Source organism: Nansenia antarctica (assembly GCF_963989245.1).
Source record: "Nansenia antarctica genome assembly, chromosome: 3".
NCBI lineage: Eukaryota > Metazoa > Chordata > Actinopteri > Argentiniformes > Microstomatidae > Nansenia > Nansenia antarctica.
The window spans coordinates 52,042,146-52,114,234 of record NC_137688.1 but is presented as its reverse complement, the minus strand read 5'-3'; the positions used below and the strand labels follow the sequence as shown (position 1 = coordinate 52,114,234).

The 72,089-nt window shown below is 42.2% G+C and overlaps 2 protein-coding genes across 2 annotated transcripts; one reads left to right on the top strand and one right to left on the bottom strand.

Moving 5' to 3' along the window:
• Positions 1–23,196: 23,196 nt before the first annotated feature.
• chrna2b (cholinergic receptor, nicotinic, alpha 2b (neuronal)) lies at positions 23,197–41,573 on the top strand (the record flags this gene model as incomplete). Its single annotated transcript, XM_080525265.1, has 6 exons — positions 23,197–23,269; positions 33,531–33,682; positions 38,089–38,133; positions 38,372–38,481; positions 39,704–40,871; positions 41,156–41,573. 6 exons carry the CDS (start codon positions 23,197–23,199, stop codon positions 41,279–41,281), a joined length of 1,674 nt encoding a protein of 557 aa, XP_080381391.1. The 3' UTR covers positions 41,282–41,573.
• Positions 41,574–43,944: 2,371 nt separating this feature from the next.
• On the bottom strand, positions 43,945–59,510 carry ptk2bb (protein tyrosine kinase 2 beta, b; the record flags this gene model as incomplete). The annotated part of the gene is made up of 30 exons (XM_080527369.1): positions 43,945–44,169; positions 44,761–44,841; positions 44,991–45,161; positions 45,716–45,750; positions 45,858–45,882; positions 46,075–46,110; positions 46,255–46,404; positions 46,748–46,870; positions 46,987–47,046; positions 47,188–47,296; positions 47,556–47,760; positions 48,139–48,228; positions 48,394–48,494; positions 49,599–49,714; positions 50,382–50,482; positions 50,748–50,829; positions 51,001–51,098; positions 51,218–51,262; positions 51,740–51,771; positions 52,033–52,072; positions 52,968–53,085; positions 53,185–53,286; positions 53,679–53,753; positions 56,612–56,752; positions 56,869–56,923; positions 57,049–57,111; positions 57,812–57,891; positions 58,015–58,102; positions 58,344–58,522; positions 59,310–59,510. 30 exons carry the CDS (start codon positions 59,508–59,510, stop codon positions 43,945–43,947), a joined length of 3,027 nt encoding a protein of 1,008 aa, XP_080383495.1.
• Positions 59,511–72,089: the final 12,579 nt, after the last annotated feature.

Sequence of the window (72,089 nt, the reverse complement as noted above, 5' to 3'; positions counted from 1 at the left end):
AGGGTTTCAAAGGATGTGAAATCTGAAAATAGCTGAAGAAGATATGCTTATTTGAATGTTGGTCCACCTCAAATAGCGAAGAAATGCTCTCTGAATCAAAACACACACAAAACAGCTGCTAATACATTTATATTTACATTTTTGCCATTTAGCAGATGCCTTATTCCAAAGCGATTTACAATCAATAGATTTGACTAAGCAAGTGAATCATTAATTCACCAGTCGTATCAGGAAGAGTAATCTAGCTCAGGCCAGGGGCCATTGACAATTGTTGTGATAGAAGGAGAAAGAAAGATATAGATTTATATAAGATATATATATTTTAAAAATAGACACTGGAGGAACTGTACAAGGGGGGAAGTAGAAATCTTAGGAGACAAAGTATAGAGGGAAGCAGGTGTCTCAGGAGACACAGTGCTGTGGGGTAGTAGATGTCTCAGGAGGAGCAGTCAAGGTGTAACCTGAAGAGATGGGTCTTCAGGCTCCGACAGAAGATGGGGAGTGACTCTGCAGTTCTGACAGCCGTGGGAAGCTCATTCCACCAGCGGGGAGCGAGTGTAGTGAAGAGAAGTGACCGGGCAGCGTGACTGCTGCGTTGGTATAGAGGTGGTGGGGCCAGTCAGCCAGCAGAGGTGGAGGAGCGGAGTGAACGGGCTGAAGTTTGGCGGGTGACCATTGCCTGCAGGTAGGGAGGGGCTGTCCCTTTTGCTGCCTGCTAGGCAAGCATCAGGGGTCTTGAATCTGATGCGAGCTGCTATCCGAACACAACGCTTCTCTCCAAGTCACCTGGTAGGAGCGACCCGCCAGTTAGGAAGCAAACCAGGAGTGTGCGGTGCCAGAGATGCCCAGTTCTGAGAGGATGGTGAGAAGGATCTGGTGGTTGACTGTGTCGAAGGCAGCAGACAGGTCGAGGAGTATGAGAACAGAGAAGAGGAAGCTTGAGGAGAGGCTTGACTTTGGCTATCTTGAAGGCAGCCGGGACAGATCCTGTGGATAAGGAGGAGTTAATTATGGTGGTACGGTAAGGTAGGATGTCGGAGCAAATGGATTGGAGAAGAGGGGAGGGGATGGGATCGAGAGGGCAGGTGGTTGCCCGCTTAGATGTGATCAGTGTGAGAATCTCGTCAGGGAAGAGGGGGGGAAAAGATGATAAGCCAGAGACCGAGTGTAGTGCAGAGATAGCTGGTGCTAATAGCTGGTGCTAAAAAGGAACATCGCTACGAACATCTAACTGCATGTTTAGCACATCACAACATGCTGATAGAACATGAACATGCCACAAACGAACTACCCGGTACACATAATTAGATGATCACACAGTCCTCGCTTTTGAACACATCCTAAAACGTACGTTTGTTTACAAGCCATGTATCACTTACACAGTAGCCTATGGCAGGCGAGACAGTGAATCCAATTCACAAATTATAAGTATTTAGTGATCCTGAAACTGTTGTTTGTTATATTGAGTGGGCTCTTCAACACTTCAACTTCAACACTTTCTTTCAAGATTTTCGCTCATTTGCCCAACTTGAGAATTGCCAACAAGAGGCCCTTTTCACCAGACTGTGTCACATATTCAGGTTGATTCCATATTCAACAATCACTGAAACAAACAGAGGCAATTTGATTCCACACATCAAGTGTCCCAGCATCCTGTATTGCTATCGCACTGTACAGTACAATGGGAAAGCATCTATTATGCATACACTCATATGGCCCCATGCTCAACCTTTCATTGAAAGTGCCCGTGCAACGATGCAGTCATTAAAGATATTTGGCCTGCCTTGCCATGTGTTTCATATTTAGTCACGAAATATCTTGGTGGAATAAGCAAGTACCTCTGGCTGTGGGTGAGTACCTACAGTATATCCCTGGTTTTAAAGCGTAACTGTGCATGAGACAATTAGCAGAGTGATATCACTTACACATTTCACTGAGGTACAGTATAACCGCTTCATAAGCAGGACTGGTATTTTAACTGTAAGGTATTTACAACATCCCAGTATGTGGTAAATCCAGAGCAGCACCCTCATTTAATCCTCAGCCTGGTGCTTGGCTGCTTAGTGGAGCAAGCTATTACGTTCAAAATTCAATTTGGGACTTAAGAGTACCACTTCTGGAAATATTTTTCTCCCGCCTAAACCACCTGTGAGTTTATACATAATGTGTAGAAATATATTTTATTAAAGCAGACTTTCAAGTGCCTCAAGGACATTCTGCTTCCCCTCGAGCGATCTTGATTGTATTCGGAATTGGTGTGACCTGAATTCCAATTGCACCTTGAATTGTGTGTCTATTTCTGACGACTAAAACTTGAGTGAAATAGAGTTTATGTCGAGCTAAGCTTTACAATTTATTTTCAACCCAACGCTTTTGATAATGCATCTCTTTAAAATGCAGCTTCTCCAGTTTACAAAAAGAAAATGGGATTTTGAGGAGACATAACATCTGAATAGACAAAACACCTGAATAGGTGGCACACGTTATGGTATCCAGGGGGCAGACAGAATTCTGCTGTTGGAGACAGCATTGTGTTACAAACAGGTCAGGCAGGTTAGGTTCCCACGTATGTGAGGGACATTTTCCACCTTTGGATGCCCGATGTTAAATCAAACTGCCTTGACATCCACAACCCTGACCTTTGCTATTCTCTATATGTCACCATTAACGCTCACTATCCAGCATTGATTAAGGATGCCTGGTTGAATGGGAGGGCTTAATTCAAACTCAACTCATTCTACGACCTCTGACCTCAGACTGCCAATGATGTTTTGTACCTCAGAGGAAATCCTACGGCCGTGCTGCTAATGTCATTTCCCATTAGCCTTCCATGTCAATGTTTTAAAGATGGTTGCATCTACCAAACAACTCCCCTTTCTCCTCTTGAGGGTTCTTATGGCTCTTATGGATTAGGATTGCCTTTATAAAATGCTTATAAAGAGGTAAGGAAGTTGGTGTCTACATAAGAATGTTTAAACATTTTAGACGCTCTTATCCGGAGTGACTTGCAATTAGTGAATTTGCCTAAAGTAGGTGAAACAACTATACTATCACAATCATCACAAGTAAAAGATATGACGTATATAAGAATAGGTGCTAATAGCAAAGAGAGTATTACTAAGAGGTCCAGAAACTGCATTTCTAATAGAAATCCCTGATCATGCTTGTGGGCTATGTTATGAAGGCCCCACCAATAGCATCCAATAGCGGTAGTGTCAAGTTTCAGAGCAGGAAACTGTGCAGGCAAGCAAAAGTGAGGCACTTTCTTTTTTTGTAATTTCTTAATTTTGTAATGTAATCCAAATCCAAAAAAATAATCATGACCTTTTAATTTATCTAAAACTGCTGTGGCTGGATGTACAAAACACCTCTTTCATCCAGAGAAACAATAATAAATGTAGAAAAATTAGCCACTCTCCAGTTCACACCAATACACCTAAACCCTGCTTAACGGCATTGCCAAAATAAATGGTCACATGAAACTCTAATAGCTGCCAAAGTGCTAGAAAAAGAGAAGCAATTAATTGTTGTTTGAAAAAGGGCAGGTCCATCACAAGTGGGTTATGTTGGGAATTGCTAGAAGGCGGAGAGGTTTGAAGATTAGTAGCCAAGGTGCAGTCTGAAAAGATGGGTCTCTAGTGGGGTCTCTGGGTATTTTTTTTTAATAGGGTGCCTTTTCCGTCCCTAGTACAAATCATTTTGTATTTTGTCTAAATTTGGACAAATACTAATTCCATTAGTTTTTTCATGTATAGTCAATTGTTGTTTATTATGAATACAATGATATGGGATTCTATGTTGTTATTTTTTACATTTTAAAATCTTTGGTTAAAGATGGAAATGGGATTTTGCCATGTCCCCAGTGTTGTTCATTCAACTTCAATCTAAAAAATAACAAATAAAAACATATACATTTCCAAATATGTTATTATTATAAAAAATTCTGAGCAATATCTATTGAATCAATTATAGTTTTTAGCCCGCCAAAAATAATTTGGTACAAAAAATGAAGGCGGTCACTGTCCACCCTGTTGAGCTGTATTAATGTCCCTTTAAAAAACAAAACATATTTCTCAATCACATCACTCTCATGAGGTGACATCACATCAGTGGAGGGAAATTCAAATGTGGTAAGCTGTGTGATTTTCTACCTCTTTTACCATCTGATTTTGATGTTTTTATCAAGTGAGTTTAATGTGGTTGACCATAACGTGTCCACCACCCTGTTAGGCCTAAATATTGAGGAGATCAATCAAATTGAATAATATCAAAAAGGTGTTTAGTGCAAATTAGATTCCTCATCAAGTATTCATGGTCATGCTAGGCATTATGCTAACACAGGCAGGCTAAAGGCTAACTTTAACTCAAAATGTCCACCCTGTTAGTGTCCACCCTGTTAGTGTCCACTCTGTTAGCCCTATTCAACTAACATTCTAAATAAAATACAATTTAGGTGCCTGAGCTCGACCACTATGTTTTTCAGCAAATTAGATATGTCCTTTATATATTAGAACATTAAAATATAGATAAATCAACTATTTATTTTTCACAAGTTATGAAGTCCAAATGGCACCCTATTAAAAAAAGTACCCCTCTATCTAAAAGATGGGTGCTGCTGGGGTGCCAAAACAGAGAAGAGCCATGACAGGGATGAGGGGCTGTTAGGTCATTGCAGAAAGGGAGGTTCCAAGCAGCCAGCAAAGGAGGTATAATGGAATGTTCCTGCTGGAGTTTAGCAACTGACCATCGCTTGCGTATTGTTAAGGCTAATGTTAGGGTTAGAGGGGCCAGTGGAGAGCTCTGTGGAGAGGGGTGATGTGTGAGAACTCGTGGAGATTGAACATCAGGTGGGCTAACATCATTCTGGATGAGCTACAAAGGTCTGGCAGTAGTACAGTAGACAGGAAGGCCTACCAGAAGTACTGTAAGTTGCAGCAGTCAAGGTGGGAGATAACAAGTGCCTTAACAAGAGCTGGGGCCGGTTGCATAACCATAGATTAAAACTGCTGGTCCAAGCCTTAGACTAGTCTTATATTCTCACGTTAGACCAGTCTAATTAAGACTGCCTGTTGCATAAAAAGTAAGACTTACTTATTTTGAGGTTAGAAAGTTAGCCACCTTCCCCCCTGGCTAAGCTTGATTTAAGAGCTGTGTTGCTATGGGAACGAGTCAGGGCTAGTAGCTAGCTAACACTGTAACTCCAGCGCGGTAAACTACTTCACTGGTTAAAACTGCTAAGCAGTATACTTTTCTCCACATTATATTCCTCCATATTTTGTGTGATAGGCTATCTAAGTCAGTCTTACTTTAGTCACTCATAGGTGAGCTTTATGCAACAGGAGCATTTTAGAGTCTAGCCAGACTGAAAAGTGAGATCTCGACTGGGTCTATCTTTATGCATCTTTTCGCTCCCATCAAGCGTGGATCATTGTGCTTGGCGACACAGCATGGCTCCTGTAATGACGTTTGTAATGTGCGCCTATGGGGAAGATCAAAGGTGCACAGTCATCAGGACTACAGATCAAGGATTTTAGTCTTCATTAAGGGGGCAATCTGGGATTTAACAACCAAGTAGTCACCCTGCCACTTCTTTTGGTTAACAGCTGAAGGATGGGGCTAGAGAAATGTATCCACTCCTAAATTCATAGATGTAGCTATGGATGCAATGACTGACCATCCATAAGATCCAAAATTATAGTTGTAACTATGTTTGTAGCTATACCGTAATTGTTTACTATTACATTGTTTACCAACAATATAGTAAAATGTGGGTTCTGATGCTGCAAGACAGTTGAACTAAGCTCATGAGGCATTTAAACAACTATGGTAGCTGAACCTGCATGGCAAATTCACATGATGAAACAGAAGCACACACGTGGTTCCCAAAACAGTCTATCTTAATACTATAGCCGAGGGGCCCCTTATCACTTTCACAACAATATTCCCATAAACCTCACAGATTTGTTCAGGAGAAGAAAAATAACACAGAGTAAAATGTACAGATAAGAAATAGTTCCAAAAATAGGGATTAGCATGTTACTTCTATACCGTAAGAGCATTAGGTAACAGGGACAAATAAAGGATGAAAGAGAGGGAAGAAAAGAGCAAAGTGAAAGAAAAAGCCTTTTGAAAAGCCTTTTTGGACAAGCAGCTCTTGCAGGTTGTCTTTCTCCAATTTCCCATCCTGCTTTGAATTCTCTTATTTACGCAGAGGACTCCTGCAAACTAGGGCCAGGGGCCAGCAACACTGTGCTGTAACATCACTGTGCCCACATCAAACAGATGAATCTCCTCTCCAGGAGGACAGACAGGAGTGTGCGTTTAAACTATTGGAGGGTGGAATGGGGACTGCCCAGGGGCGGGAGGGTAAGAAAGAGGGGGAGAGTATGAGTGCATGAGCTCATCTATCACAGTTAGAAAGACTCATGAAGCGGCCGGCCAAACTTGCGACGGCGGCAGAACACACAGAATTGGGATAAACCGAAACCTGGCAGGTGCACAAAAAACTTTGTGGAAACTTTGATGTGGTCTGGAATCACCTGGAGCATGTCTGCCCTGTTTTATCAGGCCTGTGAATAAGGAGCATGGTGGAGGACTATGATAAAGAGGTGTGCTTTGACAGGAGAGGGATTGCAAGGCTTGTTTTCGAGATATTAGACATGATTAGCTCACTGTGCCGAAGACCTCAGACCTTTCTTATCGAAACCTCACAGGGTTGACATCATCAGACCAGACTCAAGACGCATCTGTTCAGACATGTCTTTGTACAGCATGGCATGTATCCCCCATAGCTGCCTGAGCTCTTCACCTTTCTTTTTCTTTTGGAATACGATTTTATCTTCTGTATCTCTATTCTGTTTTTGTTTGTTGTGTTGTTTATTTCTTGTTTATTGTCCAGCTTCTCTTCTCTTTTTTTCAGTACAGTGTGTGTCCTTCCAGTTTGAGAAAGACGCTTTTAAATAAAATGTATTATTATTATTATGATTTATTATTATGATTATTATTATTATTATCATTATCATCTTCTCAACACAGCCTCACTCAAAACAGAACCCCAACTTAAACACATTTGTTCATGTTTGTTCAAATTACTCACTATCTAGTACAAGAACAAGTCACTTGGGTATTCCCTGGGGTGGAAGATATGCACACATACATACACACATGCATACACACAGTACCAATCTTGTATCAATCAAGATGGTGTAGGCGGAAACTCACACCCACTTTAAATACACTCAAATCAATGACACATCATGTCCATGTGTAATTACTGGGCTATGAACACGGAAACCATCTGACACCACTCGTTGTACACCTCTCCGTCTTATGGAACAGGCTTGATTCCCCTTTTGGTTGGCTTCCACCAGTGACGTCCTCTTCTGTTTAAACAACCCATCCTTAAACAAGGTAAATCAATAAACAGACCCGACAGGAAATTGTAAGGAGTCCACGGTACATTATCCCATTGCCTTTATTAATCAGAGAGAATTTCACTATGAAAGACATCCAAGTTTTAAATTGTATTGCAGCTGCAGCTGGGTGGTCAATGCATTTGGTAATTTACAAGCCACTCTCCATTAGGGCTACAGTTTCATTCGGTTATTTTCTTATCTAATTTCATCAAACCGCATTGCATATAAAAGTAATCAATCTTAGCAAGACCAACCAACTAATAATGGTGATGTCAAATAGGATAGTCAAAATAATCCTCATCCTCATCATTTAACTTAACTGAATGAATTATCTATTCATCTACATAGGAATTATGTATAGAAGGCTTTTATTTATTTATTTATTATTCAATATCCACGTCCAGATGAAGCATGCCATGTTGATTACAAACTTAGGTATTGTAGTCGGAAGTACTTAAAGCACACAGTTATAATGCATTTTAAGACTTGTTATAAGCATGAATGGTAAGTGTTAAATGGTAAAGTGTTACCAATTAGTCTATGATATGTAAGTTGAAATGGCTGTTGAATGCATCCTAGGCCGAACTGGCTGAGTAAAAAGTGTATGAACTTTTACCTGTTTTTATCGAGTTTAGCTGGTTGCAGGTCTTGAAAAGTGATGATGACACAGTTGACTGAGCAAAGCTGGGGATTTAATAATGTAGTAATTTAGCTCCCTGTCTTAACAGACTCCAGGAAGTATACAAAGTGGCTAATTATGTTTGCATAATTTCATTTTGGCTGGTATAATAGCCATCCATCTCATATTTGTCCAATGACATTTAATTTAGTTAAACATAGGCCAAAGGAGCTTGCATGTTAAATGATATTGTTTTTGAGAGGTATGGACACTTTGTTTTTCAATTGGTCCAAATCAGTGTCACAGTGATTGATTAGTACCAGGAATGTCCTAGGGCTATTTCATTTCCTGCTGGTAACTTGCTTTATGTGGTCTGGATAGGGTCTGGTTTTTCTCTGCTCGAGGGTGGTATCTATGGGGAAGCACGTAACATGGCCAGATTGTCATCCTGTCATCCAATTGACCCACTGAGAAGGCTGAGCATTTGGCTTTGGTCAACAGCTATGTCCTTTTTCAATACATTCACAACTCTTGTCTGCATTAATGTGCAGAATTGTTTTGTTCAATGTCTGGTTTGAACAGAATTAAAGGGATGGTTCAGCCTATGTTAATGGTTTGAAGAAAATTCATTTTACACATTTAGAGGATGCTAAACACAGGAACATTGAAACCCAGTCTTTGTGATTGTGTAACTATTAGCTGGTAGTAAAGTAGATCATTGACTACAGGGATGTCAAAAAATGATTTGTCTTTTTTCCAATAGACATACTGTACAATAAAGATACAGATCAAGCCCCCTTCCCCGTCCTGTAGGAGCCTGTGTGTGCTGTCACTGATCCATCCGGGTTTGAAATAATGACTGTGGAAATGCTGAGGGGGTGTTTTGAACTCACTGACTGGGAGATGTTCTTCTAGAGAAGTGAGGGTGTCCTGAACATACTACATGGGTCAATGAACTGAAAAGGGAGCTGAAACCCAAAACGCTGGCCAAGCTCCGCTACAAAAAAAAGATGGAGGAGAGGTTCACCAGGGGAAATGCGAGGGAGGCAGGGTCTCAACACTGTGATGGGCAGAGCTCAGAAACTACCCCAGATACGGTGCCCAGACCCTGCCTCCTTCGCAGAGCAGATGAACACCTTCTATGCCAGGTTCATCAGGACTGACCCCCATCGAGGACTGGACCCCGACCAACACCAGCTACGCCCCTGCACCAATCAGTGTGGAGGAGCAGTAGGCCGTTTCCATCCAGTGGCTAGGCACCTCGACTCACCAAACTCATATGTCAGGATTTTATTCATTGACTTTTCATCTGCTTTCAATACAGTAAACACAAACACACTTCTGCACCGCCTCCAAGAACTACAAGTCAACACAACACCGGTTTTATGGATTAAGGATTTTTAAAGGACAGACCACAATGTATCAGAGTGAGTCTTGAGTTTTGTCACCCATCCTCTTCATCCTCTTCTCATGTGACAGCAGCTGGTGAAACCAGAAACAACTCAGCAACCAATCAAATTGTTCTGACTTTTATTCTGATGAATAAATAAATAATAATAATCTGTAAATAAATGTAAACGTTGTTGAAAATCAACACTCGCTAGACAAGTCAAAATATTGCAATGCAATGGATTCGGTGAGTAATCCCCACTACTACCTAGTTAACTATAACACTACTTTACTTTGTTAGCAGGCTCACAAAACATGCTGTGTTAGTTGACTAGTGAGTGTGTCATTGATTTTCAACAACGTTAGTCTGAACATTTGATCGGTTGCCGACATTATTGCTTGCTATTTCTAATCCCTTTCCCAATTTCCTTGGCTGCATCACACACATCTTTAATGAAGATGTTGTGGATTTCATTGCCAGCTGTAAGACACTATTTAAACATTGTATGAAAAACTGCAGATTCCATATGGTTTCTTCTTCTCCTTTGGGGTGTGATTGAGCACCTTGCACATGCATGTAGACTAAACATGGCTCAGGGCTTTTTCCACTGTCGCTTGATGAAGATTCATATGAAACTTGGTGAGCCTGAAGACAGTAGTATGATATACTAGATGTGTACCAAACTCCAGCATGATTGGATGAAAAACATTGCTACCACAAGCCACTCAATATTCTGCATTTTCAGCCATTTTTAAATATAAAAAAATAAAAAAAATATCTTGTTCTCATGAACCGTTTTGTTCATGAGAAGGGAGGGGTGGTGGGTTGGGATTAGGAGGTGGGTTAAAGTTTTCACTTGTTGTTTTGAATTTAAATACAATTTTCATATGGGAAAAAAACATCTAACACGGCTAGAAGCCTCTCGGCAAAGACAGCATATACTGTACACTAAACATACAATACAATGTTGACTGCTACATGAGTACCTACGTGAGTACAGAAGTTGTGTTACAGCTTTGTTTTATAAATCGATATTAGATACATTCAGACAGTAATGTTTGAATGCAGCAGATAAACGGGGGAACTGAGGGAGATCTGATGTTACTGTAAAAGGTACCGAAAGTACAATATGGCCTGTGTTTCAGAACCAGCATGTTGTTAATGCAGTTGAGAACTAGTGGGGATTCTTGTATCAATGTTGTTCTCGCTTAGCAGGTGAGAAGTAGTGAGGATTCTTGTATCCCTACATAAGTATCTAAGACCAACTTCCTGCATATGATAATGTGTGTTGGGGTAAAATGTTCTTCTTTTTTTCTTCTTTTAGACCTGAGATGTTGAACTTGTACTGTAGGTTCCACATATAGAGTTGATTGTGTGGTGAGGACCAGTTTGAAAAGTTTTGCTCACTGCAGACTATAACACAGTAAATTGAAGTGCCATTTCAGAGTTCACCATTTACATTTACATTTTTTGCATTTAGCAGACGACTTATTCCAAAGCAACTTACAATCAATACATTTTACTAAGAAAGTGAATCATTGGTGATATTGTTACCATTTTATACCAAAGTTGTATAAGTCAAGAAATGTGTTAATTGAAAAATGCAATAAAATACTGATTACAAAAAAGAAAGTGAATCATTGATCCACCAGTCGTAGCAGGAAAACTAGCCAAGTTCAGGCCAGCGGCCATTGGCAGTCGTCGTGATAGAAGACTTTATTATTTTTTTTAGACACTGGAGATATCTTAGGAGAAACAGTATAGGGGGGGGGAGAGAAACAGTATAGGGAGGGGAAGCAGGTGTCTCTGGAGGAGCAGTTAAGGTGTAGCCTGAAGAGATGGGTCTTCAGTTTCCGACGGAAGATGGGGAGTGACTGCAGTTCTGACAACCTTGGGAATCTCATTCCACCAACGGGGAGCCAGGGTAGTGAAGAGACATGACCGAGCAGCGTGGCTGCCCAGACGTATTAAAAGCTTAGCCGCAAGAAATCTACAATGCCACCTAAGAAAAAAATCACCAAAGAGAATATAGGCCTAATGACTGGCTCTGAGGACGAAGGCTCCATACGAGTTCCAGACGCTATTAAGGAAAGCATTACTAACACGAGCAGTGCCGTGGGCTCGGAGGATATTCTCAAGGCCATCCTTGACGTGAAAACAGTCGAGGACAAACACTCTAGTAAACTAGAAAAGGTTCTGTCCGTAATGGACAATATCAGCAGAGAAGTCAAAGAATGTGCTGGCCGGGTCCCACATGCGGAGCTATGCATTTTGGAGGCCGAGGACAACATCGGACCCTGAATGCAACCACCACCGCTCTGGAAGAAAAAGTTATATAACTCACCTCCAAACTAGTTGATTTAGAAGGACGCAGTCGGAGATCTAATCTGAGGCTAGTCCATCTCCCCGAGGGTGCGGAGGGAAAAGATGCTTGCTCATTTCTAGAACAGTGGATTCCCGACGCCCTGGAAATGGGATCACTACGCTCTCCTTTGATCATCGAGAGAGGTCACCGAATCTCTGGCCCAAGGTCCAATCCCAACGCACCCCTGAGGGCTCTGATAATGAAGTTCCTAACCTACAAAGACAAGGGGCCTCATTTATAAAAAAAGTACTTGAACTTCATCTTTGACTTTCACGTAAGCACATTTTACGGACAGGTGTCAGTAATCAGACTCGTTATCCAACTGGTCTATGTAACCTGTGTGTGTTTGTTTCCCCCAGGCAGTAAATGAGGCAGGGAGTACCTGCCAGTGAGAGAGCTGAGCCTTTGAAATGACCGCGAGAGAATCCCAAAAGGGGAGCCGGTGAGCGTGATGGGAGAGACGGCCACACGCTGTGTTTATTCTTTACCTCCTTATTATTTGAAAAGACTCGCTCAGCACGTCAGTGACGTTGCTGAGCTGTGCCGCACTGAAATAAACGGGTTTTATCAGCCGTTCTTCTGTCGACCTCCCTTTGTGCCTAGAGACCTTTACAGCAAAGATTAAAGATTTCTGGAAGGAGGCATCACAAATGATATTCCATATAACATTGGTTTCCTTACCTCTTAAACACTTTCCTGGCGATGTACCCAACCAACTCTCATCTACAGCAATATCAACAAACATTTATAAACATGAGCCTGTTGCAAGCAAAATGCTTGATAGCTTTGGCTTGGAAAAATTTGAACAGGCCCAGTATTGCCCAATGGCTTAGGGAAATGTCATCCTGTTTATCAATGGTAAGGATAACATACATGATTAAGGGTAAACAAGACTCCTTTAAAAAGGTATGGGGACCATTTTTGGAATATTTTCAGCTAAATTATGTGGGGAACTTACTAGCAAACGAGGCAAACTCTGGTGGAGACATTGAGCTCTATGTACTTATGTACTTAACACTTTGAATTGCCTAATTGACTGACTCTAATTGGATGGCGAGCCACGCCTGGAATATGAATTTCTGAAGGATTTGGAAGCTCATTCCCAAGAGCCCACTTAGCAGGCCTCAAAGTGTTCAATGAAAGGGGTTCAATGAAGTGATTCAATGAAAGGGTTCCAAGAAGCCTGACCTGTTTTGATAAACAGGCAGAAACAATTATGAGAATTTGATACATCAAATGATCATATGACAAGGTTCCAATATTTCTCCATTTAGATAATGGTCAAAGCTCACCAATGCAGAAAGCAGCAGGTTTCCTCACACACACAACAGCAACAAACAGGTCATCCACTGAGCAGCATAGCAGCTGGTGGAAACTAGTATCTGAATGTGGGTCCAAGTTCAGTTTCCAGTTGGTTTTCAGGAGTCAAGATCCAGGATGAAATGTTCTGTGTCAGTGGTGAAAACTCACACAAAGTGTCTCTGAGATGAGCACAGGTGCTGCTAATTGAGTGGAGTTTGGGCTCCTTTTCAAAGGGAAAAAAAGGGTGGGTGCAGGGAGGAGCCTGCATCCATTGGTTCAGGGATTGAGACATGAAATGAGTCAGTGGGCGTCCCCACAGACATCAATTAAGTCAACCCCTCATCTCACCAGGGTTACAATTCCTTTTAGAAAGCCTACCACACTACACACACTTTTCTTCTGTGTGATTTCATAAAACTAACTGAACAGTAGTCTCCAAAATATGCTGCTCACAGAGCTGACTTTTGTACTTTTCTGCCTCTATCATAAACCACTTGTGTGCCACTCGCAGCCCCCTTTGCACATGCTTGCAATGTGCAGATGCCTATGATAATTAATTGCGTTTAAGAGAGTGTTGACGTTAGTTTATTTATTTTTCACAAATACTTTTCACATACCTACCTACCTCTTTTGGGGAAGGTTTGGGGAATGGATATCCGGCCGGGTCATAAAAAAGGGCTTCCCCCTTTCTGAGAAACTCTCAAACCTCATCTGTCCCCCTCCAGAGTGCACAGATGTGAACTAGATTACGTAGCCACCACCCCTCCCTTTTCCAGCCTCCTCTTTCTACCCCAAAGAAAGAACTCATTGAGTTTCAGCCCTTTCAAACATCCCCTCCCCTTGCAGCACCAGACAGGGAACACAGATGACTACTCTCTCCACCCGGCCCCTCAGTGAGTGTGTGTGTGTGTGTGTGTGTGTGTGTGTGTGTGTGTGTGTGTGTGTGTGTGTGTGTGTGTGTGTGTGAGTGTGTAAGAGAGAGAGAGAGAGACAGAGAAACAGAGACAAGAGACAGTGTGTATTTTTCTCTCTGAGTAGAAGGAATGAATAAAGAAACAAACTGGGTATGTGCTTGCCGCAGCTTGTGAATGGTAGCCCAGGACCTTTTTAAACCGTTTCACTCGACGGAAAACCTTGAAGTAGCTGTTTCATTTTGAAAAGTCACAGGACTTAGGTATGTTTATTTTATTATTTTATTTCGTTTTGAATCTTAGTTTAAACTAGTCTAGATTCTGTTTGATCATTTTGCCTCTGAAGTGTAGAGCAGAAAACTTGAAGTTTATACTGTAAGCATCCTAATACCGTTGGTTAAATACAATACAATTATTATGAATATATCATCAGGTTTCTTTAATCTGGATTGGCTGGCAAATTGAAAGAAATAGAGTATGGATTTGTATTGATGCTTTAAAAGAAACTTGGCCTAATGTTTGTGATCAATGCAATGTGTGAGTGTGCGTGCGCGCACTTGTGGTTATGTCAGTCAGCCTCTGTCTGTTTGTCTGTCTGTCTAGGAGGTTGTCAAGCATGAACTTGTATTAAGGCTTTTGGCCAAAAAGTTATGACAATCGTTTTTTCTAATAAGTCAGCGTTGACCTTGTTGGGGCTTCAACCTCTTACGATAGCAGGCAGAGGGCTTCAGCCAACAAGCCTGTTGTCATGGAAACATCACATGGCTGATGAGTGATGTGAGGTGGTCTGACACAAACACCTGTGGCGGCCTTTACAGGTGGAACCTACAGTGCTAAGCCAGAATAATATACGACAGAGATTATCTTTTTTCCTGAGCTATTTTAGCCAGCCTGTTATACTGACTGTTATATACTTTTGAGCGCAAGTATCATTTGGTGGCTGCAGAGTCCTAGCTGTTATTAGATGAACTAAAGAGGAAGCCGTTTAAGAGTTGAGGGGGGTTCATGACATCATCGCCTAATTCTGTACTCTGCTAGTGGCAGAGCCCTTTGTCTTTTCTTCCTCTGTGTTTGTCTGGTCAGCAATTCATTATTGCTAGTGGATAATTTGCCATTTCAAGACCACAGACAAGCCGTCCTATAAAAAAACACTTCAGAAGACAGAGCCATTCTTCAAAGCCAATGTTGCCTTGCCTTCCAACTAACTGCAAAAGCGAAGCCAAAGGTTTATGGAGAGTGTAACACAATCGTATTTTTAAAAAGCAGCCCTTTATAATGATCTATTAGGGAGAGTGTGCAGACATTTTACACCGACAGAGGCTATTGCTCTAACCCGTCTGAGACATAGAGGACCATCCATGCTCTTTAGCCTGCCCTAAAACAGAGACAGAGCAAATGCCATTATGTGTCCTTTCCCAAATTGGTCTTATTCTGTCATTTGGCATGGAATTTATTTATTCTAAGGAATGAGGTTTGTTTTATGAGAAAGTAGGCCCTTGCAGTAAAAGGCAAAAGTCAGAATAACTTTGAAAAGAAGGTTGATGACATTAGCAGCTCCCTCTCTTCACCTCTCGCCAACACTGCGCTACATCGAACTTCCCAAACCCACTGCGCTACACTTGACCTCTGATTTATTAGCTCTTTCCCCCCTCTCCCCTGATGTTCTAAAAGTAGTCACATCTAAGCGGGCAACCACCTGCCTTCTTGATCCTATCCCCTCCCCCCTTATCCAATCCATTCCCATAGATCCCCTTCCTTACCACCGTAATCAATTCCTCTCTATCCACAGGATCTGTCCCGGCTGCCCTTAAGACAGCCAGAGTCAAGCCTCTTCTCAAGAAACTAATGCCTCTATCTCCTTCAGAACAACCTCCTTGATCCTCACCAATCCAGCTTTAAGGCTGGGCACTCTACTGAGACTGCTCAAGTCTCAAGCTATTTCCCTCTCATTCTCCAGACCTGTCTGCTGCATTCAACACAGTAAACCACCCAATCCTTCTCTCTACTCTCTCAGATCCGAGCATCTCTGGATCTTCACTCTCATGGTTTGAAGAGCTGATCGCTCTTACCAGAGCCCTTAGCACTGGAGTCCCCCAGGGCTCCGTCCTACAGTCCTTACTGTTCTCCCTCTATACCAAATCTCTTAATTTCCTCGTATGGTTTCTCCTACCACTGCTACACAGACGACACTCAACTCTTCCTCTCTTTCCCTCCCTCTGACACACATGTGGCAACACGTATCTCTGTGTGTCATGCAGACATGTTTGCTTGGATGTCAGCCCATCATCTCAAACTCAATGTTGACAAGACTGAGTGACAAGACTGCTTAATTAATAAGAAATAAAAATAAATCCTTCTTCTCGCATTATGACTGCCAATGGCCCTTGGCTCGAGCATAGATTACTTTCCCCTGCTATGACTAATGGATAGATGATTCACTTACTTAGTCAAATGTATTTGTTGTAAGTCACTTTGGATAAAGGCTAACATTTTAAAATGTAAATGTAGAAAAACGGTTTGAATTTGTGTGTTTTTTCTAGATCAAATCACAAACTGATTAGATCTTACATTTATTAGAATTTAAAGGATTTATTTTGGTCACAAATCTGATCCCCACTTCTACTGTGCTATATTTACAAAGACTAGCTATTACAGTAGTAGCCAATATTACTGTAGTTAGTAGTAGTCTTTCCCAACAAACTATAATATATCTTGCTGTGTATATTATAGGCTTCATTCATCCAATATGCATGTTGCAATGTTGCAATAACAAGATTGGTTTCCTTGGATAAACACATTTATTTTTCCAGAGGTTCTTAACTATTCAACCATAGTTATCTCTGAAATTCATACCCTCATCAGTGCATGTAGATGCACGCAATATACGAATTAAAACTGTATCAGTTCAATGGGCTTGCGATGATATCCACAACCATCCCCCGTGCTGCACATGTCAATCAACATACTGTAGACACTTGCTGTGTGTACTGTATGTCTGCTTGCAATATGGGTTAGTTTAAAGACCCCACAGCCTCCATAACAACTCTGAGGTCACCATTTAAAGTAATCAGAAGCAGGGGTGATGGAGAGAACAGCCAGCTGTGGGGGTTTTTGCGACCATGCACTCATCTTTGAATAAATAGACATCTTTACGATGAGAGTGATCCACTCTCCAAAAGGTAATTTTTGAGGAAAAGTACCTCATTTTTCATATGTGTAAGAAAGGTTTGACATAAGCTGCTCAGAGAGTAAAGAATGAAATAGTTACGAGTCTACCTTAAAAAAGGAAACTGACCGAGTTACCACCAAAACCAAATGTGCATTGACAGCGGAAAAACTGCTACAGTTCTCTTTGCCTCCACATTCTTGGATGTGTATCACATTACAGATATGTTTCCAGATGCTGAGGAGTGTTGAGAAGATAGGCAGTGTGTTAAATAGATGACAGTGTGTGAAGTGATAGTGAATAATTATGTTGTTTGACTCCCCACTCCATACAGATAGAACAATAGACAGCTGTAATGACATGGAATCTCCTGCTTTTGTGAAAAATAACTTGTTTTAGTATACGCAGCAAAGACGAGCTAGCCTCAAGTGTCTACATCTTCATAAGACATATGACGTGTCAAGGTGTAGAATGACCTGTAACGCTTACAGTATGTTTGGGAATACACAAAGCTCTCTCAATGAGGTTACATCTCAGTCCCAAGTGCACCCGCATGCCTCACAGAACATTACTAATCCTTCCTCCACATGCCCACCTCAGACTGTCAAAGGATTTGGGTCTACATAATGTAGCATTTGTTGCAAAGACTACAAAATGTGTAGACCAAATAACATTGAGCAAAGTTCTATTGTACAGATAACACCTCTTCTCAGGTGTATGCTACTCTCAGTTCCTCTCTGTTCAGAGGACGGATATCTGGTTATTCCACTGAGGTGAAGAGTGTTTTTAAATACAGTACTTTTACCTGGTGGATAATGTCACTAAATCAGGTGACTTTAACCAACATCAATCCTGAAGGGATTCTGCAGGTGCAATTACACTCGCTTGTTTGCACTTCATTGATTTCCTAGGAGTCAGAGTACTAATTGTCTGGTAGTCAGTACACAATCACTGGCTGAAATAAAATAAAAAGACAGAGCCACCCTCAGAGACCGAGGCGGACTAGTGTTTTTTCATCAGAGGCCAATTCCACACACATGATTTAGTTTCACGGTTGGCAAAACCCCTTGCTCTATTCATCACTCCAGCACATGTTGCGCCACTTAGGAGAGTGTCAAAGGTGCATCCTTGAAACAGAGCTAGAAGCACTAACAATAGTACGAAATGTACAAAATGTGTGCGTTATTAGGGAGCTTCGAGGGTATGTCATAGTAAGGAAAAAAAGCATTGCATATAATGCAGTGAATCTGACATGGAAGCCTTTCACAATAAAATGTTGGTCAAGAAAAGAAAAATGTAGTGGAAAGATACTGTAGGATGCAATGGAACACACACTCTCAAGGGCTGTACTTGTTAGGCAAACAACACTGAGCTTTACAAATAATGAACGGTCACTGATTAATTGGATTCACTAGACAGAATCTTGCAATCATCAGGTTCACTTTACTGTGTTTATGTCTTTCTCCCAGATGACTCAGAGCTGAGTACTGCTGTGATTATTTGTAATGGTGCTAGAGGACAGATGAGTCTCTAGACTACAAACACTATGACGTTACCTTATAGCGGGGGAGATATCTGATATGAACAAGCAAGATGTTTTCACTAGAAATTCCATATCTGCAGGTACATGGCAATGCAATAAAATAGCTGCATGACAAAAACACAATTTCAACATAGAACTTTGTCCTGTCTTGTGTCCGTGTCAGAAGTCACACGCTACTTCACTTCGAAAAATCAAGGTGATTCCTGGAAATAGATGCAAGTGCAATCCACTTGTTCTCTAAGTCGTGGTCATTGAGGTCATATGTGACAGCAGCTGGTGAAAGGGGAAAAAGTCGGCAACCGACCAAATGTTCAGAGAACACATTGTTTTACTGAAACATTGTTGAAAATCAATGACACACTCGCTAGTCAAGCCAAAATATTGCAATGCAATGGATTCGTTGAGTAAACATTTTCTGAATAAAAGTCGGAACATTTGGTCGGTTGTTGACTTGTTCCCGCTTTCACCAGCTGCCGTCACATATGACGTCACTCACCTTCCCTTCCATCCTCTTCTCTAGGTCACCATGTGGCGCTGCTGGACACTGGCCATCTGGGTATCCGCAGTAACACCAGGCCTCTGCCAAAGCGGGGATGGTGATGGTGAATGGGGCTCAGGCTTTGGCGTCTCCATGGCAATCCTCGCTGCCAACACCTCCCAGGAGGTGGGAGATGAACCTGCAGGGACAAAAAACGAAGCCTCACCACCTCCACTGTACTACCAGCCAGAACCAGACGAATGCTCTGTCCACTTCAGCACTAGTCAGGCCTCGGCCCGACGCCTGAAGGCCAAGAAAGTGGAGCTGGCCTACCTGAAAGCCATTCAGCACGGGAACCAGGCGGTGGTGGAAAACCTGGTCCAGTATGTGGGCGCAGAGCTGGGGGAGCAGAGCTACGAGGATGTGATCCAGGAGAACCTCATAAGCATCAGGGAGGACCACCAGAGCTGTGATGGGGTGGTGCAGAAGGTGGTGGAGGATCTGGAGGGCCAACTGGAGGGGGATGTATCTGAGGCGCTCGCAAGGAGACAGAAGTGAGTGGGAGAAACCCAGTTAGTCATTCGATCAATTATGTCAAGTGAAGTGCTTATCAAAGAAACACAGGCCTAAATCCCAAAACAGTAAGCCTAGAGTGCTACGGTAAAGTCCTTGAGGTAATAATTGACCGTTGTTTTTTCTGGGTCACAAATCTTGTGTGACCAAGATTTGGCCTGCCTTTATAGCCTTTGACACGGTCTGGTAAAAAGGGCCGCATATCAGCAATCCTCAAGTTGCGCAAATTAACAATAAAATATTTTTAAAATGTGTTTTCCGTAAGTTCCTTTTTAGTGCTAGCTATTAGCAGCTGTTTTGCCTGTGTTTTGATTCAGAGCACGTTTCTCCACTATTGGTTTGAGGTGGACCAACATTTAAATAAGCATATCTTCTTCAACTATTCCAATGTATGACACATCATTTGAAAGCTTACAATCTGCACTTTCATAATATAGAAAAAACTGGAAAATCACCATGAAGACTTTTCAACCAGACTGTTGACATGAGTGTGCTCTCCAGTCATCCCTATCCCAGTGTGAGTGGGGCATAATTGATTGATTGATTGACACCAGCTGTGTGACATGAATGATTGAGCCAGCTGATCCTATATATGTGACCATTCCCACAATAAAAGTTGCTTCCTTGATAACATGAACCCTGTCTGACAGCGTATGATTCCTCCGTTCAGTGTGTAGTCCGATCGTTATGGTTTTAGCCAATACGCAATAACCAACGTTTAACACAGACTCTGTCACAAATTATCAAAAGCAAGCCTTCAGGCAACAAATGAATGTCAAGGAATATTGCCATCATTTGTTTCCAAATATTGCCCCTAGACCATCTTTAAATAAACCTTCACATGCACTGCCCCTCCTCTTTACTTTGTTGCTCTCGCCTCTTCTTTATCCCTCAGTCCACTACCTGTCCACCCTCACTCTATACCTCCTTCTTCCATATTTAGTGTTCCTAACTTTCTTTTTATCACCTGTCAACCTAATTTCCCCCTATTTATCCCTCTCTCCACCCTTCCCCCTCTTCCTTCCATTGACCCTGGCTGTTTGTCTCTCTGCGCAGAATCAAAGAGGAGTCCGTGGCCTTTGAGGGCATGCTTCGTGCAGCAGCAGACATCGCCAGCAGGCTGGAGAGATCCTCACAGGCCCTGCATGCCTCATTCACCAAACAGCTGAAAGACACACTCGCTGTCCATCGCTAAGGAGACTCCCTCTGTAGCTCTCTCCCTATCTGTACTCTGGAGCAAAACTTCCATGTGTGTCCATCCACTAAAACAGTGCAACTCCATCTGTGGCTTATCATCTCTTTTGTCTGGAATCTGTGGAATTCTCCATAACATACTTTGACTGGAATGTTCAGTGGCCAGTAAATTTACAGATCAATGAGATACAATAATTGGTGGGGAATTTGTGCAGAATCATTACGATCACCAATTTAATGAACAGTCACTGAATGTGAACGACTTGCTCTGGTGGACTTTGCGCATCAAACAATCAATGGGACTTTGTTTAAATGGGTTATGGGAATTATGTGATGGAAATGTACTTGTCAGAGAAAGCTAGGACTTAGTAAGGAGGGTATGATGATTGTTGAGTTATTTTAATCTTGTATAAAATATTCTAACCATAACTGGCTGTGGAGAGAGTCTTGAATTGCTTTGACCCCATTCCCCTCAGAGTTCAACAGACATGAAATGATTTAGCTCCTTCCCATCCTGTTTAAGGGGTTAGAAAACACAAACAGACCCTGGCTACTCTCAGGACAGCTTGATTTATTCAGTCAAACTCAGTAGGAGAGTTTCAACTTCAGTATCAGGTTCTGTTTGCTCTCCCTGTCAAAACAATATGGAAAAATATATTCTTTCCCATTTGCAATTATGAAATGATATGTCACATAAAACCCAATCTATACATGTTTGATTTAATCCAGCTGTGAAAATAAAAGGTGTATCTTTTTTTTGTTTTTTTTTGTTAAATGTGTTAAATGTGTTCTCTATGTGCTCTGACTTGTACCATGGGAAGATCTGTCCTCATAGACAGTAACACACATGGATTGCATTCATTTTTAAATGACACGTCTCTATTGCCTGAATAATACTTAAGACAGAATTAATCTCAAGTAGGTTTTTAACCAAAGGAATCATCAGTTTTGTCAAGAATCAAGAATTCGATCTCAAGTAGGTTTTTAACCAAAGGAATCATCAGTTTTGTCCCAGTTTTATTCAACTGCTCTGCCCTCTAGCTGTTTCGCACAGTAATAGCAGATATGTATTCAGTTGCGAGTCCATCCTACATTGTATGTCAACGATCCATCCCCTCCATAGTCATCTTAATACATTAATAACAGGTTTAAAATAGACTGACTGCTTTGCATCTTCTTAAACCATTATATTATTCTCGTAGAAATACAGACTCTACTTTGGCAGTCATTTTTCTGCATTGAAATGGTGCTCGAAACGAGTGTTTTTCTGCGCTGCAATGACATTAAATGCTCTCCCTGCATCCCATGTTATCCTTTGAATAACTACGCACCTGTTTTACATAGACACAACTTGGTATGGCTTGATGGTGTGAAGTGGGAGCCAGCCTGAAGTCCCTCCTCTATTGCCCACATATGGTAACATAATGAGTAGTAGAGTAGCCTACAGAGATGGGATGCACTGAGTCAGTGGAGTAGAGAGGGACAGGATGGTCAGGACGGATCAAACACTTTCGATGCCTCACAGCTTCTTCTCAGTGGAGCAGCTGTCTGGTGCAGACTAGGCTATGGTGACTAAAGAGCGCTCCAACTTGAAATGATAATGGACTTACTTTGTTGGGGATACGTCATAACGACGAGAGAATGGACACCGAATGCTTAAGCGCTCCTGAATGTACAGATTATACGAGGAGCGTAAAAGTTTTCCAGTCTTGGCTCCGTGTGCAAGTGAGATGAGCGGCAAGAAAGCGAGCAATTAGTAATCAAACGTACGGATTCCGTACCATGTAGCGACTGGATTATTCTTCCAAACATCTCAAGAAACTTCATCATAGATGCGGTTTGGTGCGGCCCTTGTAATTCAGCACCAAGAGATGGACAGCAACATACATTTTTCCCGCCAGTAATACAGCTGAAGACTGAAAATAATGGTGAGGTCAGAAAGGTGTGTAAACGGCGCACTAAAAAGTTATTTAGTCAAATGCAATCATCAGTGAAGCCACGGGACGTAAACTAGGGTAACGTCACATTCTCCCCGCCCATATACAAGATATCCAAACAGAGTGGGTCTAGTTGTCCTGCTATGCCTCTCATACGCGAAGATGACACAGGAGGGTGCACCCTAAGATTTGAGGGAGCCCACTTTTCAACATGTCATGTCACGATTTCATGATAACCTTTTCAAAGAGAATATAACGACCTATATGCTTTTCAGAGAAGCTGATTCGCTCCGGGGGTAAAATATGGAACGCGGATTCAACCACCTGTTTTCTGTGAGGACAACCGTCCTCTACTGTTTCTTCTTATGTGAGTCAAGTTTGTTTTCTGTTTTCTTTTGGCTTAGATTTACCTTCCACCGTAAAAGGTAAGTTTGAACAAAACTTGTAGGTTTTTTTGGACTATGCTAAAACACCATAGCCTAGGTCAGTCAAGAGTCATAACGATATTTATTTAATCTCCACAATGTATCAAAAGCATAAAATGTATTAGTCTCGTTCCCAGACACTCCCACAGTGCTGTCGGCAATAGCCTGGGGACGAGGAAATTAGGCCTACCTAGTATAATCCATTACTTTTTTCGTGTTCTGCTGTCTCTCGCTTGATTCCATAGCCTAAGCTTACACTGAGGACATTGGTACTTTCGCGACTGTTCCTCAAGCGCAGTAGTGTATAGTGTGCTTTCCTGGTGGTAGGCTAACTCACATTACTCGTGTAGCGTGCGCGAGCGTTTAAAAAATAATAATGAAGGTTTACATAGCTAACGTATGTGTGGTGGGGTTGCGTCAGCCGTCAGCGAGCGGCATAGGAACTGTTTATCAGACGCACCACGCCAAGCGGACCTTTGGAAATCCTGCTGGAAATTAGGAAATTACATGCATTCATCTGTAATTGTGTTATTTTCGCTCCCTTGTCCTGATCGCTTTTAATGTGGATATACGAAAATGGCTCTGCCACAAATTCACAATTAATGTGGCTTTGCCGCGCGCGAGTAATGTGGTGCTGGTCTTACATTCTCTCTATTATCCGCGCGCGGCGCGGTGCGTCTGTGAGCAGTACGCACGGCAAAGAGGATGCCGCGAGCATCCCACAATGTTTTCTCTGTCAATAAATTGCTTTGCCTATTTATGCACTGCTTATTGGTCGGTGCATTACACTGTGAAATTGTGAACTTCGAAATACATTTGGACAGCCAAAGTGTAACAAGAGCAGTTTGGCCTGAGAAGTTACTGACTCAGTGGCGGCTGGCCGATAGAGGGCGCTGGGGCGCCGCCCCCATGTTCACTTCCTAGTTGCGATTTGTAAAAGTTTTTTTTTTTAAATAAACATTGTTTATTCACAAAATGCGGCTGATATTCTGTCGGCGCCTATCAGCATTCATTAAAAATCCTCCAATACAATAAACATTTTATCTGTGTGTGTGTGTAAAATTCACTGTTAAAATACATAGGGGGAGGAGTCGAGGCAGCGCTCCAATTGGCTGTCTCCTATTTCTCGGCCGGGGCGCAAAAATTGCGCCCTGAATATCCGGTTGTATAGCAGAAAATGCATATGCTGAGGACTTCCGACTTCCGGGGCAGCATGGATTGAACGCACGCACGACTGCTCTCCTAACAAATTAAGTTTTTTACAATGTAAGGAGGATTTATTTCTGTAAACAAATTGAACAAATGGATTAGAAGGAGGCATCTTTTGTTCCTAACTTGAGGATATTGCAACTGGACCTATTACCGAAGTCAAACTTATCTCGTTTGTGGTCGCAATCTCCGCACCGGCTGTTTGTTGATTGTTTGATATAGGTTACTCAAGTTGTATGGCCAACGCTGCTGGCAGCAGAGAGTTAAGAAATCTAAGAAGCGATCTAAAACAAAAAGTTACGGTGATGGACCGCGGAGAACTTGCATCAATTATGAGAGAAGTCATACGTGAGCTTGACTCCGCATTTGATCTGAAACTTAAACCAATTAAAGAATGTCTGGATTCACTCCGCAAGGATATGATTTCCAATACGACCAAGGTAAAGGACCTGGAAACAGCCGCTAACGAGACGGAACGCCGTCTAACTGATATCGAACAAAAACTTTCTCAATCACAGTCGGATAATATGTCACTGAAACAGAAAATTGAACAGATTGAAGCACGTAGCCGCAGTTTTAATATTCGAGTGTTGGGACTGCCTGAAGACAGTGAGAAAGGCAATCCCACTGCTTTTATGAATTCCCTGTTATGCGACGTGTTTGGTGCCGACAAGCTGGGACCTCAACCCCGCGGGAGGCTAACGTGAGGTATGGGCTGTTATTTCCACACAAGCTGATTGTCACATTTGCTAACAACACTGCCTCCTTCACGGACCACAGAGAGGCCATGGCACACTACATCCAGGTAATTAAACCAACTCTATAATCCTGACTACATCAATGGCTAACATCAATACCTGAACAACAGCCCACTATATGGGCAATGTGACAGTAGACAATGTAATGAATCCTGGATTGATGGAGATGCCTATAGGCTACGTGACATTTAATTGGAGTCCCTGACTATGACGAATATATGATGTACATATGTATGTACATATATATGAATAACAATTGATATGGATCAATTTATACCTCTTATTAGATTATAAATACTCTGGTTGTTATGTTTGCCTTTTGGTTGACAGCAAAAGGGAGAGAGGAGGATAGGGAGGGAGAGAAGGAGAGAGAGCAGGATGGTGTCGGCACACCAGAGAGAGAGAGAGAGAGCAAGAACCAGGTGAGAAAGTGGACAGGTAGTCAAGACCACATAAGTAAGTAGCCTTGAGAACCGATGGTTCTCGATCCTAATGGCCCATAGGGAAGGAGCCTATCTCCTGTTTCCGTAGCGTGAGGCGGCTTAATGTACAAGTTAGTACACCCCCTGGACATGACGCTGGTATGTCGCAGGGTCTTACCCCCTGGGGAAGGGGGGGTCCATGCCACGGTCCATGCCACCCCCCCAAGGCAGCAAACCTAGGGGAAACACTGTTATTCTCATGCTAAAATCACACGCCTCCCGCCCAACCTGGATCCATACCAGTTCGCCTACAGAGCCCACAGGTCCACAGAGGACGCCATCGCGACGACTCTCCACGCCACTCTATCCGACCTGGAGAGGGGAAACAGCTACGCGAGACTGCTCTTTGTGGACTTCAGCTCTGCCTTCAACACCATCCTTCCAGACAGGCTAGTGACCAAACTACTAGACCTGGGACTATCACACTCTATATGTGCATGGATCAAGGACTTCCTGTCCGACCGCCCCCAGAGGGTGCGGGTGGGCTCCCACACCTCCACAGCCCTCAGACTCAGCACTGGGTCCCCCCAGGGCTGCGTGCTAAGCCCCATCCTCTACAACCTCTACACCTACGACTTCACCCCCGTTCACCCCAGCAACTCCATCGTAAAGTTTGCAGACGACACCACCGTGGTGGGCTGCATCTCAGGGGAGGACGAGGCGGCGTACAGGGATGAGGTAGAGCAGCTGAGCAAGCTGTGCAAGGTTAACAACCTGCTGCTGAACCAGTCAAAGACCCAGGAAATCATCGTGGACTTCAGGAGGAAAAAATCTGAGGTCCAGCCCCTGCTCATCGACGGAGAGAGCGTGGAGAGAGTCTCAACCCTCCGATTCCTGGGGGTGCACATACAGGATGACCTGTCCTGGAAGAACAACACAGCAGCCACCATCAAGAAGGCACAACAGCGGCTCTACTTCCTGAGAGTCCTCAGGAAGGAACACAACAAGCAGGAGATACTGGTGGCCTTCTACCGCTGCGCAGTGGAGAGCATCCTCACCTACTGCATCTGCAACTGGTTCTCCAGCTGCACAACCGCAGAGAGAAATGCGCTACAGAGAGTCGTGAGAACAGCCCAGAAGATCACGGGCGCCCCCCTCCCCTCTCTGGAAGAGCTGTACAACACACGCTGCCTCAGGAAGGCCTCCAAGATCTCCAGAGACCCATCCCACCCTGGGTACGAACACTTTGCCCGGCTGCCCTCGAAAAGGCGGTACAGGACCATGGCCGCAAGGACAAACAGACTGAAGCTCAGCTTCTACCCCAGGGCCATCCAGGCCCTGAACACAGCAAAGACCTAGGTTCTGGGCCCTGGACAGTCTGGACGGATTGATGGCAGCTGCTGGATTGAAAAAATCAGGTGTAGTGCTGAGGCACAAATGTGTACATTTCAAGCCTGCAAACTACGACACTTTAAATGAATGTGCAATAACACTATGTGCAATATGACAACCCTAGTCGTTTTATCTGTACAGTATAGTATAGTGGATAGTGTACATAGCCTTTATTTATGTAAACCAGCTCCTTTCCCTTCTTGTTTTTTTAGGGTTTTTTTTCTTTCCTAGCAGCAGGGGAGCCACCCCTCCCAAATTTCTTTGTTTGGTACCTGTACTATAGCAATGACAATAAAGACCATTCATTCATTCATTCATTCATTCATTCATTCAAAATCGACTGTAAATCCAGATTTTAAAGTTGATATTCTTCCCCGTGGAGCATGCCCCCATAACCTGTGCCCCACCCAAAATGTTTAGCACCAGCCGCCACTGCTCAGGACTCTCTACACTCTAAAAAAAGAATAGTTGAGAATATTTAAAAATTCAATGCAACCTTATGCACTAAGAATTCTGAGTTTGTTGTTCCAACTAAGATTTTTTAGTTTGTTCCAACTAATATTAGAATGTTGGTTCAACTAATATTAGATCGTTGGTCCAACTCATATCGTTGGTCCAACTAATATTAGATCGATGGTCAAACTCATATTAGATCGTTGGTCCAACTAATATTAGATTGTTGGTCCAACTAATATTAGAATGTTGGTCCAACTAATATTAGATTGTTGGTCCAACTAATATTAGATTGTTGGTCCAACTCATATTAGATTGTTGGTCCAACTGATATTAGTTTGTCCTGTCAATGGTCATCACGTTTAATTCTTCATTCTGCCAATGCAGATTTGTTTGTTCAATAAATGGTGTTGTTCACAGAACTACAAAAAACCAATCGAGAATATAATCGTCTTTCTTACCACCCTATCCATTTTTTTTCATTAGCCAAATAATGAAATAACCTAAATTCTGAAATGAATCAATAATACTGTAGTGTGGATATGAATTGGACTGCGCACACTAAGTGTAATCACGCGAGCATTTATTGACCGTAGCACAGAATCGGACACAGTCACAATTCAAGGCACGGTTGCAGCTTGGGATGTCCCCTTGAACTCGAACTACCCCATACTTCCCCCTGTACGACACATCTACGGTTTGACCCATAAAACGTACATATGGCGCTTTTCCACTACAGGGCCAGCCCGGGTCGACCCAGGCTGGCCTGCTTCTTTGGCGCTTTTCCATTTGTCGGCCCGGCTCGGCTCGGCTCGGTTCTTTAGCTACCCTTCACGAGCAGGAACTCCAGGGCCGAAGGGTACCTTTTTGCCAGGCTGCGTGTGACGTGTGACGCTGCACACCGTTGATTGGTCAATGGAAATCGTCATCCCATGTTCATAGATTTCTTCGCTAACCGCCATCTTTAAATACCACAACAGATTTCGCTCTCGGAAAATGTCACTTACTGTTTCTGTAATAACGTATTAATAAAGATTAGAAAAATTATGATAACCATCGTATTATCTTAGTTTAATGTAATTTCAATGCATCATAGAACTTTTATTTACAACAAGCATAACAAAAAAATCGCTATTATGGCGATGTCCTGTGCCTATGCTGTTCCTCAGTCCAGCGGCAGTCAAATTCCGGTAGATTCGCGTCTTGCTCTCTTTAACACATGTCGGCGTTGTTTCCCTGGTTGCGAGATCTAAACTACTAGAACTGAAAGCGGCAGGTAACAGGCACATTACATCCATATGCTGTATATATAAATAATGTCGGTGTCGACCGTGATAGGAGTGTCGTATCGACACCATTCAAATGGTTTCAGATTCCCTGTCCTCTCCCCTATCCGGACACGTTTGAATTGTTATCCTAACCCACGGTAAACCACAGTTATTAACCCGCAAAGGGTGCCTCCGGGCACCGTGTTTGTCTGTGAATAACACCGGCTATGAAGGTGGTACAAACACAATACTACTTTGCTAACTTCACCATCGGTATACGGTCATTTTGAGCCCTGAACCACCGCGCTGACACCCCGAGAAGTTATGCTTTTAACCGTAAACTCAATGAACCGGGAAACCACAGTTATTAACCCGCAAAGTTCACCAACAAAAAAAAGCACAGTGCTCAAAGTGTCAGGAGAAATAAAAATAGAATCGTGTCGGCATTTCATGTCAGCATTTCCCTGGTTGCGAGATCTAAACTAGTCTACTAGAACTGAAAGCGGCAAGTAACAGGCACTTAACGTTACATGTTGGAAGGCTGATCTGTGCACGATAGTGCTGCATTTTGACATAATTCTTATCGCATTTCCCTGCGCTGATCTGTATAGCGGGGGGAATCTTATGACACGTAACTCCTCCTACAGTCCCGGGTCGCTCAGTATAATGGAGAAACGTTTCTGAAAGTACGGCACGGCACAGCACGGCTCGGATACAAATGCGGCCCGGTTCGGGTCGGTAGTGGAAAAGCGCCAATAGAATGTGCCCATAATCCTTTGGGGCCGCTAATATGCAAATCAGTTGTGGCCAAGCGGCCAATCAATGAACAACAACAACGCAGTGAACAACAGTAGTAAACATAACAGTAGCCGTGACTAGCTAGCTGGCTGTAACACGTAACCAGGCGATAGCATTCGCCACCATACTGAATTTCATCAATATTAATCAACTTTTATTCAGTGAGAATAATGCTCCTGATTTGTATTGTAGCGTGGATATTTATTGAAGTCGCACACAATGTAATTATGCGAGCTTTTATCGGACGTCAACCGCCATTTGAACATGGACACAGCCAATCTTTCAAAGGTGTGGCTATGGCTTGACTTATCCCCTTGAACTTGGAACTACCCTATACTTTCCCCTGTACAACACATTCACGGTGTGACCCACAAAACTCACCAAAATTGGGCCCAGAATCCTTTGGGGCCGCTAATATGCAAATCAGTTGTGGCTAAGCGGCCAATCCCAAAAATGCGTTGAGGTCTGACCTGCCTTGTGCGCATGCGCTGCTGTTATTCATCAGAGCAATTGTGCGTCATCTCCCTGTCATCAGAATGATCACGCCCCTTTTTGGGTGATAGAAGCGGAGAAGTTTGACTGGTGGTCAATGGGAATTTCTGGTCTTCGCTACTTTAATCCGATAAAATAAGAAAACCGTAGTGCTTTTTAGATATTAGGAGCCCAAATCCGATGGCCAGTTAGGCAAACTATTATATAGTGTCGTTGCTGATCAATGATCGACGTCGTTATATAGAGAAAATTAATGAAATAGGGGTTGATTCATCAGATCAGTCATACGTCATCTCCCTGTCATCAGGGATTTGTAGTTCTTCATTTGATCTAGCCTACTAAGGTACTACTTAGTACCTACTAACCCACTACTTACTAACCCTTCACCCATAACGGCTATCGACTAGTGCTACTGTGCATGATATTTCTATTGTAATCATGGGAGATAAATGTTCAAAGAAGAAACGAAAGCAAACGCTGTTGGGGGGACTGGAGGTGAAGACGTTAGGACCACGGCAAATCAAATGAAGAACTACAAATCCCTGATGACAGGGAGATGACATATGACTGATCTGATGAATCAACCCCTATTTCATTAATTTTCTCTATATAACGACGTCGATCATTGATCGGCAATGACACTATATAATAGTTTGCCTAACTGGCCATCGGATTTGTGCTCCTAATATCTAAAAAGCACTACGGTTTTCTTATTTTATCGTATTAAAGTAGCGAAGACCAGAAATTCCCTTTGACCACCAGTCAAACTTCTCCGCTTCTATCACCCATACACAAGTACCCATTACTCAAGTACCCGGATGCGTTGCTCTGATGAATACCAACGAACCAGATGTGCCAACAACGAATTGCAATTTCAGTTTATTCACAATTGTATGTTTAGAACTTATTGGGGTCCATTCCATTCCTCTGATGTAAATGTTTACGTTCACTCATAGTAATTTAAATGTTCCTGTCTGAACAATTCAGACTACTAACTCTACTGAATAAAGCGTAGTTGTTGTTTTTTTACAGTGTACACTTGAGTACTGCCCGAGTCTCCATTTTGGACAAGCAACTTGGGCAGTGTCCAAGATCCAAGCGAGATCTTTTTTATTTTTTTTATTTTAATATATTTGTTTAGATGCCAGGCCTGGAATCGAGGTCTCATCTCATTTCAGGTATTCATTGACGAAGAGCTTTGATCTCCGGCGCTTGGGGGCTTTTTTGTCAAGCGCCGCATCTGGTCGGTGCTGGTCCTGCCCAGACGGGCGACCAGATGCGCAGTCACCGCTGAGCTCCTACCGCGCGTATGATTGAAGTTTGATGCGTACCTGCTGCTCCGCCAGAAAAGAGCGCGCTGCGTGAACAATGTTATCACAGAAATCAGTCAAATAATCAAACTACTTGTAGAGAACATTTACATACATAATACAATACACATACACAAATGCAATGAAATGCGCTCTACAGGAAGAAAACAAGTGCATAGATGTGCCTGCACATAGGCAAAATATGAGAACCGTTTTGGATGGTTGATGGTCCAATGTCCACTATGTCGGTCAGAAATGTTTACTATTTAGGGTTTCTCTTGAATTGCATTAGAGTTGCCTTACATATATATTTTCTAAATATTTCTGCTCCAACTGAGAACTTGGTTGGAATAGGGTTATGTCAGAGTTGGAACTCTTTTTCAAATGCTCTTTTCAAAGTACCTCAGCTAGGTCATTTTTCAATGACCATCAATCACTTTTATAGACTGTGGCTGCGTTTGTAAATTCGCTCTGAGAGCACTGGAGCGCACACTGGGTTCAACGTCATAAAGGGACCAAATAATTGGACAATTGGACAAGAGGCATTCTATGAGTGCTGATCAGATTTCCAGAGCGAATTTACGAATGCTGCCTGTATTCCAGCCCCGTGCCAGGAATAACTTTGTGGTGGCAAGGTTCTCAATTTTAAACAGGACTTAAACTGACTTCCTCCACTGGGCTGGCTGGCCTACTTTAGGGACCATAATGACATGCCGTAGTGGTTGTCATGACTGACTCACCACCTGGTAACGGTGTGGCCCCATTTAAGCGACCTTGTCTCCCTGGAGGGAACAACCCTGCCAGATGCAACCAATAAAAGGTCTTGTTTTTGGGATCCTTTTATTAAAAACACTCCTCAAATATTGCCCAAGGATTAAGTGTTACGGGTGGTGGATGCCCAATGGCTTCAGAATAGACTTGTTGTATTATTGTGCCCAATGGTTTGACCTCGACAATGCTTGTTTTTCTTTTTTCACTGAGAAAAGCTGGTTAGAGATATTAGTGTATAAGAGGTTGGAACAAGTGCAAATGGGTTGTCTATAGTGTACATCTCTGACAGAGAATATTGGTCTTCATTCACAAACATGAATACCTTTGATTATACTCACTGAAATTATTTGTTATGCCAATTATACTGTATGTGGTGATTTACATAGAATTTGTAACAAATAACAACATAGAATAGACCGAAATAGTTTGTTTTGCCCCTATATTTGCCACACAATAATAGTATGCAGCTGAACAATAGGTGTGTGCCTGGGAGTTGCTCAACACCTTTGACTGCTAACCTCCACTTAGCTGCTGTAAGTAATGATGTGTGTAATTGAATCTGATTACTTTGATGAAGGGTCCAATGCTAATCCCCAAGGGAGGGGAGTTCCTGTCTACCACATTCTATTCATCGGGCATGACAATAATAGGATCAGTCAGTCAGTCAGCTCGCCCCTCAAATCCGTCTAGACTCCCAACTCAGAGTCAATTAGCCCAGATTAAAGCCTCCAAACTGTGAAGGAGTCAAACCACACATCCCATCCTAACAACAACTTGTATGCCAAGTCCTCCAGAGAGGTCTTGCTAAGAATGGCTGCATAATACTTTAATAATACTTTACCATGGACTGTACAAGTGGAGTGCTGTCACTGTCTCACTCCTCTCCTACCTTTATCTCTGTCTATTTCCAGCCGGAAAGCTGAGTGATTTCGACACAAATCATTAGCCACACTTTTTCAGACACTCATTTTATCCCATTTCACCAGTTTCCCTGCAGTTTACTACTGATCCCCTGATTGGAAATTGCATTTATAAATGGTGAAATGGCTTTAGCACAAACACATCCACATCAGCCATTAAATATTTTCAATGGGACAAGCTGTTTCCTTATAGATTTTGTCCTAGTAGGTCATATTATTATTTTTTTTAGGTTAAAACTTATTTGGTATTCAGATTATATGTACCATGTGGGTAATACAGGCCTACAGCTAGTGTGTGTTATGTTTTATTGACTGTAACTGGGACAGTATTCTATCTGCAGGCTTTTACCCCATATATGGGCATTGGATAAAAAAAACAAAAAAACACTGACACTGTTGTCTTCTATGGCCCCTTGTAGTCTTCTGTCATGAAAAGACCCACTCACACGCGGAGGACGAGCTCTTCAAGAGGCTCTTTATTGGTTATAACAAGTGGTCCAGACCCGTGCCAAACATATCCGACGTGGTCATCGTCAAGTTCGGCCTCTCCATAGCCCAGCTGATTGATGTGGTAAGTAGTGACTGAGCTCAGGGGCAGGAAAAGAGAGAGAGCGAAGGAGAACCTGACTTTCCAGAACAATCTGTCTGTGTAAGAGGGTGACAGTTCATGTTTCCTATAGTTTTTTTTTTGAGAAGGACCAGATAGAGAGTTTGAATGAGTGAGTCACATGTTTAACAATGAGCTCTTTTAATTCATTATATTTAAGTGCAAGTTAAATGCAGTATTGGGGGTAACATGACAGCAGCAATGACAATGACAATACAATGATAGCTGCACATCCCTGGTTAATGTGATCACTCTTTACCTTTGCACTACTGATGTTTACAATACTATCTTTGCATATACGGTATTGTATATTGTACATTGCACATCCCTCTTTCATATAGCTTCTTTTATACATCTGTTCATTAAATACTATACATAAGCTACCACACTGTATACACTACCTTAACTGTACATAGCTCATAATTTTATATACCTCTAAACTACCATAGATGTCTTACGGTACCTTTCACTATCATTGTCATGTTTTTATATCACTATTTGCACTTCTGGTTAGATGCTAAACTGCATTTCGTTGTATAGTACTTTAATCTAATCTAATCTCCATCTAAGCAAAGAATAAACCCACAATATTCATGATCACATCATTTTGCTACCCCATGATATCAATAAATAAAAACAGTAAATATTAATAAATAAATAATATAATATTTAATATTAATTATAATGACTATTAATAATAAAAAGCAGCCTTTAGAAGAAGAAAAACTACAGAAATATCTCAGGGAATTTATCAGTAGCATTGTCCCAATTGAAAGGAAGAAAAGTCCTAGGCAAGGCAGATTTATTTAAAGAGCATACAAATTCATGTAAACTCATAGTGCTTTACAAAACATGCAATAAAATAACAATTAAAAGGTCATCATATAAAATTCAATAAATTAAAAGCCGAACAAAAGAATTGAGGTACAATAACCATTTTAAATGTTCAGGTTTAAAATCAATAAATAAAAACAAATCAATCAGTTAAAAACCTAGCCTAACTCCCTAAAATACACTAAATTAAAAGCCAAACAGAACATAAAAGTCTTCAGCTTATTTTAAAAAATTGGTACAGATGGGGCTGACCTCATATTTTGTGACAGCTTGTTCCAGTGTTTTGCTGCCTCCACTTTTTGTACTCACTCTTGACTTAACAGTTAAAAGGCCAACCTCAGATGATCTATTGTATCCCCTTTCACAGTCACACATACTCCTCATACTGTCTCTGTCCCTCTCGGGCATGGGCTCTGTCTTTTCACACTTTTGGGGGTTGAATTCAACAGAGGCGAGATGAAATTGAGATGCAAATGTCTAATTGACATTTGTCAACCGAGGTGGAGTGCATTTTTGCCTCCTTCAAACATAGAATTCCTATTTTATTATGTTACTGTTAACCGCCAAGTAGGGCTAGCCTATGAAAGCCAACATTCAGTATGTGTTCAACTGAAGTGCTTGTTTACAACTTATTGGTGATAAAACAGCAACAGGAATGATTAGCAAGGAGTAGGAGTCTTGTTGCCACGGTAACATTCTAGTATTATTAATAATTAACTTGTTTAAGTTCTTAAACACAAGGCACGCTCAATCCTGACTTCTTCTCATTGCAATGTTCACAAGGACAAGCGACTCAATCGCATCTCGCCCCAGAGTAAAATGGTCAGTGTGAAAACACCTCTCTCTCTCTCTCTCTCTCTCTCTCTCTCTCTCTCTCTCTCTCTCTCTCTCTCTCTCTCTCTCTCTCTCTCTCTCTTCTCTCTCTCTCTCTCTCTCTCTCTCTCTCTCTTTCTCTCTCTCTCACACACGCATGCACACACACACACACATACATTCATCTGTGTAGATTCTGATTACTTATTCAGTCATAAATGATCTAATCTTCTTAGCAGGAGCCGCCTCATGGAAGGTCTGCACTGTATAAAACACATGGCTAATAAACTACTATAAGCAGGGGTGCACATAACTTTTTGGGGCCAGTGCTCAGAGGAGCACCTAGGGATGCTGCTTGGTGCTCCCCGAGCTCGCGAGTCACGACCCGTCCCACAGGATGGATAAAAAAGGGATACATGGATAACTTATACTAGCAAAACGACATTTATTCATAAATAAAGATGAACGAACAAATGATTGTGTGCAAAACAAAATAAACAAATGCAAAATCAAATGACTGCTCTTTAAGCATGAAAGTCTGTCAGACTCCTTTAAACCTTTAACCCTAAACACAATGAAATCAACTGACATCTCTTTAAGCACTAACTGAATGTATGTTCTTTAAACACAATGAAATCAACTGACATCTCTTTAAGCACTGCTCTGTTCTGTAAACACTGAAATCAACTTTTCAACAAAAAGTTACAGCCTAAGCATTTATTTATGCTACAAGCTTAATCATCATCATCACTGCTCTCTTGACTGCTGTTATCACCGTCCTCAATTTCAACCATGGTAGAGGATGTTAGGCTATCACTTTAAATAGCTCATTATTTTGATTGTGCAACAAAGTCTTTTATATATTTTTTCCTAATAGAATTCCCAACCATATTCCCTGGGTCAGGGGTCGAGGTGCGATAATGACGCTGTAAAACAAACGTCTGAACGTTTGAAAGCTTCAGAGAAAAGAAACGTGTCCCTTGGTGTTGTTTTTCCTTTTAGCGCCGAGTCGTTCGGGACTGAATTTTCACGTGGCGGCGCCGCGGCGTGATAACCGTGCGATACGCGATACGCGGAATGAAAGTACGATTTACGATACTTTCCGAATGTTTTCGTGAGGGGAGTCACCGTGGTCGTCGTCGGTCGACTGTTGCGATGGATTACTCGTCGGGGACGGCAAATAGTTACTTAGTGATGCAGCAGTCAGCAGTTGTATTTTGAGGAAGTAAATTCCTCTCCCAGCGCTTCCAGCTGTTGGTGCGCAAGAGCGCGTTCATGCGGCTGATCTGCCGCGCAGGATGCATTTTGGTGACGCATGCGCACTGGCGCACCAGTTATGTGCACCCCTGACTATAAGACATTAACAAAAGACTGAGATTTTAGCAGTAACCTTTTTGAAGGAGAGCCTTTCACTTGGACAATAGACACTTTTTTGTGTATTCGCCTGCTAAAAGACCAAGTATTTGTATTTTGTTCTTATTAACAAACCATCCATAGCTTGATCTGATTACCAACTTCACCCTTCTGCTTATTGTTATTTAAACATTTCTGTGTTCTCATTGGTTGTGTGGCAGACTGACACAGGTGCTCTTATAATCACTTTTGGTCAAGTGTTTATAACCTGCGTGTCAGATGTGTTGGTGAGAGTCCTCCAACTAAATTAGACCGATACTGCCTATGCTCTGCAGTCAACAATAGATGAAGTGATTTTAAGTTCTTTTAAGTGTTTGTGACTGCATCCTCATTGCCAAGTGGCAAGTGTGACGTTCAAAATTAAAAACAGATCTCTTCCACTATAATCCGTTTGGGTGTCATAATCGCATCTGTCAAAAGGCCCTGTGTATATCTAGGCTGTCAAATGGACGCTCTGTCTCAATTTCAGAGACGGTTAACGTGTTCAGTCCACTGTGGTCTTGTCTTGCTGTGCCTGACAGCCTGACAGTCTCCATAGCACGCAGCACGTTGATGCACACGACAGACAGAGTACATTAGGTTGAGGTGTATGGGTATGTTTCAAGTTTCAAGTTTTATTATTCTGTCACATTACACAAGTGTAAGAGAGTAAAATTCTTAGGCTTCGGTTCCTGACATTGCAGCACAAGACAATAAGGCAATAGGTATAATTCAAGATTAAAAAAGTGACAATAGTACAGGACATAAGTGACAAATAACACAGGGTACAATTAGCAGTATCCAGACAATTTGCAGACAATAAGGCAATAGGCTTAATTCAAGATAAAAAGGATGGATAAAATGTTGTTAGTCATTGTTACCTGAAAACCAACGCAAATTATATTTAAGAGATACATACACTGACCTAAATAGAACATAAGTCCTCAGGGAACGGCATCGAACTTGTACACTGCAACACCTGAGAAAACCTTTAACTATATTCTGTATATACAGTATTGGCAATTTGTTACCTAGAGCAGCAACAAAAACTTGAAAACCAGATTAACCGATCCTTGACCCTTCAAAGTAGCACCCATCAGGATATTAAAGTGAAGATGCTGCTGGCGATGTTTAGGGCTTCCTTGACCTTCCTGAGAACCCCTGCATATTCTCCTGGACTAAACCCAACGTTCTGACTGACTCATCCTTTCTACTTTTAGTTTTTTCTCGCACATGCACTCACTCTGTCTCGGCTTTCTTGTCCACACTCTCTTTTATCCTGCTCTTTTCTCTCTCACATACACACACTGTTCTCCTTTATTCTTCTGTAGGATGAGAAGAACCAGATGATGACGACCAATGTGTGGCTGAAACAAGTGAGTTGCCAGATTTGCTCATCTTTTCTTTCTTAGAAGGCATAGATAAAGAATAACGTTCTATTGCTCTGAAACAAACATAATGTTTACAATGATCTCTATGAAAGCACAAATCCCTGATCTTACAGTAAGATGTGAATTGCAGTTATGAGTGAAGTTGCCACATCCCAAGGATTACTTACAGTCTTTTATATAAACTCATTATATTGGATGACCATTCTTCTCCATGTCCCTTCAGGAGTGGAATGACTACAAGCTGCGCTGGAGGCCTTCAGACTATGATAATGTGACATCAATAAGAGTGCCGTCAGAACTCATCTGGGTGCCCGACATTGTCCTCTACAACAAGTGAGTAAAGTAGACAAAAGTGTTTCTCTAGCCTATAAGTACGAGTTTTTCCTGGTCAGATCACATGGTATGGAAAGTCTCAGGGCCTGTAATAATGATGCCTTGACGGTAGTCCTCTGGGCCCAGTGGTTAAAAACGTTTAATCTGGATCAGAATGATCCTGATTCTTTTTTGCTAACCAGGATCAGATCGAGCTGGCTGATTTCCCCTTCACTCAAAATGAGCCAGATAGATCTGATCCTGGATAGCAAAAAATAGTTTTTGAACAACTGGGCCCTGGTGACTGAGAATCTATTAAAATGTGCAGACTGCACCATCTAGTGGCTCCACCACCACAGGAAAGGTTTCTCAGCAGCTCTATCCCACCTTATTGAAATGATACTGTTGCATACTTTTTCTCATGGCGCAACTCAGAAACACTCTGTTATAACATGGATATAATTTGTATCAAAAAGTGCTGTATGAGGCCGTTTTACCAGTGTATTTACAGTTGTACTTACTAAAATACCAAGCCCATCACCAGTAATGTATTGACATGTTAGCCACTCCTTCTAATACACATCTCCACTACCCAAACTTTCACAACAAAAGTGCAGATTAATATTTAAGTATTTAATGTTTAAAGTATTTAATGTTTAAAGTATTTAATATTTAGTATTTAATTATGGAATTTCACTTTGTCTAATCTGTGTATTCACGATCAGTAACTTAAATTAAAAAGGTGTGAGGCAGATGTAATGATAAGGACATATCATGTTGTCTTCAGCCACAGTTATTATTTGGGATTTCTGGTTAAATGAAAGTGATGCTCATAGATTGTATTTATGTGAACTAAATATTGACTATCCGGGCCCTAAACATGAGGCTTAAAAAATACAGACAATCTCTCAAAAGTCTGCCATAGAGAAGATGACTTTTGAGAGAAGAAGATGATGGGAGATTATGCCAGGAAGATCATAATTATTCAGCAAATGATTTCTAATGCATCTGAGTCCCATGTGTTTTTTTCTGTAAAAAGTGAAGTGATGAGGTTTGTGGAACATTGATACGTGGCCTGTATCAATGAAGGGAGAAATTGACTATTTACCACATTTCCTCATAATGTTTAGTTAACTGTACCTGCAATTAGAAACATTTGCAGACACTTACTGATTATATGTTATTACTTAAGAACCTTTTTGTTCATTCATCAAACTAACTATCTCTTCTGCTACTTTTCCAGTGCTGACGGTGAGTTTGCAGTGACACACATGACCAAAGCCCACCTCTTCCACACAGGGAAGGTCCTCTGGGTCCCCCCTGCCATTTACAAGAGCTCCTGCAGCATCGATGTCACCTTCTTCCCCTTTGACCAGCAAAACTGCAAAATGAAGTTTGGCTCCTGGACCTACGACAAGGCCAAGATCGACCTGGAGCGCATCGAGAATACAGTCGACCTCAACAACTACTGGGAGAGTGGGGAGTGGGCCATCATCAACGCCTACGGAACCTACAACACCAAGAAATACGACTGCTGCATCGAGATCTACCCAGACATCACCTACTTCTTCATCATTAGGAGACTTCCACTCTTCTACACCATCAACCTCATTATCCCCTGCCTGCTTATATCATGCTTGACCGTACTGGTGTTTTACTTACCTTCAGACTGTGGGGAGAAGATTACTTTGTGCATCTCCGTGCTGCTGTCCCTCACCGTCTTCCTCCTTCTCATCACCGAGATCATTCCGTCCACGTCGCTGGTCATCCCGCTCATCGGCGAGTATCTCCTCTTCACCATGATCTTCGTCACCCTCTCCATCGTCATCACCGTCTTCGTGCTCAACGTGCATCACCGCTCGCCCGGTACACACAAGATGCCACACTGGGTCCACTCTGTGTTTCTGGACCTGATCCCACGGTGGCTTTTCATGCGGAGACCCGCACCGGAAGGACGGCGACGCAGGTTGCTCCTTCTCCAGCAGGGGGAAGCGGTGGCACGACGGTCGAGCAGAACGACGACGCACAAACCAGGTCCCTGTCTCAGCACTTCAGCCAACTGGCAACGGGATGGAAACACGGTGGATGATCCACTGAGGCGCTGCTATGAAGACTTGGAGCTGGGAACACTCACGTCGTACTTCTCCTTCCGTCCACCCTCGCCCAGACACCCTGGATCTACTCCTCCAACCCAACAGAAACATGGACCGCCTCAAAATCGTCTAGAGGGGGGGAGTGGAGGGGTGAACAGACAGTTCCCTGGGGGCAGAGTGAACACCGCCCAGAGGCCGGCGAAGATTGATAACTTGGTGTCAGATACGTCGTTCCCTCTTTCAGCTAGTGTTATACGTGCACTGGAGGGTGTACACTACATAGCAGACCACCTGAGGGCAGAGGATGCTGACTTCAGTGTGAGTATGAATGAAGTGACACCTGAATATGTACAGTATTTGTAAGGACGGACGTCAAAGAACCTTATTGCTCAAACAGGCTGAAATAGACACACAACAACAAAAAAAGATAAATACAACAAACAAAGAAACAGACAGACTAGTGTTTAAAAAGTGGACAAAACATGACTTAAGATAAAAGTAAGGTTACATTTGACAGGCAAAACTAATATTTAATTTTGAGAAACTTGCTTTTTATCTATGAGTGCCCGTCATTCATGTGTCTTGCTGTCCTCTCCACCCAGGTGAAAGAAGACTGGAAGTACGTTGCCATGGTGATAGACCGGATCTTCCTGTGGATGTTCATCATTGTATGTCTGCTGGGTACCATTGGACTCTTCCTCCCCCCTTGGCTGGCTGGCATGATTTAAGCCTGTTCCAGAGCGGGCACTGGCACTACCCAGACAACTGCTCCAAAAGGGGTCACAATGACCCATGGACGATGCTATGGTTAGCATACTGTTAGCACTACCAATGTACTGCTTCAAAATAAAGGCAGGGACAAGTGGCTATCCAAATCAGGACTACTTGTCACTTCAAAAGAGTAGGGGGTATGCTCTACTGGAGAATCTTAAAACCAGAGCTATGTCTTGGTATGAACTCTGAAACCATTTGCATTGTGGAGAGTTTGTTTTCTAATGACTGAGATTTTCCAATTCTCTCTCCCTGACACTGCTGCGAAACAATATTAAGAATATTTTTTGAAAGATTTGTGCTGCATAATAAATACTGTATAAAGAGAAAAACCTAAACGTGTGTATAACACATTCAGTGGCATTTTCTTGGTATCGTAATGGCAGTCATGGACCACAAATTTAGACACTGACACACACAAACTCCTGATGCACAACTGATGTAATTCTCATTCACACACACGTTTGTCTTTGCTGATAAGAGATACCTTGACAGCAATGATTAATGCCATCCTGATATACAAAAGTGGCCTTTTGTGGGGAACAGAGCAGAAAGGGAGAGATGGACAGGGTCTTCTGAGGTCAGCTGAGCTGTGCATATGAAGGTTGTTTTCTTTCAGGAGCATTTAATATCATAATTCTTCAGAAAGACCATGGCTATTTAGTGGTTGGAGGCTGCAAAGGAACATTGTCAACTGATGTAACAGGTACAGTTAAATTATGACATTAGGAGTACTGACATTGTGCAAAGTTCACATTAGTAGGAATACATTTTTGATAGATTGAACTTAAACCTAAAATATTTTTTTTAAACCAATCCTTACAAAACTGCCAACAAACAAAGCATACAGTATTCCATTCTATGATATTTTAATTCCAAGTAAAGACACAGTAGTTTTATTGTCTCTTATCATGTTGTATTCATTTATTCAAGACCACTTTGTCAAATGAACAGATAGATAAGGTATATCAACATATTTGCAACAGAATATTTGAAAACTATTTTTCAACACTTCTCTAAATTCTGTATGAAACAGTAGCATAGAGAGCATACATTTTTAGTTTTTGAACCACACAATACTGTCAGTCAGACTATACTGTACAACAAAACTGTTGTAAAAAATCATCATCTAAACATTGGTGATGGGCAGGATATAGCCAAACCATTCAGTCAAACTCTTGGCTTTCTCTATGACTTAACAATCTCATATACTCAAAAACGAATATTTATTTATACAAAAAAAATGTCAGAGCAAACAATGATTTGCTTTTGGTCAGCATTACCAACAAGGAAACATGGAAAAAATACCTGTCGAGCTTTCTCACAAAACAGATTCACCAGGGATGTAATTTCAAAACAAACCATTTAGAAAAGGTCATCTGAATTCTTAGTCACTTTGGTGGGGTGTAACGCTATACAAAAATGTTGGTTCGGTACGTACCACGATTTTTAAGTCACGGTAGACAGTGGTTTACTGTGTTTGAACTGTACTGTACTTATAATAAAGTTACATTTGTGATGTAGTGCGCAGTTACTGAACTCGGTGGCCCTAGATGTCCACCCATCGGTCGTGAGAGCGATAGCAGGTGCCTTGGATAAGTCATGGACAACTATAAACAGTAGTTTGTAGTTTATAAAGGGGTGGTATGATTTTCTGGCTGAAATGCGGACGAGAGGGAACTACGTAACGAGGCTTTTAAACCTGTGTTTAAACCTGTGTTCTCGATAAGGGAGTATGGCCCGCTGCTAACAGTCATGGACTTGATCGAACGAACTCATACAAGTGGTCACATGACCAACTTACACAACTTAACATTACGTTATATCGAATTCCAAAAGACATTTCATGATTAATAATGATTGACAATGCTTTGCTCATCCCTGGGTGACAATTGATCATATCCGATCCTAGATTCCATTAAGAATACCCAAAATTCTATTTCACCTTGCCCTCACGTTAAGATAAAGCGGCTTGCGAGGAGTTTACGCTCATGCCAATAGCTGTATAATCCATCTCATTAACAATGCATCTGAACATTAGACATTGGTGGTAAACTCAGCGATAACCTCGGTAAACTCTGTGATAACCTGGTCACGATTATGTCGTTTTGTTTTAACAGAAAATGAGAATAGAGAATCAACAATGGTTGATTGACACATTGCAAATTCTGACCAATCACTGTTCGCAAGCGCGTGGTGTTCAGAATTTAGAATCACAGCAGACCACTACTGACAATCTCTCTGTGGCATATGTGCGCATGCGTACTGGCTGAGATTACTTCAACACACAAAAAACATCTGCACATGCAGTGGGTAAAAGAACGCTGCATTTGTTCGGTACACACACGTACCAAATCGAAGGACCCGTACCGAAAATCTTTGGTTCGAATACGTGTACTGTTACACCCCTAATTTTAGGTACACATATTACAAAGGTGAACAACAGTTGTGGTCATTTGAAAGGTGACACACACATTGGAGAAATGTTATGCTAAATGTGGTGTAAGCCATTTGATTTGATTTCCAAAGTCAGTCGCAACGTGCTTGTCTTTGGCCTCCAGTGTGATGACACTTACAGTACAGGACCCTCCAGAAGGGGGGGTCCCAGAGTACATTTATCTCACTCGGAGGCCAACAGTTTGGGTTTGGCCAGGTTGGCCCTGACCCTGGCCTGGTCCACAGCATCCAGCAGGTTCTTGCCATCCATGGCCAGGTTGTGTGCGGCTGACAGCATCTGTTTCTTACACTCCTCCTTCAGTGAGGTGATTGCATTCTGCTGGGCTAGACGCATCTTGCTAATCAGCTCCGCCATGTCATTGTTCAGCAGTTTCTGGGTGCCTTCGATCTGTGTGGAGCAGAGAAGGATCAATGTTAGTCTTGGTGCTAGTCTGTTCCTGTTCAAGATGATTAGATTAGATTCAACCTTTTTGTCATTGCAGTACAACAACATGTATGTTTTGCTCTAGGCACAGGGTCAGCCATAGTTAGCGCCCCTGGAGCAATTAGGGGTTAAGTGCCTTGCTCAAGGGCACAACGGCAGTGGTCGGCACCTTAGTGATGCCAATAACCCCCCAGTCACCAGCTCACATGCAGCTCCCTCCTGAGGCGGGGATCGAACCAGCGACCTTCCGATTGCTAGCCGGCCTCTCTAACATCTTGGGTGCCCATTTACTAAGCAGAATTAAATGCAACAGTACTTCAACACTGCTGCAACAACACTTTCAAAGTAGAGAGAGACTGGGGACAGGAAATAAAGAACATGCTTAGTATTCAAATGTATTGATTGTAAGTCGCTTTGGAATAAGGCGTCTGCTAAATGCCAAAAATGTAAATGTAAATGAGTGGAAAGCAATGGTCGCTTTGGAATAAGGCGTCTGCTAAATGCCAAAAATGTAAATGTAAATGAGTGGAAAGCAATGGAGAGATTTGACTGCACCTCTGTCCTGATGGAATCGTGTAGGGTGGGTAGTATGTCATCCACACTGCGAATCAGGGTCCGCAAGGTCAACCCCACAGACTGACGAGGGAGGAAAAGGGATCATTAGAATACAGCTCTGTATGACGTATGGAGAGGTCAGTGTCAAGAAGCCGTTTTAAAGTCGGATGCAACTATAGGCCTATGTGCGTTACTCCAACCCCACACAAACAGTCCCCTCGATATCGTACCTTGACAATGTTGATGTACTCTTCAGGTTGTAGCGTGTTGACGTCGTTCTTGAGCTGAACCACCACTTTGACCAGCTCCATGACTGACTGGTACACCTTATCATCAGAGCGGTCCAGTTCAGCAGTGGGGGCGGCCTGCAGGAGTGAGAGGGAGGGGGAACGGGCTGTGAACTGGACTCTGTGTCCTTGGATGGTTACCATCATTATGCCTTACAACTATTCCTGCATCTTTGGTCTCTACATCTTCTTAAAGGCGGGAATATGGGATTCAAACAATAACAAAGCTGAGGGGTGAAGTTGGAGAAATGTAACCACTCTTAAATACATAGACGGAGCTATGGATTCAATGACTGATCATCCATGGTTTATAGTTTAAAAAATTTTTTTTAACCATATTTAGTTGGGTGGGGTAAGACGGTTGAACTAAGCTCATGAGGTGTTTGTAAGTGACATTCTATGGCTATATATCAATTAATAAAAGTAAATCAATCAAGTAAAAAAAAGTATGTACAAATCCCAGATTGCCTTGCTTGTCTTTATGAATCTGATCATCTGTAATGGGGTAAAAAGAGTCCCCCTAGGTCGCTAAGTCAGATGGAAGAGAGAGCGGATGGAAGAGAGAGGGATGGAAGAGAGAGGGATGGAAGAGAGAGGGATGAAAGAGAGAGGGGATGGATGAGAGAGGGATGGAAGAGAGAGGGATGGGGAGGAAAAGGATTTGTTACCTGAGCAGTGAGGCGTGGTGGCTTCTCTGGCGGCACTGTGATGTTTATGGAGAGGAGAAGCGGTGGAGAAAGAGACGGATATGAGAACGACAGAATGATTCCTCTACTTAATTGTTCTTTTACTAAGAGGCCATTAACTCACCATGTCCAGTCTCTGGTCCAGGGGACTAAGGGCAAAGAAAACAAGAATGAGTATATGAACCTGACACAGACACCACTATCACAGCACTTATGTACAAAAAGTCAAGCCGTATTACCAGTAATGTCACATAGCAGGAAGAACACAAATTGTTAGTGTGTAAATAACAACTTTTATAGGAACACACGGAAATTGACAGTTTGGTCAAACAAACACCTACCACTGGTCTTGTCTCACCCTCCTGTCCCATGGGGTCCTGAAAAGGAACAGGCAGGTTCATTTGAAAGAACATGGACACGGACCCCCTCTTTTGGATGGCTCCGAGAGCCAAACTCAAATGAAGAAAAGAGCACTGAGGGTAAGGGAGTGGGTGAACTAGGGTTAATGCGGTGTTCCCCACCAGGAGTCTCTCTTCCTTTTCCAGCCACTTGTTGTCCTCCATCATCTGCTGTTTCTGCTTGCGGAGGGTGTCCTGCATGCGCTGTTTTTCCATCTGCCACAGGCGTTGGGCGTCCTCCTTACTCGAGGGCTCCACCATGAACTCCCCCTCCTGACGGGAGACACAAAGGGAGATATATAGGTTAGGACAGGCAGGCAGACGTACATACAAGTTTACACACACACACGCACATGTGTGCATACAAACACACACTCACAGTCCCTCTCTCATAGATACACACACTTTCAAACACACACAACACACACAAGAACACTGTGATTAACCTATTAGCTGATACTATCACACAAAGAGATACCATTTTCAACAATACATGCAGAGGTTTGTGGAACAGAGTAATCTATTTCTCTAAACAAGCCACTTCACTTAAGCTACAGAAGATGGATCAAACACTGAATTAGGCCCAGAGCTAAAAATAGAATAACTAGAGTCTTACGCCCATGCTCCGACGTCGCGGGGACATCCTGGGCACCATCAGGTTGCTTTTTGAGTCGATGGGCGACATGTATTCACATGGGCTGACCAGGTCTGGCGAGCTGGCACACAGAGCCTCATTCAGCTAGACATACAGGAAACACACATAGATTTGTAGTACTTAATTGAGTAAAATCTCTTACAAAGGGTCAATGGCTTGTAAATCAGTTATTCTAAAGAGGTACAAAGTGGGTATGCTACCTGAATGTGCAGGCCAATACTGAGTGTGTTTCCAAAACGCCCGGGTTTCATTCTAGAAGGCTGTGTAAACAATCACAGAAAACATTTAAGCAAGTTACGTGGGTACAAATGCAAGTGGGTGGGCGCACGCCCATGTGTGTGTGCGTGCCCCTTGTGTGTGTGCTCGCCCGTGTGTGTGTGCGCAGCAGAACAGCTTTGCACCTTGGGAGGAGGCTCATTGAAGTTGAACTTGGGTTCGAAGATCTTTGTGGAGCGTGCTCTGTCCCTAGCTCTTTCCACTTCCTGCTCCTTCTCCATATTGTGGACATCACTGCAACAGAGAGGATGTCATCATGTGACTCTTGAACCATGAACAAACAAAACATGCCTTGTGGCAGGATGTGGTGAGCCCCTGTGTTAAGCTTGGTTAAGCTCATCCATTCCTAGAGAAGCAACATAAGGGTTAAAAGGACAGACACTTATTTGTAGCATAATAATACTTTTTTATTTATTTATTTATTTACATTTGGACTTGCAAGACAACTTCAGGATTAAAGGCACGGGTCATTTGCAGGACATGCTACTAGTACCTGATCTTGACCACCAGGTCGGTGAAGGTGGGCCTCTCCCGGGGGTCGTAGGACCAGCAGCGGGTCATGAGGGAGTAGAGGGCGGGGGGGCACTCGTCCGGCTTGGGCAACCTGATGCCCTGCTCCAGCTGATTGATCACGTCCCTGTTCTCCAGCCAGAAGAAGGGCTGCTGCCCGCGGCTCATGATCTCCCATACACACACAGCTATACAGAGACACACACACACGCATACACGTCAGCCTTAATGAATTTGAGGGAGAAAATGCAGAAACTACATGTGATGAGGTGCACAGAACAGTGTTTTTCTTTTTTGAAAATTGCAGCAAGGTCCATCGTTGACAGGGGTGGATATTCTTGTCATTTGTCACCTCAAGGTAAATACAGGTAGGTCCAGCGGTTGGGTAAGAAAGATAGATAGCTCTGTCAAGCCTTTGGCACCCAGTTAAGTGCCAATAGGAGTATAAACATGCCAGGAAGGGAATTGGATCGCCAAGACATTTAAAAATAAATCATTTAGAAAGCGGACACTTGATTAATTCATTGTTTTTTTCTTTATAAGCATGTAAGGTTGGAAAAACTTACCGAACATCCAGACATCACTAGCTGAGGTAAAGCGTCTGAAATTTATGGATTCAGGAGCCATCCATTTGATAGGCAATCTGGTCACAGAGGCTGTGTGGATGATTTATCAAGAGACCAATATGTGTCAGTATACATTTGTACCATGTACAAACCTCTATTCTTTATTAGGGCAAAAATCTAAATGCATGCAAGTTGCCAACCAATCGCAGTGGGATTACAGTATAGTGCCCGAACACCAAAACCCTCTAAGCTTACCTTTATAATACTCTTCTTCCTCTATGTATCTGGAGAGGCCGAAGTCTCCCAGCTTCACACAGTCTGGTGTGGCAACGAGCACATTCCGCACCGCAATGTCTCTGTTGCGATACACAACCAGGAATGTTAATGGGCTAGGCAAGATTGATTCAATAATAGGTTATGACAAACAAACAAACGCCTTAAGAAACCTGGATTTTAGTCACTCTGGTTCTCTTTCAGTCGACTCGGTTGGTAGGTAGAGGTTTATAGAAATTATCTTGTTTATTACCAGCCAACCACACCACTGTTGCTGTTAACCAGCTAGGTAGCTTCATGTCTTGTGGTGAAGCTAGAGAGCCAGGCTAATATTACTAAAGTGGGGGAGCAGGCTAACGGTTGTGTAACGTAGGTTAGCTAGTACATTGCTACAATGCTACAATCAAGTGTTCATTCATGTGGAAAACACAAGGGGGCAACCTGGACTCTTTCTTTCACTTTGTGTAGTAAAAAAAGGGGGAGCAATGGTCAATGTACAACAGCAATGTACAATACGAGAGCTCACCTGTGCCTCTTCCTGTGGGGAAGAAGAAGCAACCCAACACCCCGGGGAAAGTTGGGAACATTCCAGTGGAACAGTTAAGCAAGGTAGATAGGTTCTATCGGAATACTGCAGACAGGCTTGCGAAAAACCAAGTGAAGAGTGAAAATATTGAAATGGCAGTGCATTGCAGTAGCCTTTATAAGGTGACTTGGGGTGTGTGTAAGTGGCGTAGCACAACTAAAGCACATGCCATATCATCGCATGGTCCCTGGTTCGAGTCCGGCCACCAACATATCCTGCATGTCATCCCTCCTCTCTCTCACCCATCCTTCCTGTCAATCTCTACTGTTTCTATCCCAATAAAGCATAAATGCCCCCAAAATCATATATTAAAAATAAATCAATAAATAAGGTGACTGGGGTGGGGTCGGTCATGCAAAGCACTCCAGGCCTGCTCCAGGCGTGATTGAATAGGGTTTCTGCATGCAAGGGTGCATATGCCATTGTGAGATGCCTCCCTCATTTCCTTCAGAAATCCGGGTTTACACACCGGACACACTACACAACTTGAAGATGTAAAGTACTACACAATACATACAGTATGGGCTTCAAATAAATACGTTTGTATTGTTTGTTCGCCAGTCAAGAGTAATGGCCAAAACGCAAAAAGTTGGCTTCCTACCTGTGAACCATGTTGACCCCCCCGAGGTAGACGAGGGCTTTGCAGATCTGCAGGCTGAATAGGCACAGAGTCACATTGGTCAGCTTCTGCTGGTTCTCTGTCAGGTAGTTCCCAAGCTGGAAAGAGAATGAAAGAAAAACATTTTAAAAGGTTAATATGGCCGGATGGCTGCTTATCTATGTATACTGGGGGAGTATGTGACAAGGGTGTATATAGCTATATTAAGTTGTTGTAGGAGCCATGAATATGATTATTGGGTATTTAGTTCGAAAAGCTAATGGGTTTATTATGAGCTTATTTGATTTGTTTGTTTATTTTTTTTATCACGTTTATTGTTTGATAACCCTTCCGGAAGTCACATGATTATGGGCGGGCCTACCTGAGGTTACTTTAAGCACCTGTTTACCTGTATGGCGGGAGTGGAGAGAGAGGGGAGACAGGGTCGTTGTGCTTTTTGTTGAACGCATTTCATTTACGATTTGTTTGATATTCTTAGTTTTTTGGTCGCTTATGGATTTATGTACGTCACCGAGCTTGATTGTTTTATATTCAATAAATGCCTTAAACGTACCTTTTTATCTCAGGCGAATTGTTTTTAGCGCGTCACACAACTTCACCCAAACCCTGCTCGCGTCTCTCAGCAACTTTGGATTTTTGGCTAAATCTAGTCGCTAGAGTTGTGTTTGAGTTAATCTTGTTCCCTGGTTAATTGCTGCCAGAACCAAAAGAGATCTGGTGGCCATTGTTATGCTTCTTCCTTTCTCCTGCTTGGCGGCTGCTTACCTCTCCGTACTGGTAGAGCTCCATGACGATCCACACAGGGTCGTCCTCTATAATCCCTATGAGCCTGACGATGTTGGGGTGGTCGAGGTTCTTCATGATCACTGACACACACACACACACACACACACACACACACACACACACACACACACACACACACAGAGAGAGCCAACAATGACACTGTCACAACAATGAAGAGCCTAAGAACCGCTTATACTTGAAAAGAGATTACAGGAAATGACAGGAACATAACAAGTTCCTATGAGGTTGAAAGATATAACTATTGTATCTATGAAGAGAAGTGTAGCCTGTGCCCAGCGTCTCAGGGATGGATACTGTTCCAATGATCATTTTACTGCACCATACCTGCTTCGCTCATGAACTTCTCCATAACGTCAGGGGAACAGTCTTTACAGGTCTTCACGGCCACACTGATTCTCTCCCCGCTCTAGTAGGAGCACAGATATCAAGGCACAAGCATGGCACATAGGTATCATCATAAACACACGCGCACACACACACACACGCACGCGCACACACACACACACACACACACACACACACACACACACACACACACAGAGCCTCTGACAGTGCTGACAGTACAGTATGTACTTGCCTGCTTTTTGTAAACTCCATCGAAGACCTCCCCGAAGAACCCCGATCCAAGAATTCGGCCAAGAGCAATGTCATTTCTGTCAATCCCGTACTTCACCACTGGAATCAAGTGTAACACGACAATGAAACTGTCACAGAAATTGCCTGGCTTACTGTATCTAAGTGCAGAGAAGGCTGTCAATGTCAGTCAGGCTGCAAAAGAGACGGCATCCACTTACCAGATTTCGGCCTTTCGTCTAGAATCTCTGCGTAAATATCAGATCCTGAAAGATATGATGAGATATGTGTAACATATTTGTATGTTGTCAACACTGACTTAACATAACTTCTCATAATTACTGACAGTACCAGAGTTGGGGCGAAATCTTTTTCATAAATTCCGGTAGTAAACTAATTTCCAATTATATAATTGAAAAAATGTTCAATGATATTTCAATAAATGTAAAGAATCTGAGTATATATATATATATATATATATATATATATATATATATATATATATATATATATATATATATATATATATATATATATCTGGGTATACTGTATGTTCCAGTAGTCAGCAACTCAACTGTGTGGGCTCTTTACATTCTACTGTAAATTGACCATAAAAAAAGCTTTGGAATTGATTTGGAGTTTCAAAACACTTTCTGAATTGATGGAAATGAAAAGCAACCCCGAACCCTGGATGGTACAGTACTTAGCCAAACAGAGGTTGAAGCCAACAGATGATAACTCACCTATACTATATCTGAAGGAATCAGTCTCCCTTCTGCTCCAGGAAGACAGGAGTGGTATGAGAGAACAGGTACGTAGGTCATTAATCTTGTTTTGAATTATAGCCGCTCATACCACTGGGAGTCCATTACAATAAAACAACCTGTCTCATCCATAAATCTAGCTGGCAGCCTGATTTTTCATTTCAGCTTTCATTCTACTGGATGTCCTAAACACAGACTAAATATCACAATTGAGTACACGACAAGTACATGACAAGTAAAACAATTACACAAATACTCCAATATCCACTCACCCAGTGGGTATCTGTGGTAGAGAACTTCGTAAATTGGCATCTATTGGTCACAAAATGAACACACTGTTAGTTGTACAGCCTGGTGATAGTTCGGCTGGGTGTTAGTTAATATTGTTTGTATTGTATTGTATAGATTATATTTGTTGTATTCTTCTTTTAGACAATTGTCTTTGTGAAAGGGCTATAAAAAATGTTTTTATTGAAGATCAAGATGATTTGATTGAATAGTCACAATAGTCTGTGATCTCAATAGTGTCTCAATTGTCTTGTGGCTTCCTCTCTTAAGCTCTATTCGGATGAGATTAGTATTATTTGGGGACCTCTGGTAATTTGTAATAATTACGGAGGTCGTCTGTGTTCTTAATCCCGTGCGAATTGGCCATGTCTGTAAAAATGTCCATAAAAAGTTCCCCGAAAATTCCCTACCATAATTCGCTCAACTCAAACGTCCTGTGATAATGCTAATGCCGTGCGAATCAACATATCAGTGATTTGGGGTGAGTTTGTTTTCTCCCGCCTCTTAGTTCTGCCACGTGTTCGAGAACTAACGCATGTTGCGTGTTGTTCATGAAGCGGATGTTACACAGAGCCATGACATCATATCCGGCAGAATTTCCGTAAATTCTAGTAAATCACAGACTTCGCTTATCCCGTGCGAATGTGCCACTCGAAACACAGACATCGGGAGGTCATTTCTAAATGACATGAGGTCCCCAGATAATACTAATCCCATCCAAATAGGGTTTAAGCCTCCTCTATCTTATCTACCTTTCACTGATGTGAAAAACAATACCAAGTAGGCATCCACCATAATACCAGTAGGCTGGATATGGCCCTCATTCATCCTATCTTTTCAATAATTCCAGATGAAGGGGGAAATAGGAGGAGAGAATACCAATTCAGACCATTGTGATACAACCCGCAGCCCCTTTCACCTTTATTTGGCCTTGATATAAACGTTTCTTCCGTGCCATTCTTCAAGCGACAGTAGCCATCGATCAGGTCCACCATATTCTCTGCCATCGCAAAAGTGGCCACATTGATGGACAGAGGCTAAAGAAAAGATACATACAGTAACACATTTTACATGATACATGACATATTTTAACACAGCATTATAACATGGACGCGTGATGGGCTTTCAACACTTACTTGTCTGGCTCCCTCTATGTCCAGATTTAGAAGGGCCTTTCCATCACTCTGAGATAAGCACTTGATACTCTTGATCTGTTTGAAGTCAGCTAGGCAGACAGGCTGGGAGTGTGAAAGAAGAAATGTTGGAACACTTTACTTGAGGGGTGTCATAACAAAATCATGACATTGTTATGAATTAATGACACAATGTCAATAATGTGTGTCTCGTCGATACGTAATGTCTAATGTATAATCTAACGATCACATGTTGTTGACTATTACTGTGGTAACAGATAATGTAATGGTCGAAATTCAATAATGACATAATGTCAATAACGTGTGTCTCGTCGATACATAATGTCAACACAATAATCTAACGATCACATGTTGTTGACTATTTTGACAACTAACACTGTGGCGACAGATATACTGTATTGGTCAAAATTCAAGCTTCTATTTCTATCATGATGCCAGTGCTGTAATGTAAGGTACATGATCTACTCCATACTCACTGCTGAGTCCTTCTGGGTGCGCTGGCGGATGCCTCTAGCCCCTAAAACCAGCTCCACTGACAGACTCCATCCTTGCTGTGGACCAACATTGATGTTGGTAAATAACATGCATCATAGATTATTTTCATTAGCACCGACAAACCGTTTGTTACTGTTCTGTTGTCCCTAACGGTAATGGAAATATCAGCAATGAATATAGACAGACAACAACAATTATTTTCATGATAAAAAGCGATTACATGTGAATAGAAGTCCAGGCAGTGCGCACCCATCCTTCTTCTTCTTCGGCGTATGGGTAGTTGTTTTTCCTCTCCACTCCACCAGGCTCGGGGCCGAGGGGCTACCCTTTTACCACCCCGAGACCTGGTTGAGGGGCTCACCCGGGCTATATTTCTGGACACCCCTCCAGAAGCCACGTCATCGTCTCGTCATCTAATACCGACAGACCATGCATCCCGTTGGGTGGGTGGTAGACCGGGCAATCCAGGATAACATGGTCTGCGATTTGGTCCTCTGCGCCACACTCGCACGACGCATTTGGGGCCAAGCCCCATCTGTGCATTGATGAGCGGAAACGCCCGACGCCGGTCCGGAGACGATTGAGCCTCACCCAGGATAGCCTTGGCAAGTCCATCCCGAGGGGCTCAGGGCCGGCGACTGGGATGTGGTCGCGGAGTTTGGTGGTGTTAGCCTCCCACTCCACTCCGCGCGCCACATATAATCCGCCCATCCTGCCGCACTGATGTTGAGATCTCTGCATTGCTGCCTGAGATCCTGTGCGGCAGGCACAAATGGGTGTCTCGACTTGAGACGCCGGGAGGGCTCCGCTGTTATAGTGAGCCTATCATGGAGCAGATGGTTATTAAGCTCCACGGCCCGGCAGGCAAGACGTGCTGTGGCTCCCATGCGGCGGAGGCCTGCGGGCTGGATGCCTGCTAGGATGGGAAGGTTGTCCACGGGGGGTAGGACGCAGGCATCCTATCACAATGCGCAAGGCTTTGTTTATAGGCGAGTCGATGAGGCGGGTGTGGGCACTGCGACACCATACTGGGGCGCAGTATTCACTAGTTGAATAAACGAGGGCTAGGGCTGCCGTGCGCAAGGTCCTTGCGCCGGCGCCCCAGCCCGAGCCAACCAGTCGGCTCATCAACCCCACACGAGCTGTTAACTTCTTGCGCAGTGACTCGAGGTGTCGGCGAAACGTGAGCGTCCTGTCCAATGTCACGCCGAGATAGATTGGCTCAGCGGAACATGGCAGGGGAGTTCCATCTAGGTGTACTCTAAGCTCATGTTTAGCCTCCCTGTTGTTTAAGTGGAAGGCAGCCGACACCGTCTTTGCCTCGCTAAGCTTCAATCTCCATTTCCGGAAGTATGCCACTAGTGTCTGCATGTCCTGGCTCAGAATCCCCTCCACAGACTGCCAATTTCCAGCAGAGTACACCACTGCGAGGTCGTCTGCGTAGGCGTACTTCCGCGAGAGTGTGTTGGGCAGGTCATAGGTGTAGATATTATAGAGGAGGGGGGCCAGGACCGATCCCTGTGGGACGCCGTTCTTAAGGCGTCGAAGCCTGCTTAGCTGTCCGCGACCGGTGGTGAGGGTAAAGCTGCGGTTACGGATGAGCTCCATGATCATTCTGACCATGTGCCTGTCCGGCAGCAGGCGGAGCAGCTTGCAGGAGAGGCCGCGATGCCATACGGTATCGTAGGCAGCCGTCAGGTCTATAAAGACGGCCCCGGCCTTCTTTTTTGCCGAAAAGCAATCCTCGATGTCTTGAGTCATAAGGGTGACTTGATCTACGGTCGACCTCCCGCGTCGGAACCCGGCCTGCTCACGTGGGAGCAGAGGGTCGACAATTGGTTCGATGCGGGCGTAGATGAGACGCTCGAGGATCTTGAAGGGGATGCATAACAGAGAGATGGGACGGTAACTCTTAGGGTCCCCTTCAGGCTTATTCGGTTTAGGGATCGCAACAACTAGGGCTCTTCGCAGAGCTTTCCCTGGCTTTAGATGCTGGAGGGCAGCAGCGAACTCCTCCGGGGTGAATTCACCGGAGATGTAGTCACTGCTAGGTGTTGGGGCCCTCCAGAGGTCTGACACTTCTTTTGCCACAAGTCGAGACGACTCGCGGTCTTTGCCCTCGTATGACCCAATGGCTTATTCCATTTGTTTTACTCATGCCATAGTTTTGCTCTGTCTAACTTGTTTTTTCCACCTGTGTGTGTATGTAAGTTACAGTAGCCTATGTGTGTCTGATTCATGATAAGGAAGCACAGGAAGATGTACAACTTCGGCCCGATTACAGACATTAGGAACACTTTTGTACCTAACTCAGGAGACAACATCAACATTTGTTTTTAATGTGATTTGTATGGTGGAATAAGAGCCAGCTGATTTGTCTGTGGACTTTACTGACACAGTTAGGTGAATACCATAGCCGTTGAATGAAGAAGCGATTGTGTGTCCACTTTTACTTGTTTTAACTTTAGCAAATGACTGGTTTATAGACCTTCTTGCATATACTGTATGTATACTTATATTTCATTACATTTATTACTGTGTTCTTTTTTAATTGTTATCAAGCATTGGCACTTTACATTTGACTGTAGTTTTGTTTTAGTTTTTTACAGGAAGCTATGTATAGTTACACCAATTATGTCATCAATGCTTTAAAATACTAAATGTGGTATTCTAATGATTCAGTTGTGTTTAGTCCTGACTAAGCACAACTGTTACACCAACGTCAACAAAAGGATGTTTCCAGACCTCACTCTGGGTACTTTGGTTAGTAATGAGGGCCGGGTCTTCGAGTGTTAAAATGCAGACCAATAACATTTATTGCCAAGATTTAGAATACATAAGTACCACTTATTTATAGTTTGGTTAGCACTTGTTCCACATTATGTTAATACAAGCAGGCAATAATAACACTCACCACTAGCTCACAGGGGTAGACCTCCTCATCAAAGTTGATAAATTCCATGAGGGCCTCGAAGAACTTGACCATGCACTCCTCCTCCTTGAGTGTGGCGTACTGCTGAAACGTCTGCTGGATCAGCTTCCGGAGGTGTCTCGCCTGTTACGCCACAACATAGGTCAATTCTGCTTCAGTCATTCTATGCACCAAGTAAACTACTATTTCAAAACAGAACGAATTGTTGAAATACATGATACACAGAGGCCAGAGTTTACCTTCATGCTGTCAATCAGCGACTGGGGAAAGAATAGGTCCAGTCCCACCTCCTTTCTTCATTGGTCAAATAAAAAATATATTTATGGCCACCAATTTGAATCAAATGTAAAAAAAATAATTATAATAATAATAAGTAAAATGATACTAAACAGAACACAGTCATAGGGGTAACTACTTACTCGAGCAATTCAAAGTTGGACTTCTTTTCCAGACCTTTAGCATTCATGTCTTTATAAAACCTCCTGAGTTGGATGCAAGGATACATACAGTATATAGTAGTTAAGAGACATAACATGGTCAAAACAAACTGCTAAAAAGCATAACATCGTACTTAGAAATGACCAAGTACAGTTTACAATACTCCCTCTAATTAAAGAACACCCCATTTCCCCATATCTCACTGAGCTCCAGGGTTGGGCGAATAACTTTTAAATCCCATCAAATCAGGAAGTGTCTTGCAACTCCCCTCATTATTTCAATTTACAGAAGATTGAAAAGAGCACACACAGGTGAGTTGCTGACAATTAGAAAATGCAGTATACCCAGAGAAATTATTTGTGACAGCAGCTGGTGAAACCAGGAACAAGTCGGATCAAAATGTTCAGACTTTTATTCCGATTTTTTTTTATTATGTCAATGTCACGTTGTTGAAAATCAATGACACACAATGGATTCGGTGAGTAATCCCCACTACTACCTAGTTAACTATAACACTACTTTACACTGTTAGCAGGCTCACAAAACAAGCTGTGTTAGTTGACTAGCGAGTGTGTCATTGATTTTCAACAACGCTGAAATGTATTTACATTTTTCAGAATAAAAGTCAGAACATTAAATCGGCTGCCGACTTGCTTCCAGTTTCACCAGCTGCTGTCACATTTGTGCTGTTTACTCAGTGACTGTGGAGTACACAGGAATGCTCAAAGGAATGCACCGCCTCACCTGATCTCCAGACAGCCCAGCTGTAGGGCCATCCCATCACTGACTTTACTAGCATGGTGTTGCATGTAGTCACTGCGTACCTGTCAGTTGCCACAGATGACAGATAAGCTTTATTTATTAATAAAGCCAACTTTTTCTTTGTGATAAAAGTTACTTATTAGTTCACTTTTAGCTGCATCTGCATTGTATCTGTATTGCCTTACCTGTTGGTAGAAATACAGCAATGTGGTCCTATCTTCTTTAAACTTCTCCAAGAAATTATCTGGGATATAACGGACCCGCAGGTCATACCTATGAAAAGGACACGGATATACAAGCACACAGAAATGCCATGAACTATATTTGTACTTGCTTAATAATCTAAAACAAAACATGTTGATTCTCAACAATCAAATGAGGTTGCGTGTAGAATCTCTGCACTCAAGAGAAATACTGAGTATGTTGACTTTGAAGGGAAATAACACAAAGGGTATACAACCCTCAGGAAAGATATAATCATGGACTTGATCAAACTGATCCATCCATCCCTTACCTCCACTCTGCCTCCACGTGGTGGCTCTCATACCGCTGCTCTACCTCCCCTACTGTCAGGTCTGGGTGCAGCCAGTGAAGCTCATCTGACTTCAAGTGCTTCAGCAGCAGTCCATAGCAGTCCTTGTTTTGGATATTGGGTCCTAGTCTCCCACTGATCAGGATAGACTGGATGATAGCCTGATGGAGGGCAATTAAGATTAGTATTAAGATCACTTTGTAGTCCATTATCTCTAGGTAACGTGATAATAGAATGTATTATAGCTTACAGTTTCATTTGAAACAGTTTTGGACACAACTGCAGCATAAGGACTGTGAGGAAGGAACACTTGTGGTATTTGGAATGAGTCATGTAATCTTAACCCTAACCCTTACCCATGACAACCTTCTGTTTAACATTCTAGTAAACTTCATTGATACATTTATAACAGTTCTAACTACGTTTTGTTGTCATATTAAAATGAAATTACAAAGAAAGAACTATTACAAACATTGTAATATACAGTGCCCTCCAAAAGTATTAAAATAACAACAATAAGGTGCCACCAAGTTGAGGGATGGGGCTGGATGTAACTACTCTCAAATTCATAGACAGAGCGTTGGATGCAAGGACTGACCATCCATGAGATCAGAATTATAGTTTTACCCATGTTCTTAACCTATACAACGTTTGTTTACAGTGACATAGTTTAAAACAAACTTACATGTTGGGCTCTGATGGGGTAAGACAGCTGAACTGAGGCATTAATCTGTTATATTCTACAAGAATGAATGGCTATATATCGTTAATTTAAATGTCAGAAGTTGGATGTACTAATCTCAGATTGCCCCGTTAACTCTCTGAGCACTTACCTCTCACTTTACCACAAATCCTTTATCGATGTCAATAGGAGCCTAGCACGAAGTCAAGTATGCGCTGAGTCAGATTACCCCTCACCACACCCCACATATTCTCAATGTTGCTCACCCTGATTTGCCAAGAACTGTCACACTTGACCAGCTTGAAGTTCTTGCCTAGGTTGTTGTTGGTGGTGAAGCAAACTTTGAGGATCTTGATAGGCCCATCTCCGGTGAAGCTTGTTTCGGGGCTCAGCTCTGGGCCATTGTGGCCTGGGCTGGATAGCTTCCAGGACAGGGTTTTGGTATCACCCGACATCACCTCATACATTCTCAAGGTAGGAAGGACACCATCATATTGACATCATCCCTAGAGAGAATGAAAGTGAGATGGATTAGAGATGGTTACCTTATTTTGCTTTCCCTTCAGAGCATAACAGGCTCAATGAAACCAAACCTGCATGGTATTGTTTACCAATACAAATCACAAATAAATAACCCTTAAATATAGCCTTTTCTCCTAAAGTCAAACAATACTCGTAAAATAGTTTGGGGTAATGTCAAAATGTAGACATCCCTCATAGATGGGAAGTTGCTTTTCAGAATACCAAGTCCACAATAGTGCATGGGATACAGCTTGTAAACAAATACTGTGCAACCACGGCTATCCAGTGTGGTATTCCAATAATGTGCTTTTAATGGGAATTCAACTCCATTTATAACCTCTCTTCTTCTGGTTTCAAATTGTTCTTGGCTGTCTTGTGATTTGATTTGTTTTGTAGTTATGCTTCTGTCCTTTGTGATGTACTGTATGTTTTGTCTACTAACCTTACAAAACCCTGTGTTTTGTATTATTTTTACATACAGCCACCCTTCTTAATTGACCTGTCTGGTTAAATGAAATAAATAAATAAAAGAATGTGTGATCAAATGCATTGGGTTATCATGTCAAGACTCAAATTACAGTATGTATAATTCACAGATCTACAGATAACATTCCTGTCTTTAAATTCATGTGAAGGCCTGTATGTCACAAGGTACGTCAGTCAGTGCAGACTTGTACACACATCCTCAAAACTTGCTAACCTTTCTTGATTTCTTAAACACAGCCTCTTTCTTACTGTGATACAAAACAATGTCGGGCTGTAAAGCCATGTGGGAAATATCAAACCTGCAGTGACAGTAACAACAACACCAAAATCTGTGATGGAAAAATAAAATAATAATGCGTGAGAAATAAAAATAAGCAGCAGCTCCTATCCATCAGACCTGAAACAAAACAATAGGTAAAAACTAAAGGGGAATTGTTATTATTGTACATACTGTTTTCTTACACCATTGTCAGTTACGCAAGCAGCACCCGTCACCTCTATCCATTTTGTCTGTGCTGAATTCAAAGTCAGTTGAAGCTGTGGTTGACTATGCCTATGCTATGATTGTTCTTCCCTTTATCAGACAATGACACCTCAAAGAAAAGTCCTGAAGATTGGAGACTCTGTCCCATCCAGCTGGCATCAACACTTCCGATGATTCATTTCAGGCAGGCATAAAGGTCGTAAAGCAGAGTATACACAGCTATGCACCTGGAAATAGCAGTGGTATCACTACTCTGCCATAATCATGATATGGTAGCAAAAGACACAAAAGAAACCACACACATCTGAAAAGGCCTTCTCATAATAACTGATCTCATCCCCTATTTTAAAACAATAAACCTGACCTGCTGTGTAAAAATAAGGAAGAGACCGATAACAAAGAAGTACTTTTACTCAGTATTGATATGTTACCTAATACTGACCGTGTCAGTCTCTCAAAAAGTATAGCCCGGGTTATGACTCAAAGAACACAGTGAAAACCGCTACAGTACATACCTGGATAATACCTAGCTGTAACCATACCTGTCTTGAATAATAGTTACTGTAAAGACTTAAAAAAGGAAAATGGAAATGACAGTTACGCACCTTACAATCTCTTCCATTAGATAGAGTATATGGCCGATATGTTATCTCTCCATAAATGAGGCCCTTAGTCTGTGCTGTGTCAAGTACAGAGCTGCATTTTTGGAGTGTGTTCTCAGGGCTTCCGCTGTTGTTGGAGAGGGTACTGTTTTGTTAGCCTGAGGCGGTGAATTCCTCAACAGGGCCCTGTGTGTGTGTGTGTGTGTGTGTGTGTGTGTGTGTGTGTGTGTGTGTGTGTGTGTGTGTGTGTGTGTGTGTGTGTGTGTGTGTGTGTGTGTGTGTGTGTGTGTGTGTGTGTGTGTGTGTGTGTGTGTGGAGATATGCCTAGGATAACTCCCCACAGCATGGCTAGCACCTAGCACCACCACCTGGGTGTGGGATACATGGAGGGCTGGGCTACAGGGGAATTATATGGGAGTGCTGCTACACTGTGGGATATGTTTATGTAATGTATGATGACAGACATATACTGTACATTCCTAGTGTTCATGTGAGAATGGAAAAACATCATTATAAATGTGTGAAACTTGTAGGCTAGTACTATGGGTCTTTTATAGAACTGATAGTGGTTTAGAGTGCATAGACTATTACATAATAGACTGTATTGGTGGGTAAATCTTGCTAAATGAGATATTTCAGAATATTCTGATCAAGCACACTTGTGGTTCTGTGCAGGACTGCTTACAGTAAACTCTATCATAGGTTATGTTACCAAATGCTTGTGCTAGTAGTTTTACATTTGAAGACATGTCCTGGTTATAAATGATTGCTCAGGGCGAAAGCTAAAATTGCCATGTAGTGTATATAGTTGTCAATGAGAGGTGAGCCGTTAAAAACAAAAAATCTGCATGCCAACCAGTTGAAAATATGTTTTTGTCACTTTTTACTTTTATTAGGCTCCAGATTAAGCTTATAGGGATCATTATTGCCTGTTTTCATGCACAAGAACATGCATCAAATGAGATTTGGGGTGGTATTAGGTTGTATGCATATTATAGTTGAGTATTCACAATAATTATCAATGGACTATCAACTGTTAACTGACCACTCCACACACACACACACACACACACACAGGAAAACAGTTACCGGGGCACGCAGGCTTTCACCATTTTACCCGAGATTGGGCAACATCCCAGCAACCCTGGTTCTGCCACAGATAACAAGTGTGTGAGACCTGACCTCTGAAGGATTTTAATCTCTAACAGGCAAACACAAACCCTGAGACATGGGGCGCTCTCCAACACAGAAAATTGTTTTCTGGTCCCTGACAAAAGAGGATCAAGAGGGCGAATCAGTCGGTGAGTAAAGATCTGGGGCTTCAAGAAAAGAATCTCCAGAAACCAAGCATTCTTGTAAGAAAAAACAGGTAGTGTGCTAGAGTTTATTTTCTCCTATAGTATTTTTTTTCTCTTTGAGCACCTGGAGAAACTGGAAGTGTGCAAACATTCTCTTTTTAATTGAATATCTATTATCTACCTACTAACCTAATGAATTCAGAATAAGTGTCACTATTGGATCTATTGGATTGCATCACTGTACACTATATGGACAAAGGTATTGGGACACCCGAACATGCACAAACACCCATATGTGCTTGCTGAACTTCTCATTCCAAAACCATGGGCATTAATATGGAGTTAGTCCCACTTTTGCTGCTATAACAGCTTCCACTCTTCTGGGAAGACTTTCTACTAGATTTTAGAATTATGGTTGCAGGGATTTGCTCCCATTCAGCCACAAGAGCATTAATGAGGTCGGGCACTGATGTTGGGCGAGAAGGACTGGTTCGCAGTCTGTGTTCCAATTCATCCCAAAGGTGTTCGATGGGGTTGAGCTCAGAGCTGTATGGGGGCATTGTCATGCTGAAACTGGAAAGGGCCTAGCCCAAACCATGAAAACAGCCCCAGATGATAATTGTGTCCACATACTTTTGTCCATATAGTGTATATCCCTTCCGAAAGCACAAGGGGGGCTCATTAAGATTGTAGACTTTGATAACACTCTTATATCTATCTGACTGTGTGACCGCTCCAGTTTCTGGAGTCTACTAACTATCTCACACTTCCCTGGGACATACTCCTGCCGCTTCTGACACATCGTCATGCCAGTGCTTGAGTTGTTATGGCAACACTGTTCCCATGGGAGATCTTATCAGGCTCTGAGATATGGTGGGTAGGTGAAGTTACTCTTTCAACACACAGCCATAACTCTGTGTGTGTGTGGTGTGTGTGTGTGGGGGGCGGTTAACAAGCAAGGCGACACTCAGGTTACCTGTAGATACTTTCTCAAAGGATTTCCCCAGACTTTCCATACAAGGAAGCTGGTGCAATAAGAAGCGATCCTACAGCATATTCAGCATTTCAGTCTCTTTTTCTGGTGGGATGTTGTAGCTATTTTGGGGGGCAGTGTCCTTGTTTGCCCTATGGGCCAGGCACATTCAATACTGGGGCTGAGTAGCCTACCTTTATAAAGCTATACATTGTAAAACATGTGACCAATTTCTAATAGGCCTACATTATACAGTTAGTACGACAATTTCTAACTATATTGAATATCATATTAAGAAGTCGTTCAAGAGAGCACTGTCGAGCACTGTTGAGAGAGATATCTCTTTGTATCACCTATCCTGCATATCTCAAACTGTAGAAGTAAGATATATAAAGCTATATGTGTATATAGCTACCCACCCACTAGCCTATATAGTAAGGCTATACAGATGGTCACAAGTCAAGCTTCATGGAGATCTCTAAGGAGTCCTCCAAGGCTAAATTTTAGCCCCTGTCTTGTTTAATATTTTTATAAATAACATTGGGAAGGACATGCAGCTAAAGTGCATCTTTATGCAGACGATACAATAGTCTACTAAGTTGCCTCTTCCCTGAGCCAGGCTGTTGATGAGCTCCAGACTACCTTTAAAGAGCAGCAGGCCTCATTAAATGGTCTAAAGTTAGTTATCAATGCTAAGAAAACCAAATTTATGGTTTATATTCCTGAGCTCGCACCTAGATCTTAGATGATGTTAGCATTCACACCATAGGATGGGACTCAATTGAAAGAGTGTCATCCTAAAAGTACTTGGGTATGTGGGTGGATAACAGGCTCTCTTTTAGAGTGCATATTAAGAACCTAGTAAAGCAACTGAAGATTAGGCTGGGTTTTTATTATTTAAATAAGGCGTTCTTAAGTGTTCTAGACTATGGGGACATTATTTACATCCATGCTGTCTCCACCATCACTTATACACCTTTATTTACAAAGTCATACTGGGCAAACTCCCTTCATATTTATATAATCTCATATCATTTCACCAACAGCTGTTGTGATTTTCGCTCCACTAGATGGTTGCTCTACTGGGTACCCAGGATTTGCTTGGAACTTGGCAGAACAGCTTTCTCTTATTTTGCACCCTGATCATGGAATAACCTCCAGAACACACTACAGTTTAATAATCTCATGTCCCTGGGAGAGTTCAAAGCTCTGATTAAGAAATGTGTAACAGAAGAGTGCAATTGCTATTCCTAAAATGGATTTTGTCATATTGATCTGCTGTCCCTTGTCTGTTTTTATTAGATTAGATTCGATTCGAGTCAACGTTATTGTCATTGCAGAGTACAAGTAACACACAACGAAATGCAGTTTAGCATCTAACCAGAAGTACAAATAGTGATATTAAAACATGATATTATTGTGCTTTATTCTTCAATTTTGTAACCTTGTACTTGTACTGGTGTGCTATCTTGACCAGATCTCCCTCAAAAAAGAGATTGTAATCTCAAGGGACCTCCTGGTTAAATAAAGGTTAAAGAAAAAGAAAAAAGAAATTAAATTAAATATTAACTAATTAAAAAACGATTGTAGCATTGAAATCTGAGATCACAAAATTGCTATTCAACGTCGTGCCTGGTTTTGGTCAAAAATAATTATCTGGAGATTCTAAAGGTTTAGTGGCTAACATGTCTAGGTCTTGCCTGCTATAGATAATGATGGATGGGTAGAAATTCCTTGACAGGTTCATACTACCGCCTCAGCTACTGACAGGAAGGAAAGAGACAAACTAGGCCAATGGTGCTGAACTACGTATGTTTAACAGACACTGAATGTAAGCCCCAAAGATCCATTCTGTGTACACACTATTGCTGCTACAAACATAGATGCATTGGCCTAATTAGTAGCACTCTGTATTAAGGTAAGCTATATACTTTGTAATCATCACTTTGCAACTGTGGGTACCAAAAGGTGTCTTGCTCTAATGCTGTGTGCAAAATAGACCCTCCACAAACATTTCATTTACTGTTATTGCAACTGATTAATAGCCTACTCTATATCTAATGATTTGTCTAAAATGCTTTACAAACCCTATCCTAATGTAAAGTGTGACATATTATTGTATTATTATCCAGACTTATCTAACCAGCGTACTTCTACTGTAAGTATCTGATTTTAATTAATAGGATATGCTGTACACACATGATATAGTCAGGACCTGTCATAGCATGTCTTTCCTGAATTCATCTGTCATTCAGAAGCAGTCTCTACTTATAAGGCTTGTATGGTCTTAGCAAGCATGAGTACTGTATAATATGTGCTTAAAATTAAAGCTATTAAATCCCCATGACATTAGAAAGACAATGTTTACAGTGAAGTAAACCAAACATTTTAGTTTTTATTATAATAAGGTCAAACAATTTCAGTGACCTCATTACAGGTCATACAATCAGCATTTTCAGGTCAAGTAGACAGAACTTGTGTGTTCATGTGTTCCCATGCAACTAACCCCCATAGTTCCCTTTTCTAAAAGGAAGGAATTGCAAATGTTAGGCCTGTTTTGGAGAGGCGTTGCTATTCCAACGTCATGACCCCAGGCACAGGAATGTGTGCTAACAATTTCACCTGCACAGACTTGCTTTGATCATGGAGACTAGAAATCTGGCAGCAAACTTAGGTAGCTATTCCACACATTCTGCTTATATTGTTACCAATATTGTACCAATGTATATAATTATTCCATATCATAAGCCATGCATAGGCTAGTCATAAATTATAATTACAACATAAATGATGACTAATTCTAACTCAACTTCACAACTTCACTACAGCTTCAATTTTCGATTCTTAGACACAATAACACGGTTGTACAATTTTAAATTACACTAGCCTATAAGATATTCGCCTCCATTTATGTGAGATATACCTCGTTAGCTATGAACACCTTGACGCATGACGCAGGTCTCGCTCACCTGGTGTTGTAAACCAGCTTGTAAAAACACTTCGCATAGGAATAATACTTGTGTCTTACCTGATTTGAGGACATTTCCTCCCGTATGTGCGCGGAAATGTTTGATTGTATTCCTTATAGAGCGGTTTGATTAGTAGGCCTGCTCCGTTATATTACTCAGGTACGACCACGGAGAAGGCAAAGCAGGTATAATGTATTTGCTAAGCCACTCCCTTACTCCTGCAAAGCAACTACTACTTCCTTGTTTTGTTTTGTTTTAGCTCTTGAGCAAATGTCAGTTGTGACAATTGTGATAGTCAGTAAGTAGGCTATGGTTTTAAACCAGGTTTGTAAAAAAACATGTTTTTAAAAATAACTTAAGTTATCATATGTAACATGTTCTGTATTACTGTGTTATTATTAGCCTTGTAAGTAAGTACAGAATAACCAGTATTGCAATTACTCAATGTTACTAGGGTTACTGCGGTGTAGTATATAACCGTATGATATACGTTTCAGATGTCTCTCATATCTTCATACATTCAGACATGATATACTGTGTACATTGGAATTGGTACTATGAAGAGGGTAATACATGTGATGTTGAATAAGATATCAAGTATTGTATATTTTGATTTAATAATGTGCATGTCATTTGTACATAAGCCAATTTTGCTAACAGCCCCAATGGGGCAATATATGCCACTGCATTAAAGTAATTGGGTTGAATGTTTTAGGAATCATTAACATTTCTGAGCTGAGGAGTCCATCCACGGGTCATTCAGTAATGAGTCCAGAACACTAGAGGGCACAATAGCCCTGAATATCTCCCCTGGTTTCATGGTCCTTAAAGTCCATGGTCCACCCCCAAAAAGTTTTTCCCTGGTTAGGCCCTGATCTTGGTTGTAGCTGATTAGCCCAGACAGACAGTTTTTCGTTTCCTATGTTGCTTCCTTAGATACTGAGTAGTCATGTTGGGCCCCATAGGGCCCTGTTCAATCTGGAAATATATCCAAAACACCTTGCAGACACCACAGTCCAACTCACTATTATGAGAGAATCGCTCTCTGAAGACTTTTTCTGCATTATGTGTTATTTGTTATTATTATTTTCTGAACGGTCACTTTGTTACATTGTAATACACTTTGGCTTACTGTTGTCATGTGCATGTTCATTTCGGGGGCTATATTATTATTATGGAGGATGTTGTTGTTTGGAACTTTAAACAGAATTTTGATATGCTGGCCAGTGGCTTCCCATCAAACGTACAAACTTACGCCCTGGTCGGATAAAAATTGTACATATTGAATATAACATATTTGTTGTGTACTGTAATGTATTGTACTGTAATGTACATAGCCCAAAACTAAAATGTTAAGCATCAATATAACGTAAAACAGAACACAATCCACAGACAAGTCCGTCAGCGCTATGCTCCTCCATGCAAACCACATACAAAAAATATATAGATTGTGTCTCCTGGCTTACAAAAGTGTCAGTAATAATCAGGGTGAATTTGTCCAATTCCTTGCGTATGGATATTGTTTCCCAATATCACTGCCGTTTACGCAGACACACATACTGTAGCCTACAAACACACACTGGAGATATCATTGGATGCTCATTGAAAACAAGGTTTAAATAGACTGCATTTCCACAAACGGGGGTCTCTTCATCAGCGGCAGGCTGCGCACTGGCTTCTATTCACATGTAATCACGCATTGATCATGCAAAAAACTGTTATTGTCTTTTGTGTGTGACACCATGATAAGGGTAACCTCTACGGTGACAACCTTTTGGGAGAAGGTGTCGGGCCTCAGAACGTGACTTGGAGATGTTGAGGTAGTCATGAATATGCTTCCAGATTTGTTTCTATGTGTGATTTTGAAATTGTAACAATGCTGTTATATTAAAAATACACATTTAGGAAAAGATGACAACACACGTAGGACTACTACCATCGAGCGTCAGAAATAGAAACAAAGCAAATCCAAGCTCCTGAGGGAAGAGTCGCATGCACAACCACGGCTGGTCTAAACACCCTGCTTGATTACCACCTATTTTTCTTAATGCTCACTCACAACTCAAGGATGGTGTAAATGCTATGTTAGCCACAGATCAAGGATCAGTTTACCCTCAATTGTAACCTTAACCATTAGGGTTATGAAACACTATGTGAACCTGCATCACTGGTTTGGGGCCTACTCTACCTGCCCCACCTCTCTAAGCCAACAACATGTAGCATTGCCCCTAGCCAGTGCAAGGGGGTTGAAATAGTTGGGGCCTGTGTAGACAGTGACAGCTGCGAGTTCAAGTCTGGGGCAAGAGCAGGCAAGACCGAGCCTCACCCACGCGGCAACTAGGCCAGCACAGTGTCAAGGCCAGGAATCCATAACAGGTGCCCAAGACCCACGCTGACCTGACTGGGCTGGTGCCTGTGCACAGAGGTGGCATATTGGCCATTCCCCTTCCAAATATCTGTGGCAATTTTCTCTGAGGGATTTACAAGCTGTTTGAGGTGTTAAAACACATATTTCAAATGTTGAGTTCATCATCCTATGGTTCACTGTTGTTCCCTTTTCATCATATAATGAGGAAATGAAAAACACTCCATATACTGCTGTGTAACATGTATAGTGCAAAAGTGATGCCCTTTCAGAGTTATTTTGCCATTTGGCCAGTAGGGGGCCTAATAACACTGATAAAATGACGGAGGCACTGCGCTGCAACATCATTAGGATTCCTTTTGGTATCCCCAAAGAGTTGTAGGAATGTATGATCATGATTTTGTAAGTCTCATGCACTGTAGAGATTTACTGTAGACCCACCCAAAATTAATTCCTACCGTCAACAAGGTATGGTAATAGTAGGACAAGTAATATTAATACAACTGAGACAGCTGCATGTTAACATAGGAATTTCTCACTAGTAGTTATTTTTAGGATCTACTTGTTTAGGAGTGATGATGATGTCACCCCACCCAGCAACCACAATCCCCACCCTCACGGTTCACTCCCAGAAGGCTCTTCATGTAAGTGGCCAACATGGAATGCTTTGATCTATCATTGGTCTGGTCAACACTCAGTTCTACTAATTTTTGCCTTCTTAATGACGTCTAAAATATTCATCTTGGGGAGCATACTTGCACCAGCGACCTCTTTTTTCCAGGATGGAGCCGGTGTTGATCACTATGACGTCATCAGTTCATGGGCTCCTAGCCTGATCTGTGGACTGGACACCAACACAAAGCAACACAATGAAAGCCATCAAGCAGAAAGAGGAGAATGCTCTGACGGTGTGCATTTATTTGGGTACCATGGAGGAGACAAGTGTGTGTGTGTGTGTGTGTGTGTGTGTGTGTGTGTGTGTGTGTGTGTGTGTGTGTGTGTGTGTGCGTGTGCGCGCGTGCGTGTGTGCGTGTGTGTGCGTGTTTTAGGAGAGTGTGATGACAGTGTTTTGCATTGTTCAGCACATGTTGTGTGTGGTGGAGTTACGGGTGGTTACTGGTGGAGTTTTAATGTGTGTGTGTGCACACGTGTTTGCTCACCCATGTTTGTGTGTATTCTTGCTTCTTGTGTGTGTGTGTGTGTGTGTGTGTGTCTGCGTGTGTGTGTGTGTGTGTGTGTGTGTGTGTGTGTGTGTGTGTGTGTGTGTGTGTGCGCGCGCATGTGTGTGCACGTGTGTGGGAGGCCTTTGGACTGTGGTCAGTTAATCCTATCTATTCACAGAGGGAGGTGGGTGCTCACTAAGGTGTGAAGTGCTCAGGATGGGGAGTGGATTATAGACCTGGCCTGCATTACAATGGATTGTTGGGGGTGGCCACAGCCCCACATCACTGCTGAGAGGACAGGTCCCAAATGCAAAAGAATGCTGTCTGTATATTCACTCAGAGTAATTATGAGTGGAGTACTTTGTTTCTGGATAATATACAATTAAGACCATCAAAAGGGAGGATAAAGATCACAGATGTGGTTAAATGTGTCCCGCAGTAAAAACAGCAGGCCATCAAATACAGGTTAGACCAGCTGATATGAGGAGGGAGGGAGGCCTGGGAGGGAGCCCCGATGAGTGCAGAGAGTGAGAGGCTCATCTCAGGGTATGGCTACACAATGACGAAATGCAATTTCTGAGCCGATCTGATCTCTAGCCAAACAAGCGTTTTCTCATCGTCGCTCAGGTACATGGAATTGTGTATTCAAGTACACTGGGCAGGAATGTTTCCAACATCTTGTGGAATCAATGCCATGAAGAATTTAGGCTGTTTTGAGAACATAGCCTTACCCAGTATTAGTAGTGTTCCTAATAAAGTGTTCAGTGAGTGTAGTCAATAATCTAGAATCTAGATACATCCACTGACAGCTAAACTACCTACACGTAAGGGGACAGATCAAAGACTTCCGCTCAAATTATGTTGAAAATAGTATTTTAGGTTCTTGAAAAAGTTAGTTTGGTTAGTTAGTAGTTAACCTGGTATTAGTTAGTAGTTTACCTGGTATTAGTTAGTAGTTTCCCTTTCCTAACATTGAAATTGGAGCACTACTGTACCTGAGCATTATGGTCTCTGCTGAGAGGTCTGTACATTAATGACACAAGTGGTAGTGCATTAATCCATACTTAGGGAGGATAGTGGTGGCCTAGTGGATAGTGTGTTGGACATGAGTTCAAATCCCACCTGGGAACACCACCACCCTAGTGTGCCCTTGAGTAAGCCCTAAATTACTTCAGGGAGACTCTCCCTGTGATCTCTAAGTGTAAGTTGCTTTGGATAAAATTGCTACAAATTCTCATATTTAAGTTGCTTTGGGATAAAATTGCTACAAGTGCTCATATGTATGTTGCTTTGGATAGAAGTGTGTGCTAAATGGTTCAAATGTATACCTACAGGGTATAGGTATACAGCTGCTCCAGCTGTTACCATCATTTGCTACGAATTCTCATATTGTTTCCAAAGTAAAGCCACCTTCTGTGCTGAGGTCTTAGAGTGTTTGCACTGAAAGCATTAGAAGCATAGCCCCAGCCCGTAGGCATAGAACATGTTTATGGGTCTCACTCTTGGTGCTCTGGCTAAATGAAGCATTCATGGGATCCCACTCAGGGTTGGTATTCCTGGAGTGCTGGAACACGCACAAAGGGCAACGCTGACATCGTTGGCACGCTTGGATGGGCATCAGCTGCTGGGGGCATCAGCTGGTGGAACAACGCCACTGAGGTCAAGCCTGACTCTGTCTATTGAGACAGATGATGGACATGACAGGGTGGTTGTGTGGCCTAATGGTTGGGGAAATGTGTCTGTGACCAGGTACTTGTGGGTTAAAATCCCAAGTGAAACATGATGTTTGATTGAGGTACCCTATTGTTCAGCAAACAATTCGAGTACACTGTGTCCGTGTGGGAGTTCTTTTGAGCAACGTCTTAACTATTCATAACTCGTCATAACTATTGTTGCATCAAACACCACTACCATAATATGGAAAATGTTCAGTTATGATCATCCATAAACTTTATTCATAAACTTTATTTGTACCTCAATTAACAGCATACGTGAAAAATTGCCATTTGACCAAAGGATATAGGGTGCGGAAATAGACACACCAGGACAAACTGAACAACCAGTAAACAAGGCAGTCTCAAAACAGCATAATGTGAGGTCTTTTACATTTTTTCTCCCAGATTATGAAAGTGCAGATTGTAAGCTTTCAAATAATGTGTCATACATTGAAATCAAATTGAAAAT